General features: G+C 39.3%; 1 protein-coding gene across 1 annotated transcript; it reads left to right on the top strand.

Moving 5' to 3' along the window:
• The first annotated feature begins 12,008 nt into the window (after window positions 1-12,008).
• On the top strand, window positions 12,009-50,191 carry LRIG3 (leucine rich repeats and immunoglobulin like domains 3). Its single transcript, XM_058805325.1, has 19 exons — window positions 12,009-12,196; window positions 19,349-19,420; window positions 19,692-19,766; window positions 32,152-32,286; window positions 32,904-33,047; window positions 34,944-35,087; window positions 35,403-35,546; window positions 35,973-36,116; window positions 37,351-37,431; window positions 38,094-38,165; window positions 38,559-38,630; window positions 39,803-39,966; window positions 42,867-43,187; window positions 43,707-43,988; window positions 44,450-44,902; window positions 45,110-45,268; window positions 46,356-46,499; window positions 46,585-46,860; window positions 49,371-50,191. The coding sequence occupies exons 1-19, from the start codon at window positions 12,009-12,011 to the stop codon at window positions 49,613-49,615; spliced, it is 3,315 nt and encodes a 1,104-aa protein (XP_058661308.1). The 3' UTR covers window positions 49,616-50,191.
• The last annotated feature ends 21,898 nt before the right edge of the window (window positions 50,192-72,089 follow it).

Raw genomic sequence — 72,089 nt, forward strand, 5'->3', positions numbered from 1 at the left:
TTCTAATCCTATGATCCTACAGGACATTTTTCACCAGTGTCTCTTCAAACCCTTTGCTGGTCTTTACTGAAGTTTTCAGCTGAAAATTTGATATGCGACAGATCAGTTAGGGAAAAAAGAAAACAAACAAACCAAATCACCACATCAGATTTAATGATACAGTCTATTGACCACTCTTGCTTAATTTACCAGAATGGACCAAATCTATTTCCAAAATAAATCACTAAATCCATAGCAGCTGTAGGACTGTGCTAGGGTCACTGATAGACAATACGAGATAACACTATAAACTGTGGGACAGAACAGCATCTTTCTGATGATGAGAAATGTACAGCCTTTTCTTTCATGTGGAGAAGTATCAGCCTTTTTAAAACCATGCAATAAAACACCCATTAGCTGCAGTGTTATCCTCCTTACTTGACGGTTTGTTTGTTTTGTTGTTGTGTTGTTTTTGGGTTTTTTTTTTACCGTATGTGTGGCAATAACAATATTCCAAGTTTCGCTTCAAAGAGACTCAAAGTTGCAGTTGTGTAACAGTTTGGTGCATTTGGAAGACTGAAGCAAAGGTTTCTCATCTGGGAACTTGTAACGCCTCAGCAAGGAGGATGCTTCTATCAACACTGTAAATCACAGAAATCCGTGGGGTGCAGCAGGATTTGCAGGTTTTCCTGCCAGGCTGTTGAGCCTGAGGCTGACAGAGACAGTCTCAGTTGAAAGCTGCACTAGCTGTGCTTGGAACCTACAGTACTTGTGACAAAAACACATGCAGGACATGAAGTTAAATATCATGTGCAGAGAAGGTTAAATTACATATAAAACATAATTATGTGTATATATGAATTTAAAGGTGCAATATAAGAATGTGTCTGAGTATTCAAATCAAGAAACCAGGACAAAATTGTGCACTAAAGAACTGTAGCATGCATGCAAACTTTGTGGCTTTAGACAAACAAATCTTAGACAGCACTAGAAATGGAAGAACTTAAAGTACAAGCCCTGATGCATGCTGTCAGGTTTGTTTCCAAGTATTTTTCAAATTTTGAGCCCCTACACATTATTTACTGGCATTATGAATGCCTGCCAGGCTTATGAAAATGAGCTTGTTTTTCTTGTACTGCAGGTTCCATGATCATTTATACCACACCTGTGCATTACAGGAGTAAATGGAAATGCACATTGGAGATAGATCAGGTTTGAATGCACAACTGCATTCTGCCAAACTGGACAGTAAGATTTTTAATTCTGTCTTTAGGATCTTATACTAGCTTTTTTTGAGCTACAGATTGATACATTCTGATCTTGCATAAAGCAAAAGCAAGGGAGACAACATTTGTGACAGCAAAGCTTCAAGATCAAAGATGTCTATGAAAAAAAAACTGAATTAGTTTGAAGAGGCAGAGTGGAGTTTTTAAGTTCAAGGGACTGTTATGTTTCTAGACTCAGATTCAGTGCACAAAGACTGGATTTACCACCACAATAAATGGTACTCTTTAGGGCACAATGTATTTGACACACTCTTTTCAGAGGTAACAACCATTTAAGGTGCACCTGGGACCCCTAATGCCTTGCTACTGGTTCATATAATGACAGCCAGCATCATTTGTGGGGCCAAATGACAAACCAAACAAATGAACAGAGGCGGGTTAAAATAACTCTAACAAAAAAAAAAATCATGATCTGGCTTCATCTAAGGGACCACAAGCAGCTGTGCTCACACTGTGCAAAGGGGGGTTAGGGCAGGTCTGAGCAGGCAATGTGCTGGATGGGAAAATCTGAAGCCATGGCTGCTTGAGAAAATTGTGTGGGGAGCCATTCATAGGGATACTTACTCTGTTTGCTCTCCACTGCCTCAGCCTGTCAACCTGAAAACTTGTCTATAGGTATGGAAAGGTCCTCAGGCCACAGGCAAAAGGTTATTCAGGCACACCTGCTCTGCTGAGGGAGAAGTGCTAGAGACAGCTTAGGGAAACATGCTCCGAATGCTGGCAGCTATGATGATTTTCCCCATCGACTGTATTCAGCTTTGTTACAAGTCCAGCACTCAAGTCCAGTTCAGAAAGGGTCCTCACCATCCATCTTACTGGGCTTAGAGTTCTGAGTCCAAACCTCCTTCTTAAATACATGCTCCAGGACTCTTTGAATAAATGACATTTTTCAATAGTCCAGCTCTGGAAATCAGTGTATGCTCCTAAATAAAGACGACAACAAAGGATTGTTTGCATTTGCAAAGCAGCTTCTCTGGTAGAATTATTCATTTCTGTGAACTGCTTTTACATATTTTATAATTAATTATACACTTAATTTTATCTGTTTAAGAAAATTAGAGAATTAAGTATTTGGAAAGCAGTAGAATAAGTTCAAGAGATTTAAAATGCAAGAGACGTCAGGCAGCTATACCCAAAAATTTTAAACAAAATTCTACCCTTTTATTTTTCGCTGTTGACATTTTTTTAGACAGTCACATTTAGTTTTAACTTTTAAAGATTTCTTCTTGTTGATCTTATTTTAACATACTTTATGGTTTATTTCTTATGACATCTATTCATATATATGTGTAAAAAGAACATTTATTTATAATTGATGATATAAATTTATATACTGAAATATACACAAGGCTAAGTTTCTTCGCTAGATCTCTTTTGATCTTATTTTTAAAATAGTATTAGTTTACAAATAAGATGCTAGTCCAAGGGTTTAACATTGCCCCAGGAGAATTAGTCACTGAGGAACACATTCCTCACAGCTGCAGTGAAATATCCACCACTGAAAATTTCAGCACTTTTAATTCCATCTCAGTGACATCAGTGGGATATCTGAAATATTACTCACATGTGGTACACAGTAAGGGCATGTATGATTTTATGAAAATTCTAGAAAAGTAATTTTGTGTTTATCATTAGCAGTTTTTTCTAACAAAAAATCAGAACAAAAAAATATTACTGTTCTAACATGGTGCATTTGTGGTGGAATTTTTTTTCCATTATGATTACAGTAAGACGTAATTTTCCCAAAGTTTAAAATGATCAGCAAACCTCTTCTTGTTTACTTTAATTTATAGAAAATTATCAGCAAACCTCTTCCTGTTTAATTTATAGCTTCTTTCTTTTGATCTCCCCACAAAATTGGGAAATTCATACTGTAGCAGTAGCTTAGCCAACCTTATGGAGACTTTACTGATAATTTCCCAGAATAACTAGGTTGGAAGAGACTTTCAAGATCATTGAGTCCAACCCAGCCCTAACACCTCAAATAACCATGGCACTGAGTGCCACATCCAGTCTTTTTTTAAACACATAAGTCACTCAAAGGGTAACTCAATTATTGAGCATCTGCCACTCAGTGAAAGACAAGGTTTCTTAATCACCACTGCCAGACTTATGCCCAGCCTGACCACGCACACGTGAGACACCACTGCTTTGACACTGCACGTGTGCGCCAAGGTATGCAATATCCCACACTGTGGCACTGTGCCTTCTCATCCTCAGATCCTCATACCTCAGATGTGGTAGGATGCTGACAGTGTTGTTGATATCTTTCTAGAAGATTGTTTTTTCTAATGCTCAGGTCAGTTCTGTCCACGGAGAACCGTACACTATTTGTCTTGTGGCAATGCTAATGCATTGCACCCTTGCATCCTATTTATTTCCTCTCCACAAGCTGAACAGGAATAGAGAACACAAATGCAAGGACAGTCCCTGGATCAGAAGTTCCTTCTCTGGAGATTACAGTACAGTACCAGGAAAGTATCTGAAGACTCGACATATACAACTCTCTGCCCTCCTAAATATTTTGTTTTATAGATTGAAGAGTGTAGAGAGGTTAGTGTAGAAAGAGTGAAATTACTGAGAGGAGATTACTAGGCTTCAAACATGTGAGGGAAAACAACAAAAGAAAGACTTCACAACTGAAAACATTATGTGAAATGTATGCTGAATGTTAGCTTAGCTTACCCTAGCAAAAACCCACTTGATAAAGTTACTTAGGGTCAAAAGAAGAACCACGACCATTAGGAAACTGACAAACCTGAGTTTTCTAGTGTTCACTGGCAGGGGTATTTGAAAGTAACATTTTCATTTCAGAGACATTTCAGAGACCATGTTGCCTCAATGTCAGAGATGTTCAAGAGGCCACAGAAACGTTTGCTTGTACAAAGTTCTCCAAAAGGATTCATACCAGAATCCCTCGCAGTTTCTTCTGATTCCATATTAACAAGATCAAAGCGAAGAGTGTGCTGCAGACCATTGTTCACCCATCTGGCCAGCTGGTGCACAGGACTGGTGTTTGTTGTAACTCCTGCTGGGATGTAGCTGGCACCCAGCCCATTCAGATGTACAGGCTGTGTGCTGCTGTTGGAACCAGCCTGCTCTTTGATGCTCCAGCTCGGAAAGTCAGACATTATTGGCAAACATAGCTATTTCAAGTAACCACTTGAACAGCTGTGGTAGTGGTGCAATGTGTGTTTGGCCAACTCCTCACTGGGATAGTGCTTGCTTATTTTGTTGCATATAATCATTGGGAAAGCAAGAGGCAGTAGACAACAGAACGGGGGGACCAAGTCCAGATGACACTACAGTGCACTATGACTCACTGGTTTCCCATGATGGCAATGGGATAGCTTTGTGCAAAACATCAAGTGTTACTTGCTGTACTGCAACACTGGGTATTCATTTTGTGAGAGCTGGAAGCTCTGTCCTCCTGAACTTGCTCCCAGCTTTTAGTAGCCTACTCCATTCCTCTCCTTTAATATGTGACTTCCAAATGGGATATCGTACTTTGTCTCAGTCCTCATCAGAACACTTATTTCTTTCTTCCACATAGAAAGATCCAAGTGATATACCCCAAAAAGTTTCCTATATAGTTATTGTTGACACATACTTATTTAGTTTGTGATGCACTACTAATCTTCCATTAGTATTAGTACATGATACTTCACTTATGCATAGCACTTCCCCTTTGGTTTATTAAGTCTTGTAAGATTTAACCTGTTTAGAAATCCTTAGTAGAACTTGTTACATCAGCAGGAAACAAAGTAAACTATTACAAGGGCATAATAAAATTTAAAACTACAATTCATATTTGTGATAAATTTTGCTTACTATTGTTACAATGATATTTAAGGTACTGTCATGGGTTGATGGTGGCCAGATGCCAGGCACCCACCAAAGCCAGTCACTCACTCCCTTCTGCAGCTGAACAGAGGAGAAAAAATACTATATATGGGTTGAGATAAGGACCAGGAAAGAATCACTCATCAAATACCATCATGGGCAAAACAGACTCAACTAACAAAATCAGACAAGGATAATGCGAAGTAAAATAAACCCTAAAAAATGCCTTCCCCCCACCCCTCCCTCCTTGGAACTCTATTACCTACTCCAGTGGCTGAAGGAGGCAGGGAATGGGGTTATGGTCAGTTCACCACCTGAGGTTTCTCCTGCTGCTCAGGGAGAGGAGTTATTCTCTGGCTGCACCATGGGGTCCCTGCCATGGGAGACAGCTCTCCATGAACTCCTCCAATGTGAGTCCAACTCACGAGCAACAGCTCCCCACAAACTGAAGCAATGCTTGTCCACCGTATGGGCAATAGTCCTCCCAAAACTGCTGCAGCATGGGTCACTCTTCCATGGGGTGCAGTCCTTCAAGGACAGGCTGCTCCAGCATGGGAGCAGGCCTCTTCTCTCCATGGGGTCACAGCCTCCTCTTAAGCATCCACCTGCTCTCGTGCAGGGGTCCTCTACAGGCTGCAGTTGGATCTCTGCCTCCCCATGGACCTCCATGGGTTGTAGCAGCACAGCTGCCTCACCATGGTTATCACCAAGGCCTGCAGGAATCTCAGCTCCAGCACCTGGAGCACTCTGTCTCCTTCACTGACCTTGGTGTCTGCAGAGCTGTTCTTCTCACATATTATCACCCCGTTCTTCTCTTGCTGAAATAAAACTACGCCAATACTTTTTTAATCTTTCTTCTTAAATGTTAGCACAGAGGCATTATCAGCATTTCTGTTTAGCCCAGCCTTTGCTAGTGGCATGTCCATTTCTTGAGCCACCAGGGACTGGTTCTGCTGGACACGGAAGAAGCTTCTAGAAGCTTCTCACAGAAGCCACCCCTGTAGCTTCCCCACTACCAAAACCAAGGCATACAAAACCAATATAGGTCCCCATTATAGAAAGATATTTGAGAAATATGTTCCCATATTATTCTATTTAGCTTAATGTGTATACTTGAAGGCAGACACTGAGAATCATTTGAAAAAACAGGTCTACACTAAACTAGTCAAAAGGTTCTTTTTATACAGAAGGAGAAAATCTCCAGAGACTGATTCACTCTAAATTCCTTGATTGTCTATTTTAGAAAGGTAGTAATCACTTCCTGGATTTGTATTTTTCTACTGACTACAGAAGAAGCCAATACAAATGCTTTAGAAGAGATACCAAACTTCCAAATGGCTAAAATTACACAAGATGAGTCCCAGCTGCAGCTCGTTCTCCCCCTAGAACAGACAATCAGACATAAAGTCTTTAAAGATTTAGGGCCTAACTCCCATTGATTTCTTGCTGTGAGATTCTTTAAGCAGTTGACTTCAAGGAGAGCTACACACCCAGAGGTAGTGAATACTTAACACTGAGACTGCAAAATACTGATATAAAACTTAAAAATTGGCCTGTGACTATTTAAGCAGATAAAGCCTTCAAGCCCTTTTTCCTGGGGCAACAACTTCCATCCCCACTGCTGAAAGGAACTTATGTTTGAACATCAGGTACCATAGTAATCTCCCACGCCAGGGAAGGGCAGCAGGGAAGAGCCATAGACATCATTGACTGGAAGAGCCACTGCTAGGTTCAACAGAGCACTCTTTCAGATTCCCTTTTGGAGCACTTCTTGGCCTTTCTTACCACAAAATGTTTACTTATTTTAAAAGATTATTTAAAAACCCACAACAAACTAAAACAACAGGTAGAACAGATCTGGCAGGTGTTTTATTACAGTAGCACCATCCTGAAATTACATCTACTTATTTTCATTCAAATTGAAAACATTTCAACTTGAGTGTTCCTTAATGACATAAAACTAAGTCTTTTTTTTTTTTCTCTTTGAAGTTACATCATTGTAGCTGTTGATTGTTTAATTGTCCTTCCAATCAAGCACTTAACTTCCTACTTAGCCCCACACAGGACATGACTTGAAGACATTAACAATCGTCACTAATGCGGATTGCCTTAGGATGTTTTAAGTTTATTTGTAATGGAGGGAAACACTCACTGTTTGGATGAATTCTATAGAAGCTGAACATTTTCTGCCCTAGGCAAAATTTGCAGAAAGAGTTCATATGGTTTTTCTGGTTGTAATCAGTGCATTCAAATTATGTATAATTTGGTTTTCATGGTTTCACTGTTGGATCACATAAAGTCAATTATAATTACTACCAAAAATAAATGTCTGTATGCACCTTGGAATTTTCACTGTGGAGTTATGACACACTAGAAGGAGATTCACAATTACTAGGAAATTATTTAAGAATATTTTATTATTTTCCTCAAATGCAAATGAAATTGCGATGGTTAATCACAGGGTTTGAAACAAATGGTCATGAAGTCTTAGTGCCACTATAAACTAAAAGTAGTATCAATTGCAATACCAAATGGGCAGAAGTAAAGGAAGGCAGAAAAGCTCTTCATTTAGAGTAATTTCCATGAAAAATATTCCAAGATATTGGATGTGACACACAAGGAAGTGAAAAGGCTCTTCAGCATACAATACAGAGGTTTTGTGGGACTCGTCAGTAACTTCCAGACAGGTGCCTGAGGCAAAACGTTCTCTTGCCTATTGCAAGGTATTTCATGTAGGCAAGAAGCCTCCACAAAAAGCATGTCCTGCTCCACTTTTGTTTTGTAAGCAGGGGTCTCACTGGTTCGTCTCTCCCTCCATCTGTGGTTTTAGAAAAAAAAATTGTTAGCCTTAAGATTATTATTTTAATGGACTAAATTGGTGAATCTCCAAAAGACATAATGATCTTGAAAGCATGAACTCTTCATTTCCTTCTCTCAGATAGCCCTAAACATCTTCTTTGACAACAAATAAAACTGAACTGTGAAAGTTTAGGAATAAACAGACAGGACATTAATTCTGCCACTGCTCATACAGGGCCATTTACTGACAGGAAAGTAAATAAATGGGCCATTGCTTTCTATCTCACTCTATCAGAAGTTAGATGTGTCAGAGTGTAAGCAATGTTGTTCTGCTGCGCTTCTGCGTTTTGCTGCTGAACCCTACCCAAATCACTTCATTTACCCATGAAAATAGAAAAATCTGAAATGAATACCAGACACAGATTTGGATTACAAGGTGATCCAGGAGTACATGGGGAGACTTTTAATTCCTGAGGTGGCCTTAGTGGACAAAATCATTTAAAATTTAGTAGATTTAACTGTTCAGTCTTTTTGACCTTCTGATATTAATCCTGCAAATCTAACTACACATAACTACATACAACTATATGTAATTGTCTGATGTAATGACTTGAGATTCCTTTGCAAAATGCATAAAAAACCTGTAATTAGATTAACTGAACTCTTACTAATGTTATGAAAGATGTTCTAATTTGAATTCAGAACAGAAAATGTATAGTACCTTGTTTAGTTTTGCTGAATTTAGCAATAGGTAAATTATTTTTAATAATCTGCTAAACCCAGTCAGATTTAGGGTTGACTTTTTCTGGAAGTAGATTATTTGAAAGCAGTGCCTGATGTCAGGGCATAAATGATATGCAAAAAAATCATCATACTTACACAGCTTCTGGGTGTGTCTTTTGCCTGAAGTGAATACATATTTTAAACAACATATGTTTGAACTTGACTCTGACTTATAATCAAAGACTGAAAATGATACCATTAGAATCAAGCCATAACATCCAAAACAGCGGGTTGTATCTCACTACACAATCCCCTGTCCTCCACTACCAACTCATCCACAGGACTATGCTTGGTAGTGTTGTGGAGGAAACTAATCTCGTTTGCCAAAGAGAGAGCTTGAGAGTCTAGTTTTACAAGAATTCTTCTCTCCAGCCATGCTCCCCTCTCCTCAACATCATTGCCCCAGGTGACCTGTATTCAGGCTGTCATGGAAAGGAACTGTCTTTGCATAACCACAAGGAAAGTCTCTTCCTTGTGCAGCTACATGGAAAACTGGATAAGGAAATTATTCCAACTCAGAATTAAAGAAAGTGTGTTTGTGTGTGTGTGTGGGTGGGGGGATATATGACTATTTTTAAGGGGTTTCAGACATATCAGTCCCCTAATCCTGGTGAATTATGTTAATGCCAATGCCAAAGAATGGTCACCAGAAGTTCCTTGCTACATGTAGATATAACAGGGTAGATGAATGGGAGACCTCTTATTTTGATATAAGCTTACTTTTAAGCTTGTAAGATATAGTCCAGCCAAACTTGTGAAGGAGTGACGTGTATTCGCTCATGCACAGTCACAGTGCACATTCAACCTAAAACCAGTGATGAAGACACTCCTGGAACTGAGGGTCACAAGAGCTTGCAGTGCTCAAAGGAGGTGCAAAACCAGCCCCTGAAACTTCTGAAGAGAGCAAATCTCCCTGTGGGAAGAAAGACTTTCTGTCACGGACTCTGAAGTACACATACATATAAGCATATATAAGCATTGTAGGATTCATAATATTGATTATTTTGAGAAAAGAAGCTGCAAAGACAAATGAACTAATTTTCTGGATTGATTTACCTTGCTTAACTTAAACCAGCTTCATATATTACTAGCCCTAAATATGCATTAGGTTTTTCTAAGGACACAGTATTCCCTGATTGCATGAGTGGTTTTCAAAACTACAAAACCAGAAGTTCCTGCCCTTTTCATCTCTTTTTTCCCCTGCTTTTGTTTCTCAGATTCTGTCTTGCTCCACCATTCACATAAGCACCATATATATTATTGACTGCTATGACAAATTAAGTTCATAATGCTTTGTTTCTAACTTTTCTTTTCCTTGGATGTTAAAACTGATAGCTTAATGATTCTCTTGCCACCTACTAGCGAATCACCACCCTTACCAACACTCAAGATGAGAGAAGCTCACTTTTCCCGGAGAAGCGAGGCCCTTCACTGTGCACTCTGGGAACTATAATACAAAGCTTAGTTACTTTAAATCTATTTTAATTTTTTTAGATCCTTCAATAATTACCTGGAGCAACATAAAGATCCTTCCCTTGAATTTTTGATTACTTTGCAAAATTAGCAAGTATAGCATATATTACCTATATGTAAATACAACATGTTCACTTTATCTTGGTGTTACAGTGTGAAACAATTGGACAGCTAGAACAAATGTCTGAACTTGAGAAAAGAAGCTTTCCCACTGACTTCCATGGAAACAGGTACAGACTAATCATGGATAGCTTCAAAAATCCAAACTGGGCACTGTCCTGCCGTCTGTTTAGAACAGCCTAGTGATTCACAGGCTTTGTTGATCTGAAGTCACCCTAATGTTTTCCAAAGGAAGACTGGAAAAGAAACTGTAATACTGACATGCCAACGGTACCAGGTCAGTTTTCATATACTTTAAATAAAAAACAACTTGTAAAGACATACAAAGCAATTTCTATCCTATATTTTGTTCTTTTGCTGGTTTGCTTGCTTTTATATGCAGAAAAAAGTGTGTTCCTGCAGCATTTGTTTCTTTTCCCATGGTAATTTCTTTAAGGAACACCAATGGTCAATGGAGCACAAGCTGACAAACATTGCAGAGCTCTGCACACTCTATGCATCTGAAACAGTCATGCTGACAGTGGCACATGAATGTTTATAGTTACTTAGGACTTGTCAGTCTTACAAACTCATGACTCCTGGCTAAAATGTAGTTTTGTTCCTTTAACAAAAATCCCTGTATCATGAGATATATATGGAAACAATAAAAACCGGGACAAAGCTTCAGCCTTACAAACCTTGATACTGGAGCTGTCAAACTTCTTGAGGCTCCAAGTTCACAGATGTCTACCATCTTTCAGGTGCACCTATGAAGGTGGGAAGGAAAGCAGTGTTCCTGAGTAATTTGATGGCAGCTGCTCCTGCAGAGTAGGAGGGCGTGAAACCTTCAGTAATTGAATCCTTTGCAGGGTCCGCGCTTACATATGGAACTTGAACAATAGGTATTTACTTAAATTACATCGATTACCTCAGACATGTGGAATCTGTACGTCCTGCCCACTTCCCTGAACCTTTGGAGCCGGGATCCTGTGGGGAACATAATGGGCTTAATTACGGTGTCTGGACTAGCCATGTAGGACCCGGAAGGCAGGAGTTAACCTCACCTCACCTTTTACATGCCAGTGACCCCAGGCTTGGCTGGGAAGCCTGGGGCCTCTAGAGCAGCTTCTGGATTACCACGACATACACTACCTGGTGTGATGGCAAAGGGAAACCCCATGCGAGCGCGGCCATGGTGCCCGTGCCTCGGCCCGGGCGTGGTGGGTGACGCTCGGGGCACACAGGGCCCGCTCCCCGCTCCCGCCCGCCCATGGAGAGGCCGAGGACGGCAGCAAAATCCCACAGCAGCGCCCGCCGTGCTGCGGCGCGGGGGCCCGGGGCTGCCACCGCCAAGGCCGGGCAGCAGAGGGGCACGATGCCGGCCCATCCTGACTCGCCATCCCACACGGCAGCCCCGCGGGGCCCGGCCGCGGCTGTCACATGGCACGGGGAGGGGGCTGCGGCGGGGCGGGCCGTGCTCGGGGCTCCCCCGGCCGCGCGGAGGCGGGCTGAGGTGGCGGAAAGTTTGCGGAGTGGCTGGCGGCGGTGGCGGCGCTGCGGTCCCCTGCTGCTTTCTTTACTTTTTTTACACACCCGTCTCCCACCGCCTTCCCCCGTCAGCGGTCGCTCCGGGGTATGAGCGGCAGCCGCCACCCGCGCTGAGAAGCAGGAGGTCGTGCCGCGCTCGGCTCTGTCAGTGGGGCGAACGCCAGGGACGGGAGCGCGGGCAGCGGCTCCGAGCCCGCCATGCTCCGCCGGCCCCGCTCGGCGCTCGCCGTCCTCCCGGTGCTGCTCCTGCTGCCGCTGCTGCTGGACGGCCGCCCCGCCGCCGCCCGCTGCCCCGCGCCTTGCCGCTGCGCTGGGCACCTCGTCGCCTGCAGCCGCCTGGAGTCGAGCCGGCTGCCCGAGCGGCTGCCGCATGGGGCGGTGCAGCTGTGAGTATCGGGGCGGCGGGCTCCGCGGCGGGCTGGGGGCACCGGTTTGCGTCCGCCCGCCATCTTCTGCCCCTGGGGCTGCGGACGGGCGGGCTTTGAGGGGAGGGCGGGTGTGGTGGCGGCAGTGAGGTGCGGGAGCGGGCAGCACTGGGGCTGCGGCCGAGCTGTCAGCGGGACAGCGTCCCTTGGGGCGGGCTGCGGCCCCGGACGGTAGCGGCGATAAGCGCCCGGCTGAAATGGGCCCGGGAGCGCTGCTCAGTGTCGGAGAGGGCGAGGAAAAAGTTCTGTTGACTTTCTTAGACAACGTGCAGTAATCATCACGTTAACGCTGATCGGTGTTGTTGGGAAAGCTCCTATCGGTTTTCTTCGTGCAGCTCTTCATTCCTGGGGAGTTTTGGCGCTGGCGATGGTGCGGGCCCGCCTGGGCCGGTGCCGCGCAGTGGCCGAACCCAGGGCAGCGCGAACTCAAGTGCCAGCTGAGGAAAAGTTACTTTCAGTAACAAACTTCTATAGAAAAAGCATAAATTAGGTCAGCTGTCTAAAAGTTTGAAAATGGCCGAGGTACTTCTCACATTTGTTTTTAATAGCTTGTCACTGAAAGATCATCTGTATTAGTCGTATTAATTTTCTATTACATTTTCAAAGCAGATCGAGATAAGGGCTTTAAAGTAAACAGGAAGACTTTCAATTAGTTGTGGCTAATTCTGTTCAATTGCCTCGTCTGGAGGTCATGCTGCTTTACTCATGAAATGTGGATGGCTGTATTGACACCATATGGAACTGAACACAGGCATGGCTCTGGGAGTTGAATATTTCCAGGACTGGCATACGAAAGTGTGAGGGGAAAGAAACTTTTTTTTTTTCTTTCTTATGTGATTGAAACATAGAGACCTACTACTGCATCTGCTTTACATTCAACAACTGGTTTTGTTTTCTATTATATTTCATTCCTCTGAATTTTTTGAAGTGTTTCAGTACGCCCCCTTAAGTTTTCTGAAAAAACCTAAAGATTTTGTTTTGATATAAAGTAAGCTTTATAGTTTAATTTCTTAGTTTAGCATACGTCAGTGCTGTTGAAATTCAGATGAGGTAAATAAAAAGGGGAAAATCACAGAACTTTTCATTTTTTTAGAGTTGCCTTAAAATGCCTTAAAAAGCATTTTTCATTAGCGGTAATCCAAATTTGTTTTTTTCACTTATGTTCCCGAGAGACAATAAAACACATTGCAGGGCTTTCTTTGTTAGCAGGAGGGACATTTTTCTAATTAGAATTCCCTTGGTAGTGTAAATTGCCCTTATGTAAGTTCACATTCCTTTAAAAGTGTGAGAAAATAAGTTCCGCTTGTATAAATAAGCTTTGGTCTGTTGTAAGGAACCCTGCTGTGATTACTCATTGGACAGCTGTGTCACTTGCTTTTAAACTCACAGAGGTACATCATTGTAGGTGTCACCAAACCATGTGGTCTGGCCGCTTTTGTGTAAATATTTCTTTTGTTTGTGACAAATGCCTTAGCAGTACCCAGCTCTTTCTTCCTTCCCCTCTTAATAAGAACAAGGAAGAGTGTGGCATTGTCTGTTACCTCCAGCTACCCCAGTACTTGGACCTGGGATTGTGCAATTTGGTAATTAATGAGTTCAGCTTTACATACGCAAAAAAAAAAGGTTTGACTAGTTTGGATTATTGTTGCAACAAACTGCGCATTACAAATTGTAAAAGACTGTTTATGAATTTTATTGCTATATGTCTGCCGTGTTTTCCATGAAACTCTATAGTGGGTATAGCCAAAGGCTAGTAGTTAATTGCAGGCTTTCCAGTCCTCTTGAGAAAACAGCAGCTTTTCTTACCACCTTCTTAACATACACAGGCGAGACCCCCAAGCAGGGGAATGGGAGCTCTTCTGCCTGAGAAGGTCTAGGCCCATGTCAGGCTTTACACCTTCCTTTGCCCATCTGTGCTCACCCATATGGAGAGCAGGTTTTTGAAACTCCTGCTGCATACTTTCATGCCTTTTTTTTGTTCACTCTCCCTGCTGAAATAAGAGTGACCTCAGAAGGGACAAAGAGAGGGGAAAAAATGAACCTGACTTATGTCCCCTTCTTCTTGGTGGCAGGTGTGAGTCTACTGTGTTGTATGGAAGTGTCTTCCAAAGTGGAGTGTAAATGGGCTATAATTGCCAGCTTCACTGTGACTTTAGCTAAAAATGCCTTCTTCCATTACCTTGTCTTCTTGAGAGGTAACAGTCTGCTGAAAACTGTTAAACGTTTTTAATGCCTTTGTGTACAGATAGTTTTGAAGTTGGATTACCGTTTAATTCCAGGATGTGTATCCTGATATTGCAAGAACGTGGGGTTGTTAGAGCTGGTGGAGGAGGAAGAGTGTTGGGCATTGGCCAGAGTCCTCCATGTGTGCAAACTCCCACTGGCGCTGCAGAACCCTTTGCCAGGTTCACTCAGGAATGCTAGAACTGTCGGTGGGGCAGGAGGGAAAGTCTGAAAAATGGTTTTCACTTGTGTTTGTATTACATCTTTAGTGTTTACATTTTATAAATCCTCTAGTTCTCTACCAGAATTGCCAGAAAAAAGCTGTATGGTTTTCACAGCTGTTTTTCAATATTTGCCAGACTGAAGCTTGAGCATAGCAAGCTGATTTATGAGTCACTTTGGATCAGTGTCTTAAAACAGCTACAGCCTGGCTTTTTGTTTTTCAGCTCTGCTGATTTCTGCTGAATTAGCAGCTCTATAGGCCCCAGTGGGACTGATTAAGGAACTGTTGCTGGATTTGCATTTTAAAATTTGACTTGGGGCTCAGGTTTCTGAGTTCTCTAAGAAAGAGGATGATAATTGTGACTAAGTGTTGTAAATTAAGTTAGAGTCTAAAAGTTATATCTATAAAATGTGTGAAGAAGCACTTACCTTCTCCCTCTATGCATTAGGCTTCCTTTCACTTTTTAATCACACAAACATTGATGTTCAGAGTTCTTTCAGCTAATGTTGGGACTTGTGAGTTAGTTACAAAAGATGTCACACAAACATAATGGAACAAAGAAAATAGTTTTTTTCATAGAACAGGTTCTTTGAGGGTAAAAACTGTGGCATGCTTTTTCAAGTAGAGACAATTCTACTTAAATGTCCAATCACTTCTATTAGAAATGTGAGCTGAAGAACAGGTATATATGCTTACTATTGCTATAAAGACTTTCTTAATATGTATCTGATTTCTGACTTTTCAGAGTATGTTCTATCTTCTATGACTTTTGAGCTTCTAGTAGCAAAAGTAACCACAGAGGGAAGTTTCTCCCCTCTTGTAATTTGGTTTTAACATACAAGGAAAATTCAGAAATGGAAAACACATAGTACTAATGTTTGAACAATGTCAGTTCTATTTCTGTGAAGGAAAAATAGAATTTAATCTTCCAACTTATTCTTCATACATGTTTTAAGGTATGTTGAGAAATGCATTGGACTGAAATAAACTTGTAGTTTTTCAACTGGGATGATAGATTTTTATATTTTAAAAAATTGTGCCAATCCAATGCTTGTAAGTTTGAAGAACTTCTACAGGCTTAAGCTTCATTTAGATTATTAGTAAAAGGCAAATATTTTAACTCTTGGTTTCACTTCCAACCACTCTGATTGAACTTGAAATGTAACTTGCAAGGCTTTTTTTACTGAATGTTCATGAAGTTTCCTATGCCAGTGGTACTGAAGTAATGTTTAATAAAAATTTACAATATGTGTTTTGTGCAACTATTGGTAGACAAGCATATATACTGTATGAAATAGGTAATTCAGTATTTTCTGGAGGGTTGGGCATTTTTTGTTGGTTTTTTGCTTTGGGATTTTTTTTTTTCATCTTGTGTTGGACAACCTGTAAGTAAACCAGGCATAAGAAATTTCTGTGTATGTATTTTTTAAAGTAGGTGCTACTTGGAAAATGTGAATGTATCTTTAGTGTTAAAAAACAAACACCAAAAAAAGTAGTTTGAGACCTAGTGTTAGTTACGCTCACGGTTGCCTTGATAGACTCCAGATGGATGTGAGCTTAAGCTATGAGTGAAAGTGTCTGGCTCCAGTGTGGTGATCATGCACAGCAGTGGTTGTAATTGCAGGATTTTTATAGTTTAAGGACTCTGCCAGATTTTTTTTTTTTTTTTAACATGTTTTAACTCCAGCAGAACAAATCTACTCACGTCTGTGACTGTCTGGTGGGTCCTTTAGGCAAACTTGCCTTAAATAAACCTTTTGCAGAGTTTTTAGGTGAAATGAAGAAATGCAGGTTTTTAACACTAATGTTGAAAGCTCTTTGTTGAAATAATTACTGATTCCTAAGTCTTGTCTGAAGCGTGAACAACAGTAACATGTTAGGCACTAGCAGCCATAACTGAACTGAATTTTGGCTGTTTATTTGCATAGTTCTTATAATCCCTACAGACTAAAGCCAAATATTGAATTAAGTTTAAGGGCAAAAGCTGTCTCTACTCTGTCTTTAAGGACCAAGTTAGATTGCTGTCTAGATTTTTGTAGCAGCATACTTTTTCAGTATTTACACTTAAGAATGCAGTGGGATAATTTCAAACCTGTGCAGCTAATGCCTTCACATCTTAAACAAAGGGATTTTTCTCCAGTGCATGGTCTGGGGATTGTTTGCACTAGATTTTTAAGTAGTGAAAGATGCACTCCTCTAACTTTAGTGTGGTTCACCTAATATACGGGAGAACTCAGAATCATAACGGTGGAACTAAAATTAGTGGGCTTTGGAAAACATTGACACTGTATTGGTTTTCCATTGTTAAGAGGAAAGTCTCTGGGGTTTAGACACCTGGAAGTCAAGGCACAGATATATGTTAGGTTCTAGAGTCCAGAGCTGAGTCTCTGAAAACATCCCTTTTGTGGCCACCTGGAGGTGGTGGAATGTGTTCTCCTCTGTAGGTGGCTCTCCCCCAGCCCTCGGCCCCTTCTTTTGTTCTGGAAAATGCCATTCACACCTGCAGCTCTGCCCTGTGCAGTCCTGGCTTGGGAAACCCAGCCCATCTCTTTTCCCTGCCTGTGGCCCTGAACCAGGCTCTCATGCCGCAGCTCAGCAACTCGCTGGGCCTGGTCCAGTTGGCTGGCTCAGAGCACACCTTACAGCTGAGTACTGGTGATACCCCTCATAATACCCATGTGTGCCTGGGATTATTTTTTATACTTAATTCTTATTATTACTCGGGGATTTTTTAATTGCCAACTGTAGAAGAGGAGCAAAAGTGATGATGAAACTGTCCCGGCAACATTGAACGAGTCAGTTGGGAGAATCTAAAACAGAGTTTTACTATCCACATGTTCTGCTAAGGAAACCTAGCCTAGGTTCCTGGCTGGGTTGCAGAATTACACCTGTGTCTGAGGATGTGGAGTCGTGGATGCAGGGAAACTGAATTTCTCTGGATCTGTGGGTTTTCAGGGCTTAGTCACAGAGCAGAATGCCTAGCACAGACCCTGAACTTGGCTTTGTTTAAGCCAGCTCTGGTCTGTGTGCAGCAGGGATATGCTGTTCATCAGCTTTCTTCACTTCTGGAACTGTGGATGGAGAGCAGACATGTCCATGGCAGTCAGAGCTGTGTTTGGCGTGCTCAGCACAGTTGACTCTACTGAGTCATCTCACCCAGAAGTGAGGAATAATGTAGTTTCTACATAGATTCAACTTGAAATGACACTTCATGCTTGTGTGGCTTGATGAGGACCCTGGGTATGGTGGATGACTCTTAAGTGCTTAATTAGCATGGGGAATAGTATCATGGAGTGTGAGCAATTTAAAAAAAAAAATTGAAAAACACCCTTTACCTGTTACTGTAGCTGCTCACTGCTGAGGTGCACTGATTCATTGCTTTATGTGTCTGCATTACAAACACTCATGAGTGAATTAAGGAACTTACTAAAATAATGTCATTTTTGTTAGCTGGCTTGGATAAATGCAGTGTTTTAACTTGGGACAAATGCTTGCAGATGTCTGGATTGATGCTGGTGAGATAGTGATAATCTGTAGTAGGGGAACAGAAAAGTGCACGTTTTGGTGGATGAGTGACTGAGAAGGGGGAGGCCTTCCACAGAGCTAGTCATGGTCACAAGATGAGTTGTGGGTCTGTACTACTTGTGCAGAGGTTAGAGAAGTGCAGGTTTGAGTTCCTGCAGTTAGCTTTTCCGTCTTTCACTTTACAGTCACTCTTATTTCTGTTATATTTCCAAAACAGAAACATAAGGCTGAGGCTACAGCAAAAATTTCTTAGGCCTCTTGTATGATGTCAGGTGTTTGAGAGGGTAAAGATGCATGGCACTGTAAGGAAAAGTATTTCTTGTGGTCAAGAAGTGTTATATTTTTAGTACCTGGCTTGTTTTGTAGCTAATGCTGCACAGATGTTAACAATTGTTTATAAGCTGCATCAATATATACTGGGATCTTCAACATGGCACAAGCTAAGGGTTCAAGCTGCTTCTACAAGGGTCATTAAGTATTAAGTGGTATTAATATCAACAGTATACAAACATATTAAAACTCAGAATTAGCCCTTGCTATGTCCTTTTTCTTCTGCTATTTTTTAAGATCTCTATTGAATTTAGTTATGTGGGAATGGTGTCTGGAATTTTGTGGAAGCATGAAAATACAGTTGTGATTTATGGGTGGTCCTCATTGTGTATTTGTGAGCTATACATTGCTTTTGAGATGCATGTGAAAAGAGTGAAGTATTATGATTAACCCAAGGAATGAGACTGCAATGACTATGGTTTTTGAATTTTCCTTGTTGAAGGAACCAAGAGGTTGTTATAGCCATATGTTTTGTTGTGAGAGTATGTGGGAAAGCAGTTGTTGGTTTATCTGAGTCAGAATCTTAAGATGTTTTCCATGGGTCCTATGTACATTCCAATGAACAGTTCTATATTGTTCAGAGATACTAGGAATTCCTTTGACACAGCTAGCAGTGATCAAGGTATTTGCATTTGTATTTGTATATTTACACCTTGTGTAAGCAAATGAGTTTCTATTCTAATTTTGCTAATAAAAAAAATCCTTTTATGTACTTGGAGACAAGTGAGAACATAATTTGGATTGAAATTGCACTGCTTTACCTGATATCGTGTGGCAAAACTGACAGGGTGTTTATTTTTGTAACCTCATAGGGACTTAAGTCACAACAAATTATCTTCAATCAAGACCAGTATCTTGGATCACCTTCATAGTCTTCAGGAAGTGTAAGTTAATTTGTCTTAATTAAAAACCATACCAAAACATAAACCCCAACCAAAAATACCCAACCTGTGTTTGTGTATGCTAATTGTATAGTTGTTTCTCTAGGGATGATTGCTTGAACAACAAAGATTCTTGCTGTTCTGATATTTTACATTAAGTGAAACTGAAATTATTTTTTAATTTTGAGGTGACAGAGTTCAGCAGTTTAGCAAGTCCGATGTACATAGTTCTGATTAAAATTAAAGCTAACTCTCCCTTTTGTAATATTAATAGGAATTTGAACAACAATGAACTGGAGATCATTCCAGATCTGGGACCAGTCTCAGCAAATATAACTCTTCTGTCTTTGTAAGTAAATCTTACTTTTGTCCCTGTTTAGTGGAACTAACTCTGCAGGGTTCATGGAAATATGTGTATTACAGAGATTAAAGTAAAATAATTGGAAATAGAGCAGCTTGTGGTTAGGAAGTCGATTATGTCATATTATTTAGTCGTTCTTTAAAATGTGTATAATTGAGCTTAATCCTTGTAGTTTTTGTGCTTCCCAAATACAAAGACTGCATTAGAATTAATTTATGTTGTGGTAGTACCCAGAAGCCTCAGTCCTGTTGTGCTAGGCTCTGTATGAGCATCTGTAAATGTTACACAAACTTGTACAGTGCTGTCTTTAAAACAAGACTTATACTCCATCGTTATGCATCTTGGCTGAGATCCTGATGTGTTAAATCATGGCTGAATTCCATTAATTTCACTGGACAATACAGGGAAATCCTCTTGAGATGCAGCTTCAGCACAAGTATCTAGGTCAGAAGATGTTTTGCCAGCATTGTGAATTTTTTTTTTTGAGCCCATTTTAATGTGTGGCACTTTTTTTTTTACTGCAGTTAATACATAAAGTTATGACACATGATGGTGTCCATGTTCATTGCATTTCATGAAAGAAATGAGTAGGTTACTTGGTGTTCATGTGTAATACGAGTATAATGTAAAAGGCATACAGAATCCATAACAAAAAAAAGCTGATTTTAAAGGAAATGTTATTCCTGATGTTTTAATGATAAATTAGTTGGATTTCTTTTCTGTGATTTAGTTTCAATAAACTGTTGAAGGAAGATGTAGAAAAGTAGCTACTATCATACTGTTAGTTTAAAAAAAAGACCTGATTTTCATGTGTGGGATTTGTGTTTTATCAGTGGGAATCTAAAGTGTCTGAAGCTAATAATTTGTAGCCCTCTGGTCAAATCCTGTCCTTGAATACAAATTGCAAGTTACCTTTCTTGAAGAATCCTGAAGGGTTAAAACAGTACAATAAACTTTGGAAAGCTGTTCAGTTAATTAAATTGATCACTATTCAATTGCTTACATCTGGTGATTTATAGGGGTTTGTTTTTACTCTAGGCCTAGGTCAGCCAAGTCAGCTGGTGCAGCCGCTGTGTCTGGGCTGCTCTGTTTGAATAAGAACTAAGTGACATTTGATACTGATGTGGTTTCTTACAGATCAGAATCAGAAAAGAATGAAAGAAAAAGCAGATGGTGTCTGACAAATAACTGTTGAATTTAAGTACTTATTTTATTTTGTAGTAGCTTTGGCATTACTTTTACACTGGCGTAGCATTCTGTAGTTCAAGCATCTAATTGATCTAAAATTTTATTTCTTATAAATATATATATATATATATATGTATGTATGTATATATATATATATTTACCACCTTGCTAAAGTCCTTTTTACCACAAGGCTAGAAATATTAGCATAATAAAGTGATTTATATAGTCTTGCTTTTTTTTCTGAATTCTCAGCATTTCTCCTTTTCATGGAAACTCAACAATTGTTGTTTAGAGGAAGCCAAAATCATTCTTTTGCAGCTGTGCAAAAATTTTGGTTTTCCTTTGAGAGAATAAATAATTTTCAGTCACTGTTGAATTGTTTGTTCTATGTCCTTATGTCCTTATGTCCCTGACTTGGGCCATTTACTCAGGCAGTCAAACATGGAAAAATCTTTGCTATGCACTGTATATGCTAACACTTGAAAGAAAAATAAGTATTTTCTAAAAGCTTTTATCACGCTACTAATGCAGTTAAAGTTGCTCTTGTTGGGTGTTAGCTGGTTTTCATTCTAATTCTGTGTGCGGATAAGGAGATTACTGAATGGAATTGTGCTACACTTAAGATTTAGTACATATTCTACAACTATAGCAGAGATTCCTGGAGTTTAGTATGGCAGAAATAATTACTTTAATGTTTTGTGTTAACTTACAAATTCCAATCTACAGTAGTTGAGATAATTGATTGTTCTATATCAAAACAGATGAACATAGAACATAAAAATAAATTGTGTTGTATTGTATTGTCCAAAAATAATTCATCTTGTCTCTTTTACATGGCTTTTCTTTAAAACTTGGCATAGAATCATAGAATCGTTTTAAGTTGAAAAAGACCTTTAGGATCAAGTCCAACCATTAACTCAGCCCTGTCAAGGCCACCACTAAACCATGTCTGTAAAAGCCACATATGCACATCTTGTAAATACTTCCAGAGATGGTGGCTTAATCCCTTTCCAGCCTGTTCCAATGCCTCACACCCTTTACCATGATGAAATTTTAGAGAGCAATAAGGTCTCTCCTGAGCCTCCTGTTCTTACTGGTTGGATATTATTTATGTAAAGATACTAAATTTAATTTCATAGAAAATAGTATAAATAAAGAGAAATAAGCATATAACTGTTTGGCATAAAAAATATATAAGGTATTGTGATAGCATAAATGGACAAATAATCTAATGATACTTGGTTTTTTTAGATGTGAAAAAATATGTGCATTTGGTTTTTCTGTGGTGGATGTTTTTTGAAGGGAACTGATTTAATGTATCTTAAGTCATGTGAAGAGAACACATATAGAACAATTAGAATACAAGTTTTAGAATCACTCTTTAGAGAAACATCTGATGACCTTCTCCAGGATTTTAAACTTTTAAAAGAAAGGAGGTTGTGAAGCCTTTCCAAAGCAAACCCCTGTTTCCATGTTGAGTCTTTGTTCTGGCTTTCAAATGATAGCAGAAAAGAGAGTGATAGTCTTCTAGCTTTGATTCCACTTCTTATGAGATGCATATGGTTGGTTCATTACTATCAGTTGAAAACCCAGCTGGTTTTTTTCCAAGGAATGCTGTAGAAGCGATACCCTCTTTTCTTGCCAATATCTGCATTGTTGAAGGAACTCTATTACAATATTTTTTTCTTGTGAAGAATTCTCACTGAACTGGGGAGCCTTAGTCTCTTACCTGTTCTGAAAGAATTTTCTTGCCCTGCAGAGGAAATTATACTGCTGCTATGTCTCCACAATAGTGCAGGTATCCCCACACAGCCATGTATGTCTGAATACTTTGAAGGATATAAACAAGCATGGGTGGATTATCATGTTAGTCCACTTTCCATTTCTGGATCTTCCTCATTTCTAGCTATCTAGTTGATATTTTATCTAAATGAGATATTTACGTACTAATGAATTATTCAGGATAAACATACCCAGAGCAGGAAATGATCCCAGTCTGTCTGTAACATGAAACGGGAGTGTTAACATTTTGTTTTTACCAATGCCAGGTGAGGGTTGAGCATCTTGGGAATTCAGTATCAGGCAGGCACGCCCCCTCACCACCACCCTGGGAGATGTGTCAGTGTGAAGGAGTGAGTATACAAGGATATTCAGGCACATTCTCTTTACATGGCTGGAGATGTATCTATGATTTTATTCGTGTGATGATTCTATTCTTGTGAGAGCTTGTGAGCCTCCTGGCAGTCTGGATACAACTGTGAACCTATGTGGGTGGTAGTTTGGGATATATCTGGTCAGGGGGCCTAGGTCAGGTCTCTGAAAATTAAATTGCAGAGTGTTCTTTTTGCACAGCCACCAAGCCCTTTTATATACCTTCTATAAGAGAAGGCATGAAGAGAGCAGTATATGGAGGCAGGGAATTTCGGGTATTTGCCAGAGATTGTCAGCACAATAGCTCTAGCCAGGAGCTCAGGTCCCACACGTGCTGGCAACTCTTTGAGGAGAGTATTGGATTTAACAGCTGCTTAAAACAGGTATATAATGTGCAGGCAGTACACCTGGTAGTGTATTTATCTAACCCTCAAAGTAAAATATGTTAGATGTATTCTAAATGGAGAATTGCTTCAAATTTTTGTAGTAGAGAATTATTCATTTCTTGGAGAAAAAACAGTTTACTTTTTACTGTTCCAAGATAGGTAGATTGCTTTTGTATCAGGTACAAAATTGGGCACTAAAGCCCTCATTCCAGGAGAGAAAGCGAAAGTTTTGAGTATTGTTTCCATTCCCATGACATTGCTTGTCCAAGATGTACCAGTTCTGTCCTTTTTATCCTAAAAGTCTGCCTGAACCAGTGGTCTTGACACATGAGAAGAAAACTAAATACTGCCTTTCAGGTCTATTGCAGTTGTAGTTTTGGACCTAGGGGAAAAATCCAGAAACAGATTTAAACCAAATGGTGTAAGTACAGTAGCCTTGTCTAGAAGTCCTGTTTGGTGTTTTACTTACCAGCTACTATTTGCATAGGGGTTTTACTTAAAAATTCTTCTGAAAATGTTAACTTCTTCTGATGTTACTAGTACTTTGTAAGAAAGAGACTGATTTGCAAATTCAGCAATGTTAGGTAAGATTTTGTTTAAGGATACACAGTTTAAATAAGAAACCCATGCTACTTTTACTTGCAGAATTTTTAAAAAATACCTAGTTGTATACACTGTCAAACATCATCAGTACACTATCCTTCAGTACTGTGAACTATGGAAGGTAGCAGTGACTGTGAAGAGACAGAAAAGCTTGGAGTATTGAAGTATCCTGTCTCTCCAACTAGAATTTATTGTTCTTATCAAAACATGTGTGTAGAACTGGTATTAAAGCCCCCATGTTTCTTATTACCCACATCCAGGATATGTTCCATAGTAATGCACTTGTAGTCAGTAGGAACTAGAAGAGCTGTACGTGCCCAAGTCTTTCATGCATATAGTGAAATTCTAACATTAGACTAGTTTTCCAGAATGGAGTGTTTTAAATAGCCGTGTAATTTTACATTTTATTGAATAGGAGATAGTTTATTTAAAGGCACTAGAGCATATGGTGTAGGTGATTCAAGTTGTTAGATTGTAAGGACTGATTATGTTAGTCTAGAACACAAACAAATACTTGGTTGTAGTACAGTCAGAGAGGAACATGTGGAAGTTAAAGGGTGCATGAATGATTCACAGTTCAGGAATGTTTTTCAAGTCTTACAGTAATGTGTGTTTAAGAGTGCTTCACTACTCTTTTAGAATGTGAAATCTTCTGTTTATGAGAGACATAACAAAAATGTGACATGGTAGACATTTTTCTATGCTCTGTTGGGGGAATCCTCCAACTCTATCTGTAGAGGAAGCCTTTAAGGCAGGGACTGTTGGACTGTTCACTTTTGAGTTCTGAGATACTTAAAAGTGCTGCCAAAACTGAGGCAGTTTTTTGGAAATGTGGCCATGTGTTTGTTAGACGATGGACAGAATCCACAAGCCACTTCTCTGAAGGTTTTGTACAGCCTTTAGTTTGTAAATGTCTTTATGTCAATATGTGATGAATTTAAATTTACTGGCTTTGAAGATGTGTCTTGTCCTGGATGCTTAAAATGGTAAATGAACAAAAAGTACTAACAGGAAAGGTCAGGAGGTAAAACAGGACAAAAAAACTGTAAGGTAGCCAGTCCTAGGTGACTGCACAGGTCACAGGTTTTCATAGTAAGAAAAGCTATTGCAGCTTTAAATTTAGCTTTCTAGTCAGCCACTACAAAATTAGCCTGATGACTTATCTTACTTTATGCACAAACATAGTTACTGAAGAAAAGTGGCAGTTAATTCCTTCTACTATTGTGAAGGGATTTTTTTTAAAAATTTTTTAAATTTTTTTTTTTAGTATTGTGTGTTTCTTTCTGTTTAAAATGTGGAAAAGTGCATTTATGTGTGTGATTTGATAATGGGCATCCCAGATCAGGCTTCAGATAGTCATATTAAGAAATAAAATTCAGCTAATTGAAGCAAGCACTCAAAGTAAATAATGCATTTTTCCCATTTGACAGTTTAGAAATAAGAGTGATAGTTTGCACTTTGTGGCAGTAACTTAAACCCTTGTGAATGTCCTTCAGTAAAGACAGAAGGATAGGTGTGAGAAGTTTGCCTCTGTGTCATTTTACAGTGGTCTGGGAGTAAAAGCTGTGTGTAATATCCTGGAGAACACTGTCTCAGGAGGCAGTTAGAAAGCTGCAGTCACAAGAAAGATGTTTAGATGAAACTCCTGAAAATGAAAGCTTACATTCACTAGGAGCCTTTCCCCTCTACGCTTGCCAGAGAAAGTGGTATTGTTTGTTTATAAAGCTAGCAAACTAAACTGGAGTCTGGATCCCAGTATGAAGAAAACATTGGTCAAATATTTTACATCCTTGTCATCTCTTCAGCTACCACTTTATTATGGGAAGGATTAAGATTTGGGTGCTGCCTGGAAGAGTTTGTTTTGAAGAAGGATTGAAAGAAGGGATAGAGGAATGCCATACTGGCCTTCAGCCATAAGGCTACTTGGAGAATGTCCCAAAACTGAGAGGGGTGGTAAACCATGTGTGACTTGGTCTGAAGTTGTGAACAAAAAGCTAGAGCGAGGAACTTACTGGAATTAGTTCTTGCAGTCTTTAACATTTGGTGTGGAGACTTAAGAGGAAGTAAATGAAAGAATTTGAAAAGAAACCTGCCTTACTCAGGTTTACAGACATGGAAACTCAATTTTTATGACTGCAATTTAGGCTGAATGATGGGAAAGAGAAGTACATAGAAACCCATAGTTTGTTGTAGCAAAAATTGTATGAGTGAGAACCTAGATTAATGCGTTTGCAATGAGAATGGAAAAGAATGCAGATTTTATGAGCTATTTGCAGTGGATAAATCTGTCATGATTTTCTGATCAGAGTGGTAAAGGAAAAGATAAATTAAAAAGAATCGTAATGGACTACAAAAATAGAGAACACTGCTCTGATATGACAGAATGGAAGAGTGGCAGGAATTTTACAGAGGAATGGGGCATATGGAAAATGGAAGAAGTGAGAATGAAATTGAGAGGTCAGGCATAAGTTTGGATTTTATTTTAGAGAATTGGTGGTGGTGATTGCAGTAGAGCAGTGAAATCACTTGTGCCTTGAGTGAAAGAAAAGTGGATGGGATAACATTGCTCACCTTGGATGATTCAAGTTAGGGGTACATCTAGAGGGGTGTGCAGTCTAATCTGCCTAGACTTTGGTCTGCACCCTCTAAAAGGGAGGATTGCTCTGTAATGATAAAAAATAGGTGTTTTTACTTAGGAGCTCTGTACATTAGATTAGAAAGATGATGTATAATACTCTAGGGAACTATACTGATTTTATCTAGATCATATTTAAAGTTTTCCAAGATTTTAGCTTTAACGAACTGTCACACAGCTCACCAAGTCTGCAGTGGGCTATTCCTGTTGTCAGCTTTTGCCAAAGTAGCTATGCTTGAATTGCTTTTGTTTCAGTTGTTAAAATAAAGGGATGAACTTACACATTCACTTGCCTATCACATGCTAGGTAACTTGTGATTATTTTGGAAAAGCCAGAAAACTAAATTGGAAACAGACATCAGGGTATTAAGAAGAGAGTTTGGAAGAAAAACTTAATTAGTTGCATATTGGTACTATGACTGGAATCAGAAGAGAATTGTTATGGAAGTATCATGTGTTTGAAAGTTTGGATTTGTCTCTTCTTTTTGATGAGGAAAACGTATCTGATCACTGTTTCAGTCTGCATCTTTTCCCCTTTCCCAGTTTATGTTTGATTTGGGAACCAATAAACCTTTGGTTTCAAGTTTTGGACAGGGTATCGGTATCCTACAGAGTTCTGAGTTTTCATTTTCTGTTATGCCTGTGTAATATAAAAACACGAAATAGAAAAACAGAGTCTTTCTGACATCTGGCTTGAAAGAGGAATGAGAGGCATGGATAATGAAATGGAGACCTTCAAAAGAAGGAACAACTGCTTGCCACAAGGAAGGCAAGAAGCTCATGTGTGAGAGAGGTATCAGACTTGTAAACCTACCAGTGGAACTGGAAGTGAGCCAGAATCTAGGCTCTATTTCTGCTGATTTTGCCTTGGAGAAAAACAGTTTCACTTGCAATACTTCTGTGACTAACACTTACAAATATTAAAAAAAAAAAAAATAACAACCCAGACGTTTTTAATTCAGTCCAGTTGGGTGTCTTAATTGTGAGAAGAGCATGTAGTCCCATTCATATCAGAGGCTGCTTTTTTGGTAAGGGTAGTGTTCAGCTTAAAAATTCACTATTTTAATAATGTAATTGTTCATTACAGTGTTGCCCAGTATTCAGATGAGTAGAAATTAAAGAAAAAAGAACATTTTTGCTCTTCCTGAAGTAGTAGTTACTGAGGCTCTTCTAATAAGAGTTTCTTAAAGTTGTCCAGTCTTATCCTAAAAGCCACAAAGTATGTGTCTTCCAGCTCTTCCAATTACAGTCTTGATTCTTTGTATTAAATATAATTTGTTTTTTCCCTTTTGCTTCAGTTTTCTTCCACACAGTGTGTTTACATCCTTGCTCCCAAAGGAATTTGTGTGGGGAGGAGGGGGACTGCAAGAAACAATATGCCAGCTATATGAATATGATGTCAGCTAGTGAATGAAGGGAAGAGCAGGTAAAAAACGCAGAAAAATTTAAAAGGAGGCTGTGAGTTGTAGTAGCATGCAGTGGAGACCGCTCAGGACATGCTCAGATGTGGACAGTCGTGTTGGTTTTGCACGACTCTGACATGGCTGCCTCCAAAAGCTCTAACCTAGTCAGACCATGCATCTATGAAATGTCGTGTCTTGGCCTCAGCACTGGTCAGAAAGATGCATCCAGTCCTAGCAGAAGACTTTTTTTCCCTCTTTACTCTTGTTTTCCAATAGGAGATTCCACAATGGTTTAATTTGTCTTTTTGTAATTCAGATTATTCTGCTTCTCAAGGTTTAGTTGAAGGACAGAAGGTACTGTCTTAGTCCAGTTATACACGTATGTTAAGACAGTTACTTTGCATCTAACAATTATGCAGAACAGGTTGCATGGACTCTTCTCCAAAATTGTTGTTGTTGTTCTTGTTCTTTACTAGCTTGCTTCACCTCCAGGCTCCTACACATACTCTTTGCCAGTATAGTAGGGTGAGATCCAACAAAGAAGTTTTCAAAATACTGCAGATCAGGATACAGCAGGAAGAAAATTTATACTGGAAGTGCAGGAGTGGTTTTTTGTGCTGAGATTTCGAATAGAAACAAAAGACAAGACTTCAGGTCCTAATCTGTTCCTGCCTTGGATTTTCCATGTTACAGTGTGCACGATGAGTTACATCTCATCAGGACCATGAAGCTTAGGTGGATATTTTTCTTAGGTAGAAAACATTTCCTACTGACAATCTTAATCAAGAGACAGTATGACTGTCTCATATCTTTAAAAACTGGGGGGTGGAGGGGAGGGGGGGTAGATGTTGCAGCATTTAAGAGCTTTTATATCTGAAAGGCATTAACTGGATGCTCAACAAAATGAATACAGAAGTTTGTGACCTGCTTTGTATTTCCCCAGAATAAGGAAAGTAAAAGTCATTATGTCATATACATGGCAGCTGGTTATGTAGAATGAATCTTGAGATCAGGATTAAGAGGGCTGTTACAGGATTTCTGATCTATTGGTACATTTAAAGTCATGAATGTTGAGGAGGAGAGCTAAGATTTCTCATACCCATAATGAAAAACTGGTATTCTTCTTAAGCTGGTACTCACACTTTTACTTATGTAAAAGTAATTAAATCAGGCTGTATGCACTCCTGGTCAATGGTTTGTGGGGTTTTTTGCTGCAAGTCAGGATATAAGCACTCAAATTGCAAAAGGCACGTTCAAATCCAAGTAGATATTTTTGGTGGGTTTATCTGCATTCCTTGGTGCTCCTGCTGCTTTAGCTGTAACAGGAGAAATTGTAAGGAAGCTACAGCATGTTGCTGGTCCTTCCACATGAAGAAATTGATATCATTGCTGCAGGTTTGTTTCTGGCTGAGCTTGATGTGCTGGTTTTCTTGTTGCAGGGAATCTCTTTCTCTCATCGTGCCTTGAGGGTCTGTGAAATTAAACCAATGGAGTGTATGCAGCTGCTTTTATCTGAGCACAACAATAGTACCGTTCACAGGAAAGATTTTCTTTTGGCATTTTTTACCCTCACCCTCCTCTCAGTGGAAAAACTTTTATGTCATTGTGTCCACATTTGTGCTCTTTGATTCTGTCTTGACAGTTAGATAGGCTTGTGTTTTCAAACATGTCCTTCTTGACTAATTTTGATGATGGTTTGGCAGTTACGAGGAGGGTGATACACTGTTCTTTTCAATCTGCTTAAGTGATGATTATGAAGAAAAATCAAATTAGAGTTAAACTGTCTCCTGTTAAATAAAGTTGGGTCCTAAAGTAGAACTATTTGGATATCTTCAGTGCTGAGTAATCTTCCAGGTGTAAATTATTATATTTACATTCTTTTGAAGAGAAACTGGACTAGGAGCAATAGGGAGTGAACTGTTCAGCTATTTTGCAACTGAGTAACTTCTACAAATATGATTAAGCAGGAGGGTGCATTGAGGGCTGGTTTGATTTTGACTGTGTGGTGGACTAGGACTACGATGTATAGTGCAGTTTCAGTGAGCAGAAGTAGTTGCTTGTCACTCCTCAATATGGCCTTACCATCTCAAAAAAAGAAAAATGTTCCTGAAGCAAACAAGCTGAAGGTTTTTTGTTTGGTTTTGTTGTAACTTGGTCTGTGTCAGGTAATTTGCCAGTTGGTTTAAGTGCTACTCTGAAGATGGTGTAAGAGTTTTATTTGGTTCCATTAGGTCCAACTAAAGTTTGTAATACAGGGGCTATTATCCTGCCAGTTGTGAGGAATTTATGTTTTATGGAGCAATGCTGACACAAAGACAGTACTGTGCAAGCCGTCTTATAACTGAACACTTTCACACTGCAATTTAGGAGGCGGGCAGTTCAGGAAATTGCAGGCTTCTGCTGGAGCACACTTTTACTGCAAGGAAAATTTTATTCGTCACTCAAGTAATTGGCAGTTTTAATACCTTGTTAGGAATTACCTTGTAAACAAACTAATGCATAAAGGCAAGGCTCTATGACCTGTTATGTTATCTAACTCACATTCTTATTTGGCCAGTGGAACTGACAGAGGGTGGTGGTGTTTGTTGTTTTTTATTAAAGTAATTTGTTTCCATTTATTATAAATACTTTCAGCTAAGAGTTAAAAAATGCAGTGTACCTATACCAGACAGCCTAAGGAATTGAAACATGATACAAGCTCAGCATTGGAGGGGCTGCAGGATCACTTACCCATTCCCATATGTGGTCAGAAGGCCCATTAATCTCACTTCTGGTTCATTTGTGAGTTAGGACTTTTTTGTCTTGAGCAGTAGTTCCCCCACACCCCTTGAATACATGAGAGTTGTCCATGTTGTCCTAATGTGTGGCTTACTATTTGATCCAGAGCAAGTATTTCCATTAAAGGTAAACACTTTGCAGAATTAATATTCTTGTTGATAGTTTTCCTAAAATTGCTTTTGCCTGCAATCTCTAGGATCTGGGAAAAGCTCCTAAATCTTGGTAATTATTGAGCAAGATTTAGAGTGTACCACAGCTAGAATGACTTGAACTCAACAAGGTAACAAGAATTATTTCAGGTTACATTTGTTTAATTGGTTGGGATCTGCTTTCACCTATGTAGTGGTAGCCCTGAACAATAATGCTGCTGATGTGTGGTGTATGATTCTGTACATCATGCAGCTGAGGTGGAAAAACTGGTAGGTTGCTGGGTATGAGCATGAAATAGGGTCACTGGAAAAAGTTCATGTGTGAAAGAGGGGTGTTCCTCAGAACAGACTACATTACCCACATCTTCAGATTGTTGCATACTTTTTGTTGTGGAATTGGGTGTGATGCTGAGCTGAAGTTTGACCAGACATGAAGCCCAAAACTCCTGTAATGACCTCTAATATGCAGAATTTTTGTTCTTTGCTAACTCATTAGAAAAATCTGTAGATTGGAATACTAGGTCTAATTCCATAATTACAGAATGTTTTTCAGGGGGCTGTGTTGTCATCCATCCTTTATAATCTAGCTCTGTGGTTTCTTCTGGAAATTCAGATGGACTTCTGTGCCAAGGAAGTTTTCAAAAAAACCCAAGCACTGTGTTTTGCTACTATGATATTAATTTGCTTAAAACAGAAAACAGCTCTAACTTTATTTAATTAAATTGCTGTGGCATAAAGTTTCATGCAAGTGCCAGATATTTCTACTGTTCAGAAATAGGTGATTGTAGTGTTTTGCATCTCTTTTTAAAAGCCATGAATTGCAGTAATTGGATTATATTGCATTTTTTTTTCATTGTTTCCTGGAATTATATTTTATGAAATATTAATGAAAATTTATTTAGGCTATTTCAATTTGTGATTTTGGATTAATATTATGCATAGAGAACATACCTTATTGCTTTTCTGTAATTCAAAATTATTTTCAAGTAGAGGAATTATGAACTAATATTTGCCAGGGTTGTGTAGTTAAGATGTGTTTACTCTGGAAATGACATTTTGACTACTGCCCTTAAATTTCAGGACCAGTAACAAGATTGCCAACATTTTGTCTGAACATCTGAAGCCATTTCAGAGTCTAGAAACTTTGGACTTGAGCAACAACAATATATCAGAGCTAAAAATTTCATCATTTCCATTGTTACAACTCAAGTATCTGTAAGTAGATTTTTTTTTCTTTTAGGTTACTTTCAAATATCTTGTTGGATAATTTAGATTGGCAGCTGTTTATTAAGTATTAAATCTTCTTTTAATTAGAATGACATTAATATTCCTACCTGTCTAGTTTAACATAAGCTACTAACTTGAATATATGAGTTACAATGAGATGTTTTAATTCATTAAAAAAAGCTAAGGCCATTATCTTGAGATGAAACAAATAGATGTGTCTCTTGAGAGAAATAATTATGTGATAAAATTAATTTAAGTTCCCCATGGATAGTCTAGTTTGTTTTTATATGGAGCTGGATAGACTTCTTGTGAATACACTTCAATTCTTATTCAGGAATATTGGAATGCAAGATATACTGACTGATAAAAAAGTAACAGGATTGCCACATATTATCTTCTTCCATTATCACACTCTGGCAGAGTAGAGTAAAATGATGGTGGTGAAATACTATTTGACTAATGAAAAAGCTGTCAAGAGCTCTAATTAATATGAAAAAATCCATTTATAAATGAGTAAGACCCACAAGAGCTTTGTGTTTCACTATTTGGTGTTAAGAATTTATTAAATAACTGTAAATTTAACCTTCTGGATGTTGTTTCAACAGGTATATTAACAGTAACCGAATAACCTCTATGGAGCCTGGTACCTTTGACAATTTGTCTACCACACTTCAAGTATTGAAACTGAACAGGAACAAAATTTCAGCAATTCCTCAAAAGATGTTTAAACTGTCCCATCTGCAGCACCTGTAAGTGTAACCTACAATTGACTAATTGTTTTCAGGTTTTCCAAAGCACTGGCAGTGCTGGAACTTTAGCCTTTAATTTAACCAGAGGCAGAGTGAGACAGACAGAGAAAACATACTACTGCAACCCTTACTAACTGCAGCATTGTACTGAACAAAACTAGTCTTATATGTTGGTGAGATGTGAACAGTCTTTGTGTTTAAAATTGTGTTTGCCTATTAAAAGTAAAAAAAAAAAAAAAAAAGACTGGAAAAGGGGTAGGAGCAATATTTCTGTAATAAAGCATCAGGAAAATAGTAAGTAAAGTAAACTTATATAGTTCACTGCAGCAGTCATTTACTTTGTGCTTTCACACAGTGGAATGAAGGAAATTAACAATAAGCAATATGCTTGAATAAATAGACCTTCAGCTTTACTGACACAGTGCTGTCCATAAATATTCTACCAAATAAATAATAAAGTTATATGAAAGAGACTGTGGGGCTTGTTTTAATTGGAAAACTTAGAAAGTGCAGAAAATGGACAAAAGAATGGGTTGCACTTTGTCAAATCCTGGATAATTACTTTCCATATTAGATAGTTAGGAGTTAAAAATTACAATTACAAAGTCTCTAAGGTTAGCCTTGAAAGTGATAGCTGATAAGAACACCGAAATATTAGGGTGCTTGACACTTCTGGAAAGAGTGACTGTGTTTCTTCTGGATATGAGCGTTGGAGCAGTTTTAGTCAGGCCTCAATAGAAGTCCTGCAAAGCTCAGGATTTGTTAATGATTTTGGTAGACTTTCTGATCTTCAGATTCACCTGAACTTTTGGATGTTGCTTATATCCTTGCCTAAAAATGTTCCCTTTGTTCATAGTTGTTATGCTGACTGAGTTATGCTAGGTAGTTTATCTGCAAGGAAGCCCAAAAATTTGCGTTATCACCTGAAAGTATTCAAAGAAGAATGAGGAAGAACTAAAGCCTGTTCTTACTGAATGTTCTTCACTTTTTATTCATATTTAAACATAGGATAAGAAGTAGGGCTCTCCCTCAGGTCTGTTATGAAGTAGATTTTTGTGTCAGACTGCTGTAGAGACAAGCTGAATTCTTACAGGGTTGTGACTCTGAAAAATAATGATGGTAGTAATGTGGGGAGAGGATTATTTAGACCTTTACTTTGCATGGTGAAATGAGTTTTGAAAGGAGAGATTCTTCCTAGTTTGATAGACCTAAGACTTCCTTGAAGGGACAGATGATCACTCCTTTTATTACCTTTTGGTAGTATTGTCTAATCCTGTCACTGCATCTTGCCCTCCTGCTAGTTACACCCTCCATCTCCCTCAGAGGATACACATTGCTCCCAGTTTCTGACCTGCACAGGGTCAGTGTAGTGGCAGAAGAGTGAGTGCCAAGACCACTTGAGAAAGAGGGAGGGCACTATGTGTAACTGGTTTTGAAGAAGGGAGGGATGTAATGAGTGCTTGACTACGGATACAGAAATAGATCACCCAGGATGTTCAATTTTGTCTCGTTATCACAACTAAAATTTAACTTTTTTTTTACTGTTTATTGACTGCAATTACAAACCAGCCTTAACATCTCTACTTCTGGATAAACACTGCTCTCAATTTTGAATTTAAGAACAGGATTAACCATGACATTCTAGGTCTACAGGGATTCTTTAAGTCTGAAAATCAGGGAACTACCAAGTACTCGTTCTCAGTATCAGAAAGGCAGAACAGTATTAACATGGTTAAATATAATGGGTTACAATAAAATATTTTATTTTTATTACTTCTTGTCTTTGTTTCATGTGCAAGAGAAATGTTTAAATAAAGTTGGTTCCAGAGAGGGAAGAAAGGTTGTTGGCATGTAGGTAAAATTACTGTGCTGTAACTGTAAATTCTATTGATGCAGGGAGCTGAATCGCAACAAAATCAAAAAAATAGATGGGCTCACTTTCCAAGGACTTCCTGCTTTGAAATCATTAAAACTGCAGAGAAATGGGGTTACAAGGCTTATGGATGGTGCTTTCTGGGGTTTGACCAACATGGAAGTCTTGTAAGTATCAAAATTTTGCTGATAAGTTCTACTGATAACATATTAAGTAGATTTCCACAAAATTAATAGAATTGTGTGATAAAATTTAAAGATGTTTATGAATTGAATTGTTTTGTTGTGGTCTGAAAAGGAGCAGTCAGTCAGTAGTGAGTGTGTAGAGCAGCACATTTTAAATGCATGGATACAACTCAAGATTTATGTAGAGGCCCCAGCTCTCTAGCCAGTGTTGTGAGGTCAGAGGTGGACCTGTGGCATAGCATGCATGCTGCTGTGTTTCTATATCTTATGTCTTTTTCTGTTTGTGGGTGTTTGTAGGCAGCTGGACCATAACAACTTAACAGAGGTAACCAAGGGCTGGCTTTATGGCTTACTGATGCTGCAACAACTCCATCTCAGCCAAAATGCCATCAGCAGGATCAGTCCTGATGCCTGGGAATTTTGCCAAAAACTCAGTGAACTGTGAGTATCTTTATTCTCTTCCAGTTTCAAAAGCCAGGTAGATGGCAAAACATGAGCTTCTTAGCACTGATCTGTGAATTTTTCATAGCAAAGTTTCCAAGATGACTACAACTTTGCTGTATAAGACAGTTATATCTTGTTGAAAGAATTTGGAAGTTAAATGAGATTGCTCCATTTCACTATAGCAGTTGTACTGAAGCCATAACACAGTAATTTTCAAATGAGAGAAATTAATTCTGCAGTAATTTGTGAATTGTTCAAAACAATGCAAAATGCTTTGTGGTCAGAAGTGGTGTAGTGGATTCTGTGATAATCATCAGGGGAAAACTGGTGCTTCCCCCCTGAAAATCCATGTGGGTTGAACTAAGTTAAATAAGCACTGCAGCATGAACATTAAAATGCTTTCTTTCCCCCTTAAATTTGCAGAGATTTGACATTCAATCAATTAGCAAGGTTAGATGATTCAAGCTTCATTGGTTTAAGCGTGCTGGTTGGACTGTACATTGGAAACAACAAAGTAAACTACATTGCTGATTGTGCCTTCAAGGGACTTTCCAGTCTACAGATTTTGTAAGTTGACAAACTCAATTTGTAAGGTTAAAACTTTGGGAAAAATCCTGTGTTTATGGGTTATTTCTTTCCTTTATGAAAGAGACAAGAACATTTTGTTAACTTCCCCTGATCAGTGTATGATTTTCTTAGAGTAAGATTTCTTTCCAGAATAGTTGAGAAAGGGAAGAGTTCCTCTTTTGTTAAGGCTGTGCACAATGGATGGTGGTAACAGTGATGCAGACTTCCAGTAGCATTGCTGTGGGAGAGGCATATCTCTTGAAGGCAGCAAGGAGAGCGCTGCTACCCAGTTTTAGGGATCTGGATCATAGTTGTGTCTTAACTGAATCATTTTCTCTCACAGCAGAAATAAGAATACAAAAATCATTGTCATGACTGGACAATTGCTTTAAGTATCGGTTTGTGTTTTTGAAATAGCATTTCTTAAAGGAAGGGAAAGAACTAATCTAAATACATTCCTCTTCATTAAAACCTTGCCATTGCGTACCACTGACCCATCTGTCAGCCAGATGAGCAAAACGATTGCCTTTGCCTCTAGGCTTTATTTTCAGGGGTTTGCTCACATACACTTAGGGCATCTAGGAAAAATGCAAATTAGAGGAGTGTACACCATGTTTTTTAACAATATAGAGAGTTGGAAATCATAAAGAAAGGAACTTAGAGAATTGTGAGCTGTTTAGGTATTAAGTATTAGGCAATTTTTCCTAGATTTTTCTTTCTCCTTCTGCTCAACCCTGTAGATTGTTTGCAGACACACTATTCTGTACACAAATCTGTAAGCTCTTTATGCTTCATAGATAATTAAGTAAGTGTTTTGGGATGTTAAAATGACTCTCTGGGTGTTAAGGACTTAAAACAACATGGGGGGGTTCCATTTCAAACGGACAACAGTTGGTCCTTTCCCTTCCTTCAGTGCATGTTTTTCTAAATAGTCCTGTATCTGAATACCTTTTCAGGGATATGTCGTTTGGTTTGCTCACAGTTCTAAAAATTGTTGAGTTAGTGATCTTTTCAATTATCAGTGGGAAAAATACTAACAGTCGTCCAAGTCTCTCAGTAAAAATTGAAGTGATAAAGTTAATCAGGAAAAGCTTCTCTTAACCCACCAAAACCAACTGAACAAAAATCCAACCAATCCAACAGAAAGCTATTTTAGATTTTTTTTTAAGTAATACATGCTGTTGAAGAGCTATGTGCCTTTTTGTGATTTGATTTCCCCTCCCCTCTTAAACAGGGATCTGAAAAACAATGAAATATCATGGACTATTGAAGATATGAATGGTGCTTTCTCTGGCCTAGATAAACTTAAGAAGCTGTGAGTATTGCTACAGCATTTGTATCTCATCATGCCTTAAAAAAAAGACCTTATTATGTGTCTTTCAAAGGACAAGCCCAACACTTAAGGATATTAAATTTTCCATAGCAGAGCTGATTTTTTTCTCTCTTAACGCTTTGTTCTCTATAACATCTTCCGTGACAATAAAAGAAAATCAAGATTCTCCAAGTCAAACTAATCTGAAATACTTCAAGTATTGATAATATTTATGGACATATTTATCAAAGAATGAGGTTTTTCCATACTTAAAAATAATAAGTATATCATATGATAAAAGCATAGTGGCAGGCTTAGTCTTCAGTAAGGTAAAGCAGCATCCAGTGGAAGTGGCTCCATTGCATTGAAATTTTCAAATGCATATTTATGAAATTAAAAAGTGATTACAGTTTTACATTTAGAATAATCCATATCACTTAACTGCATACCTTAAATGTCTTCTAAAATCATTGTAAAATCTAGTTCTTTATTCAAGGGGAATAAATTAGTATCTTTTAGATGTGATGCAGATTGTTGCATTGGAAATGGGTGAGTGGTGAATACTAGTCACAGTCGAAAAATAAATGCCAAAAATGAAATTATTCAGCTCAAAAATACTCCCATTTAATTTCATTTCTTTTGCATCATGTGCTTAAATTTTTTAGGATACTCCAAGGAAACAAGATTAGATCCATTACAAAGAAAGCATTTTCTGGTTTGGATGCACTTGAACACTTGTAAGTAGTAGACATTCACATTTAACCCAAAATGGGAAAAAAATGAATTTTGATACTAACTGAATTTGAAGGAGAAGTAACAAGCTTTATTTATGACTTGGGATGAAAGTCATAAATATTTGATTATTTGATTAACCTTACCATGGTTGCTACTGTGATCTTCAGAAGATTTTTCAGTTTTGAAGTTACACTGAGTGTGAATTTTGGAATTAATGCAGAAATTCTTACATATGAAACACACTGTGAAACTCCTCATTTGCATCTCCTTTTATTTTGAGCTTAAACACCCTTTGTATATCACTAAAATAGCAAATTATTGCTTGAGTCTTAAATCCATTCAGTTTAATAAATCTATTATTTTCTTCTAATCCTGTTTTTCTTTTTTCTTCCTAGAGATCTAAGTAACAATGCAATTATGTCAGTTCAAGGAAATGCATTTTCACAAATGAAGAAACTCAAAGAACTGTAAGTTTCTATCAAAAGACATAATCTCTATTAAGTATATAGATATTATCTATACATATAAAGGTATAAATAAAAGCCTTGTAAGACATCACCTGGTGCAGTGATAAACCCCTGCTGTAATCTCTCTGAAATAACATTAAAAGTTTATGCCAGTGTTTTGGGGTTTTTTTTCTATTTTTATATGATGGGTGTATTTAAGTGAGAGAGTGTAGGATAGGTGGCTGCATTCAATTTCTGCTACATTTGTTGTCTCTAAAATCCTTATTTTAAATTAGGTGATCTCTAACAGGTTTTAGATAAGGGAGACTTTAATGTAACGTGCTCTTAAGAACAGCGGTGCTGGACCAGTGAAATGCAGTGCTGTAATTCTTCTGTAAAGACCTGGTTGTCACTGCTTGTAATTGGCTCCTTCTCTCCTGTAGTAGCAGAGACAGATCTTCAGAGAAGTCGTGAAGTGGTCACTGCAAAAAATGTATTTTAGTGAGGATGAGTTTTTGTCCTCTCATCCTTTTTTTCTATTGATCAATGCAGAGCAGCACTGGCTCACGGGTTGGGTGCAGAGGGTTATACTGAAAGGGGTGACATCAAATTGGCAACCTGCCACTGGTGGGGTTCAGCCGGGCTCCATCATCAGCCCTGTGCTCTTCATCAGTGACTTGGATTTGGGACTCAAAGGAGATACTGAGCAAGTTCACAGGTGATGCAAAGCTGGGAGGAGCTGTTAACTCCCTGGAAGGCAGGGAGGCCCTGCAGAGTGACCTCAACAAATGAGAGGGCTGGGCAATCAGCAGCTGTATGATGTCCAACAAGACAAAGGGCTGGATTCTGCGCCTGGGGTAGGGCAGCCCTGGGTGTGTGGACAGACCTGGGAATGAGAGACTGGAAAGCAGAGCTGTGGAACCTGGTGCCCTGGTCAGTGGCAAGTTGGATATAACTCACCAGTGCCCTGGCAGCCAGGAGGGCCCACCCATGTCCTCAGGGGGCATCAGGCACAGCATCACCAGCTGGGCAAGGGAGGAGATTTCAGCTGAGCAATATTGCCATCTTTCTCTTGCAATATGTGTGTTTAACCTAGAGCCTTAGTTTTGTTATGAAAGTGTGCTCACACAGATCTGTATTACAAACAGAATAGAACAAACAAACAGGCTTTGATTTTAATTGCTTTTTCTTAGGCACTTCAATACATCAAGTCTCTTGTGTGACTGCCAGTTGAAATGGCTACCACAGTGGATGTCAGAGAACAACTTCCAGAGCTTTGTAAATGCCAGTTGTGCTCATCCTCAGCTGCTAAAAGGGAGAAGTATTTTTGCTGTCAGCCTGGATGGGTTTGTCTGTGGTGAGTGTAGCCTCTATTTCTCATCCCATAAAACAAATATTGCTGTGTGCTTGGATTTTTTTTTTTTTTGTGGTTCCTCCGTATGTTGTGATTTCTATAAAAAAATTGAAAGGATGTGATACTTAGTAACATTTTCTCCTGTTCCCAAACTGTGTTGTAGATGCTTAAAGCTTGAGGCTTTGTACAAGACAGGGAGTCTTTGACTTTTATACCAAGTACAGCTTGCTTACATAGAACATACCATGTTCTATGCGTGCAAGTGAAAGCTCAGTACGTTGTGAGGGTAAATGTATGTGCCTCTAGATTTAAAAGATACTGTTTTGATCACTATTGTTTTTAAGTGAGACATACTTTGGGAAATTAAGATGTAGTTTTTGGGTTTGGTTATTTGTAAATTTTTTTCATTTTCCATTATTCTTGAGGTTATTCCAGGGCTGATAAAATTTCAAGGTAAAAAAGCTATATTGGCCTCACCTCTGATGCTTTTATGTGTGCTTGTGGTGTACTTTAAAAATTATTTGGAGTATTTAAATTACTGCCTTTTAAACTGTGTTTAAAAAATATGATTACCACAGTTACGATACTGGTGTTTTTTTATTTCAGTTTGCCAGAGAGTAAATGCTAGCAAAATATTTTTACTTTAGGACCTGAGAATTTGAGGTGATAGCATCTGCTTTAAAAATGAAATTTTGCTATGTGTGTTTAGTAGCATAATGAACATCCGTGTTATGTTCTCTAAAGCAAAGTGAAGCTAAGCATTCAGGGTAAGGGCATTTTTGATTACTCTGATATATAAAGTAGAAACTTTGAAAATACCAGGAAATTTAAAAGCCAACTAACTGCATTTCGTGTATTTTTGTTGAATAAGTTTTATTTTTCTTACTAAAGAAAATTCAAACATTGTATTCTTTGGAGACAAAAAGATAAGTGTTTTCTCAATAATTTTGTCTCATAGCAAATATAACTGGTTAATTTTTACTGTTGCTACCCTTTTTCAGTGGGAAAGCAAGTCCAGAATATAAAATAGTGTACCAAAATGTTGGTTTTTCCTTTCCTGTTAGCAGACAGATATTTAATAAATAATCAGCAGATTGTAGCTACTGCCGAGAAGCAGAGGTTGATATAATGCAGGGAATTAGAGCTTATTCACTGGCTAGAGGAATATATATGAGGTAGGCATCCTAATTTATGCGAAACACATTCTGTCAAAAAATTAACCTGGAGATTTAAATGTATGTCTTCCATTTGTTAAATTTGGAGGAATTGTGCTCTTTCTTTGGGCTAATGAATGCTATTTTTAAGTATTTAGTTTTAAACCATTTAAGATGTGTTAGCAAAAAGAAATGTACTGAATCAGTTTTTGCATGTGATACTTAACATAGTTGCCATGCAGAAATAACTAAAATCTCCAAATAAAATCGTTGAGTGTTTCAGTTATATCTGTAAAGTCTGTTATCACTAGACGTTCTGGTATACCCACCTTGCTTACAAGTTTACAAGGGCTGCTTTTGCTTTTATAGAATTTTTAAATGGAGTGTGTTGACTCCTGTCTGAAATTAAAAGGTGTGTATAAATGTGGATGTCTTTGTAATACATTCCTTCAAATATGCTCTTGGATTATTCTGTTCTGACAAAACATAATGCTAGTCTTATCCTAGTGTGTTCTGTATTCTGTACTGTATGCTTATTTGAGTGACCTTTGTGTCACCCCTTCCTGTCAGGTAATTAAGATTGAAGTATGTTCTGCTGTCCTTTCACAAGGCTAATTTAAGTACTTAGAGTGTTTTACTTAGTTCTTGCCATGCAAAGTCGGTGAATGCATTAACTCAGTTTGCAAATGGTAAGGCATGGGTATGAAGCATGAAAAGCAAATAGCCTGGGATGGTCTTAAAATCCATGCTTAGTGTCCCAGATCCATGTTGGCCTGTCACTGGAGCACAGCATCATACCTGCAGGAGTTTTGCAGATGGATCAAGGTTAGGCTATCTGCACATCTCATTTTCATTTGTAACAGAGTAGAGGTTCTTCAAGGAAGTAGCACCTTGACCCCATAGTTCTTCCCAGTCATTTGAGATGTAATAAGACAAACGTGCTGGGAGACAGCAGGATCTGCAGGGAGGAATTTTTGGGGCACAGGACTTTTCCTGCAGTTCCTTTTTCCAGAGATTGGATACATCTTGAAAGTTGGGAATATACTAATGCTTTTGGTTTTGGGAGACCAGGCATTTACTTGTCCACTCCTTTTGCACATGCTGTGTACACACAGTCCAATTAATAATTCAGAAGGCAGCTAATTCTGTAAACTCATAACATGGCACTTCGAAGGTAACATTCCTATAGTAAAGGGACCTCCAGGAATTCTTGAAATTCTTGTGTTCTGCACTGCTTAAGTGACCTTCCATCCCCTTTAGCCCAAACAGACGCACATCACTGGAACACTGACTTTTGTACATGATTTTTTTTGTGGGTGTGGGTGAAATGCTCCACTGTAAGTTGCAGTTTCTGATAGCAGATGAACTATGCATTCAATAAAGAAAAACTCCCAGCACCTGAGGTGTTGTAAAGATGAGAGGTAGGCTTCATGATTGATGTACAGAGTAGTTCTTATGGATGTCAGGGAGTAGTTTTTCTATCTTTAGTGCTGTTATTGAAGAAGCTATGCACACAGTCTGCTTTTAAATGTGCTTTCTTTTTAATAAGAGATGGCTTTGCACAATAAACTCATAAATACGGCATCTTTAAATGCCCTAAGGCTAACAAAATTTAAAACAAAAGCATTGTGGATCCATTTAATAAATACTTATCTGACTCTTCTCTCAAACCTATAAAACAAGGCTTACTAACTCTCTGGAAAGAGTCCTCAGGCATCACATGTATTTTTTTTCTTTTCCTCTGTGCAGATGATTTTCCTAAACCACAGATCACTGTCCAGCCAGAAACCCAGTCAGCAATTAAAGGCTCCAATTTGAGTTTTGTGTGTTCAGCAGCCAGCAGCAGTGATTCCCCAATGACTTTTGCATGGAAGAAAGACAACGAATTACTGCAAGACGCTGAAATGGAGAATTATGCACACCTCCGGGCCCAGGGCGGAGAAGTGATGGAGTACACCACCATCCTTCGACTGCGCAATGTGGAATTCAGTAATGAGGGGAAATACCAGTGTGTTATTTCAAATCATTTCGGTTCATCCTACTCTGTCAAAGCCAAACTTACAGTAAATAGTAAGTACGTTTTGTTTTGCTTTTGGACTTCGAATGATTTTAATCAAGATAAGGATTCATAGATTTTTCATTCTTGTCATCTGCATCTTTTAGAAGATCCATAATACAAGATAATTTCATAAAATGTATCCATTTCCAAGGTCACTATTCAATTTTACCTCTCATCCCAGTGTACTGAAGCATAGTATAGGAAAAAACAACATACCTAATTCATAGTCAATCTGGCAAAATCAATGTTACAAGATGGAAAAATGTTAACTTTTTCTCACAGGAGTTAAGTGTGTGCTCTGTTTCAAGATGCTATGGAAAGGTCACATAGGAGGCTGTTAGCAAAAATGAGATTTTGATCTAGGTGGTCTCACATACTTCACAGTCCCCTCCCTTTCTGCTGGCTACTGATCAATTTAGACTGTGTGTTTCTCTAGTGTTTTTAGGCCCATGAGGGGTGTTCAAGGAAAGGCTGTACAAAAGAGAAGTATGTTTCATGTACTGATTTGGGTATCACCAACTTTTCTTTAGTGCTACCTTCATTTACAAAAATCCCCATGGACCTGACCATTCGAGCTGGGGCAATGGCACGTTTGGAATGTGCTGCAGTTGGGCATCCTGTCCCACAGATTGCTTGGCAGAAAGATGGTGGAACAGATTTTCCTGCAGCACGCAAGAGGCGCATGCATGTCATGCCTGAAGATGATGTATTCTTTATTGTTGATGTAAAGATCGAGGACACAGGTGTTTACAGCTGTACAGCTCAAAACACTGCTGGAAGCATTTCAGCTAATGCAACATTAACAGTACTAGGTAAGATATTGGCAAACTTTAACAGCACAATCAATATTATTACTCAAAATAATAAAAGTTGGTTAATGTTTCTCAGTGTATACACATCTGGTACACATGGGATGGAGGGAAGAAGGAGCTTCTGTTTTCATGTAGAGACTGTAGATTTGTTTAACTTTTGATTTCTTGAAATTTTGGTAATTGTTTTTATTGTAGTTCTCTGCATCTTAAGCGTGTATGATGTAGCATTTTTACCCTGTAAAGTAATCAAGCATGTAAATTGGACCAGTTGACAAGTAAATTGTAGGCTTTAAGTACAAATTCTTGAGTTTCTTCTTAGAATGAGAGTTAGCTTTATTAGGCCTTACTGATGCATTTAATTCAGCTTTTCCTCTTGAGCTGTGAAGGAAAGGGACACTTCTTATTCTTGCGAGGTCATTAGGAAAAAAACATAGAATATGAGGCTTGTGCTTTCTTTTCAGAAACACCATCATTTTTGCGGCCTTTGCTGGATCGAACTGTAACAAAAGGTGAAACTGCCGTCTTGCAGTGCATTGCTGGTGGTAGCCCTCCACCCCGACTGAACTGGACTAAAGATGACAGCCCTCTCATGGTAACAGAAAGACACTTCTTTGCTGCAGGCAATCAGTTACTAATTATTGTGGATACAGATGTAGAAGATGCCGGGAAATACACTTGTGAAATGTCTAATACACTTGGAACGGAACGAGGCAACATCCGACTTAATGTAATTCCTACTCCCACCTGTGACTCTCCTCAAAACGTTGCCCCATCACTTGATGATGATGGATGGGCCACAGTTGGCATTGTGATCATAGCTGTGGTTTGCTGTGTGGTGGGCACTTCCTTGGTGTGGGTGGTCATCATCTACCACACCAGACGGAGAAATGAAGATTGCAGCATTACAAATACAGGTGCGTAAACTGAAGGTTTACCTTGGAAAGGAAAACAAATGTTTGTGATTGCCTTGCAGTGGCTTTATTGTCGGAGCGTTTGTGTGCTTTGACTCAGGCAGAAAGGTGAATTATTTGTTGCTTTCAGTGCTTTGCTGCCAAGTTTAAAAATGTTTCTACAAACTGAAGTGTGTTGATGACTTTTGTATGTGTTTTGCTCCCCCACAGATGAAACAAATTTGCCTGCTGACATTCCAAGTTACCTGTCATCCCAGGGGACACTGGCTGAAAGGCAGGATGGATATGGCTCATCTGAAAATGGCAGTCACCATCAGTTCCTCTCATCTTCTGCAGGAGGGTATTTCCTGCAGCAGAGGGACAGTAATGGTAGGTAGAAAATGCTAAACAGATTTTTCATGTGACTTGAGGAGCTGCAGTTTGGCTATTGTCTTTGTAACTGATAAAAAGAACACTAAAGAAGCGTCTTTACACAGTTTAATAGAGGACATGAAAATTATTGCTTGGGATTTTTCAACACGATAATAACTTGGTTCTGTTCATCCAGATGATGTTATGGTGTTCATTTAAATCAGGAAGTTTTTCTCTAGTCTCAAGGGTAAATTTAAACTGATGAGGACATGTTCAAAACAAGAGCATCAAAAAGAAATTACCATGGCATGTCTTTTCTCTTACAGCTTGAAAAGGGTGCTTTTAGAGGAGTGTAAAGCATGTGTAGTAATACCAGTGGAACTTTAGTATAACTCTTTAAACTTGCTGGTTAAAAAAAAATCATTACAGTCAGAGTCAATAAAGAATTTAAGTTAAAGTTAAAAGCTGCAGTACTTGACATTTCTACCTGTGGCCCCAAAGAATCCCGTATATACTTGCACTAGGGAGGAAAAGGCACCTTTCTGGGAAAGGGCTTGGGGTTGAGACACTCGGGAGCTGGGACATGTGGGAATGGAGTGATGGTGAGATAATTTTGCAGTTGTGGGGTAGTGAGAGGAGCAGCCTCTTTGTGGATCAAGAACCGGAGAATGTGTCCAGAGCTTTGAGGAGCCATTGAACTAAAAATCTTTATAGCTGTTTAGGCAGCCAGTGATTCCCTCAGATTCTTTCAACCAGGACTTTGACATTGACATTCTGCTTTTGAAAGAGGCTGTGAGACAGATAATTAATTTGTCTAGTGTGCTTTGGAAGAAGGAAGTCCCCGGTTCTGATCCCTGTAATTGGTTTGGTTTTGTTTTGTTATTCAGGGATTGTACAGTGAAGTGACACATTCTCTGTCAAGCTAATTAATCGAACGGTTGCTGGAGTTAGGATTGTCATCCAAAAGTTAGGTTAAACCTAGGCAAACTCTAAACTACACTATGAAATTTTGTTGAACACGTGGGGTTCTTAAAAGTTACTCAAGAAACTCTAAGCTGGAGATTCAAAAAAGACTGTGTGCTGACACATCAATTTTATTTTTAAGGCATTTGCCATCTAGATAACAGCAGTGAGACAGACTTGGAGGGTGTTGCAGATCCATTCCTTTGCCACTATCTGGGGACTTCGGGGACTTTGTATTTAAAAGGCAGCGCTTACAGTTCTGATGCATTTGAAGCATATGGTACAAGTAAGTTCATTGGGGAGAGGTTTTAGTCCTAAGTCAGTCTTTGTTAAGATGAATCTATATAAAATGAATTTTTCATTTCCTTTAGGTTGCAGCCCTGACCAGAGAACAGCAGGCTTGGGCCTTTACGAGTCTGGATATTTAAAGAAAAAGGAATGCTGTCAATACTCACCTCCACAGGAAGATCCCTTTGACCAGTGTGTTGGCATTATTGGAACACAGGCTACAAGTAGCAGATTGATGAACTCTATTTATACTCAAAATGAAGGAACGGGACTGAAAAGCAGAAGTCTCAATTCAGACACATTTGATTTAAACAGAAGTTTGGAACCCTCATCTATTATGAGTAAAAGCACTTTCATGGGTATGTTCTAGCTATTGCTTTTTATTTAAGCTGCCATTGTCTTTGCTGTCTTGTTTCCTGCCTACAACACCAAGCAAAACTGATTTCTCACCTTTTTCTTTCCCAAATGTTTGATGCTGAGGAACAGAAAAGTGACTATAGTAAAACTGTGTAATGAGGATATTTAGATTACCAGATCTTCATAGCTCACACTTATGTAAAAATCTCATCAATGATATGATTCTTATCTTCTGTCTTAATATAGCTGGCAAATTTCTGTAAACATTAGCATAGATAGCTTAAATACACCCTAAGAAACTTCAGGCATACCAGAAGTTTTGCCTGACAGGCAAAAGGTGTGTAAGGAGGGCTCAGTGCAGGTGGGGAGAATTGAACTTGTGTGCATATATATTGTATAATACTGTCAGCCAGAACTATTTACCTTTCAAAATAAGGCAGTATGTAAAAATGCCCTCCTTTATCCCTCCTTTGTCATTTTCTCATGATGTGCATGATAAAAGAATTCCCAAAGTTTAGTTTAGGGTTTACAATTTTAATCCAGATTACAGGGAGAGGTGGGGGAAGGAGAAAAGCATTGCTTTATCCTTGAAGCTCATTAAATTTTGGATGTTGGTTTGGTTGCTTGGTGTAAAATGCATACAAAACCACATATTGCTTTCATATTTGTGATATCTTGGTGCCAAAACCAACCCTGGTACCATGGATTGTCTCCCGGCTGGTGTGTCAGCACTGGCTGATCAAGATCTGGGTCTGCAGGCTCTGAAGGGGACCTGGGGGAATGTGCATCACTGGGCTCTTTGTTCTCAGGGGGTGGGGAGGGAGGCACAAGCTCTGAAGTTTTCCCCCTTCAAAAGCCAGATGTTTGAACTGTAAAATGTTGCAGATGCCAGGACATCTGGCAGAGACCCTGGGACTGCACACGGCCGGCCTCCTGGCTGCCTGCCACTATTGCTGTGGTGGGACCATGCAGATAGGGCTTTAGTATGTCTCCTGCAGAAAGCAGTCCAACTGTATGTTCGTATATCCAGCAGTTAATGTCACCCCAAGGGTGCATAGGCCTCAGTCTGCCCTAAAAATCTCTGAAGAGTTACTTCTTTGATCAGTTCTCTGAGCGTACTACCCCACTTATATTGCATTGTCGTTGCCTTGGATGCTTCATAATCATTAGCACTCTTCCTTCAAAGAGCCTATGGCTAGATCTTGGATATGGTAGCTGTAGAACAAGTTGTGATTGATTTCTTTAGTTGTGAATTTGCTTCTTCAACATGGTCATGAAATTCAAGCCCCATTTTGCCTGTGCAATCATAGTGAAGTCGGCAGCTGGCGTTAGCATCACAGTTGACACACAAGCCAGAAAGTTCGTAGCTTGTATTTTTGTTTTTAAGACAGTTCATTTGTATCTTTGGTGCGGTGAGGAATATCCTTTCATACTGCATTAGGTCTAAACTGCTCTACAAATAATTGATGGAAGTAGGGGTTTTGTCCAATTCCTTTTTTAGTAACTTCTGAGTTCAGAGTTTTACTTGAAACCTTTAGTTCTAATAAAAGCAGAAGTGTTGCATTTTGGGTTCAAAATTTATTTTGAAATGTAGTGTTCAATTGTTAACAAAAACTTGAGTTCTTCAAAGTCAGCCTGTGATACATTGTCCTCTGAAAATAAGTCCTTACAGACACTTTGACTTAGGATGGGTATGTCTTTACTCACTGGAAAAAGGAGGCCCTTCTTGTAGAGGTGTTGATGCTAACAGCTTCCCAGTGATAGAGAATGACACACACTGATTGTTTACTGGCTAGTAAATACAGATAGTTGTTAATTATAGTTGAACTGAAACGTGTAATTCTCTTTGGGTTGCCACTGTTCTCTTTGCCCACAACTGACTGGATGGTCAGTGGTGAACGCAGCATGTGGCTATCTGCATCTTTATCATTAATGGGAGATGCTATCCAGAAGAAGATTCTGTTAGCATTCAGATTGCACCGTGGGACAATATTGTATAACCTGATAGGGGTTGTGGGGTTACATTTTTTTTTAAATTCCTAGTTTATTTTTTCTGAGCTGCATGGCAGATTGCATGTGCTATTCATTTTCTGAAGAACAAAACAGGGAGTGACTTTTGCATTAGAAAGTGTCTTATGATGTGTTTGCAGGTTGATCCCTGTTCCTAACTCCCCCCTCACCAGCCTCCCCAAAGAAAAATGGGTAAGGAAGTAGTCATGAAAACAAAAGAAATGAAGTTGTAGGTGGCTATGCAACTACTTGGAAATGTTTTTAATGTCTCTTGTGGCAGAATCTTGCTTTATGCTTGTTATCACATGGATGTTTCTTTAAAATGGTGGAACAGCATTTAAATAAAATCTCACTTTGGTGAATTTCCTGTCAACCTTGCATTTCATGTCACTTATGTTAATTTCTGTCAGTCTTGCATCTCAATGTCACTTATGTACACTAGGGTGAGACACAAATCTTTTTGCATCAATATTTCTGTGCTCACTCTTTTACTGTCTTTCAGGAACATTTGGAAAGCCTTTATGGAGGCCTCAGCTGGACTCTCTTTCAAGCTGTAGACAGCCTGCAAATTGCCAACCAAAAACCTCCCATAATAATCATCATGTCTCACTGGACTTCGATGCAGAGGCAGATGAAGAGGGAAAAGAAAGGACAGTTTCTAGAGGAGAAAATAGCTTTTATACATGCAAACAGTCCTTTGAAAACTTTAGGACTTCTACTTTCCAATCCTCTGATTCGGATACGTAGCTCCTTTTGGAATTAATGATTTGTGGAACCAAAGAAATAAATTTGCATACTACTACCTCAGTATGGAACTTTATTTAAAAAGGGAATAAGGAGAAGAAGGGAAGAAAGAAACCCCATGATGCTCTGAAATCAGAAGGAAAAATTTTTTTTTTTTCCAATAAAGCATAATTTCCAAGATGCTCTACATTGGTTATACAGGGACAAAAACCTATATTTGTAATTATTTTATAGCCTTTTTTTAATGCAAATAATATGTTTTGTAAATTAATGGTGTAAATAATACAATGTATGTATTTCTATGTCAGACTTCATTTTCTTGAAATGAGTAGTAAGCATTCTAATTTTGTACTGTTACTTGTACCTTTTTACAAATGGAAACTACATGCTGTTTGCATGTACCATGCATCTTATTTGCACATTACTTTAATAAAATATGCTGCCGTGTGGTCTCTGACCCACATTAGAGTATGAAGAATAAAAAGTGTGAATTATGTTTGTAGACAGTGTTGCAAATGTAGGTGCTTTCTGATACGTGTTTGCACCTTCATTTGACTTACACTTTTACCTTTAGATTTACTGTGTAAAATATGTTCATCTTCAGAGAGTGGGTGTGGTCCTGCCACAGCTAGTGGTAAGGTGGGTTGCAGCTATATGAACAAAGCAATGCTGTAAATCCTCCAGTTTGTGAATTCGCCCTGTCAGATGTGCACACACATGCTCTCAGTTTCCATGCCTGTGAGGCTGTAGTACCAGCAGTTTCCCTGTGCCTGCCTCTGGTGTAGGGATATACACAGTAGATGCACAAATTCATATCGAGCTGTTTAGCAAAAGAAAAAAAAAGGCACTGGATGTCTGCCTGGTAACCTAGGTTTTCTCTGAGTGGCTTAGTGTCAAGTGTTTGCCAAATACTCAGTGCATGCCTGAGTCCTTGCTTTCCCATACCCTTTCTCCCTCTTTTTTCCTTCTGCAGCCACTCCCTGCTTAACATGAGGAGGTAATCCAAGAACACAATAATGGGGTTTTTTTGTTTAATTCATGCTTCTGTTCCTTACTTGGCTGCCCTTCTCTGGTTACAGATGAGATCTGTGCTTTATTTAATTGCTCAGTCAAGTTGAGAAATTGTAGACTCTTGCTGGATTACATTTGTAGTAATGAACCCAGTATCTTTACCTATCCAAGACGGAGAGGATTGCAGATTGCTTACTATAAAACAGTAGTTAAACCTGAGTGAAAACAGTCTTTATTTTGTGTTTCCATGTACAGATGCCTATTGTTTAAAAAAGCTGTGAATTGTGTTGTCATCACTGCACTAAAACAGCAAGACTTCAAAATGGTTAATTCTGCAGGACATTGGCTTTTTAAATGTGCCTGCTTTGAAGGTGCAAACTTACATGGTTGCCAAATAGCTTCTTTTAAACTAAATTAAAAGCAGCTGTTAGAGTAGGCCATCACAGACATCAGGGCTAAAGTGGGAGCAAAGATTTTGTTGCCTGGTGTAGCTAAACTAAGGGCTTGTAGTTGTCTGCAGCCAGAAACCTGGTACCCAGATTGCAATACAATTTCCCTTTAATTTAGGCACCAGTATTAGAGACAGGAAGTTAATCCATCCTTAGTCACTGGTGGTCTAAGCGTACAGAATGGATTTTGCGTGCTTTAGTTGATCATATTGCCAGATTTTTTGACTTATTGTTAATTTGTCTTCATTGCTGCCAGATGTGCTGATGTGGTGAAAGACATTGGTATGGGTATTTGATTATAATTAAGTGCATTTGAAAGAGATTAATTTTTCCTCAGTTAAGCACAAACCTGTAGGTCAATAGGGCAAGAATCTGACATTTGATTCACTCAATATCTCTTCTTTTTCTCTCCCAAACCCCACTCCCCAGTGGTCCTGTTTTTAGGGAGAGGAGAGCTGGGGCCTGTGATAGCTCCTTTATAACCAGACATTGCTTTCTGACATACTAAAAAATACCCAAGTTAAAAACAGTAACTCCAGATTTAGTGTTTATCCTTAAGAACTCCATGTTAAAGGTCCATCATGAAAAACAAGCTTTAAATTCTGTAGTGGGTGAAGGTTGAGAACATGGCAATGTCATTCCTTTTTCATCTCCTTTGCAAAGATACTAATCTTCCAAAGGCTTGGATATCTGTGCCTAAATAAATGTTCAGGGTCAATGGCTGAATTTTAAGTGTTTTTTATCAAGTTGCATTTAGCAATCTAGACATAGGAATTACTTAAAATTTTATTTGATGCTTTAAATGCCCAGATATGGAAATGAAAGCTCCCAAGTCTTTTCTGCGAGCTTGAGTTTTTATGTTTTATACGTGGATTGTGCTTAAATATACAGTGGGTATCTGTAAAGTGCAAGATATACTGTAAAGTTTCAATATCTTAGTAGTTCTTTTCAAACCAATGATGTTACCAGACACCTATTTTAAAGGCTTGGAAGTTTGCTTATTTGGGGCTTTTTTTTTTTTTTCCTCCCCTCTAAGATGCAGATGTTAGTGAGCTGGTAGTTGGGTATTTACTCAGCTGAAAACTAAATCAGGGGAAATAAATTGCAGCCAACCCTGAGTAAAGCTTACACTGCATCTCAAGAGTTACAATGAGAAACAAGTGTTGTGTTGCTGAATGACAAAACAGACATTTTTCGGTTTTATGACCAGGAGCAGCTGGAATCTTTCTGTTGGCTCATTTAAGACGTGTAGAATGTTCTTTAAGGGCAATAGCCACTTAATGCTTTACACAACAAAATGTTTTGCCTGTTGAATTCACACAAGCAGTTGCTGGGGTATAGTTTCTGCAAGCCTTAAATAGTTTAGATAAATAGAGTTAATCATTTACCACAGTTTCTCTGGCACAAGCATTTCCTAAATGAGTTACCTAAATGGTGTCTGAGATGACACTAGGGATACTTGCATACTGAAGGGTGTTACAACACAACCTTATGGAGTACAGCTGTAATTCAGCAGCAAATGCATTAATTTAGAATTCATAACTTAAGAGGATCTTGAAAAATGGCAAAGAGTTAGATGCAAAGCTTTCTCCAACTGAGGGCTCATTAGTGTCACCAAACATTTCTTATTTCAGTCTCGGGGAGCTCTTGAACACTTAAGCCTTATTCCTTGAGCTGCTTCAAGGAAGCTTGAAACTAAGACTTAGCTTTGCACTGCAAACATTTCTGTTCTGCCAGCCTTACAAATTAGGACTATAATTGGCCATTGTGTTTCTTCTTGAATATAAACATAAGGAGAAATTCTATTAGCTCCCTGCAAGATTTCTTCTTGGGGATATGACACATCTCAGAGAACTATACTTTCTCAGTGAAGTCTTGTTTTTTGCTCACTTTGTGTATTGCTTTGTCTTAGAGAATGTGTCTTGACTAGTTGGATTTTAGTTTAGAAGTCTTGTGAAATTATTTCATTAAAAGAACAGAGAGGGCAATCTCAGCCTGTTTAGTGAAGGGAAAAAACAAACATGTAGAACAAGATGTAGTTTGTGTACATACCATTTTACTTTGATTAAGAACTTTCCAGATGCCTTCTGTTTTTATATTTCAGGGAACTGTTACAGGAAGGAATAAAATCTGCAATGTCTTGACTCACTGATGTGTGGCAAACAATGCTTTTTCTGTTTGTTGTGCTTAATTATTAAGGGGTCAGTTATTCCCCTGAAATAAATATATGCACACCTGATTTCTTACCAAAAGGCACAGGTGGCCTCTCCTGTTTCCCATGCTGCTCTTTTTCTCATAGCTCAATACTGCTCCCATGTCCTCAGGGGGACCCTCTTTGCTAACCTGTGCTCCTCAGTTCCCAGTTTCTCTGTTTGCCCTGGCACTGTGGTGAGAGGCTGGGACAAATGGACTCAGTTTAGAGAGCACAGTGCAATTGCAGGCAGTAAGCAGCACTTGTGTGCTGGAAGAGAGGAGGGGGAAGTGTTGGAGAGAGACAGGCTAGCCACAGCTTTAGGAAGAACTTGGTGTGAGTGCACAGAAAATGCATAATTCAGGAGACGGGGATTAAATATTTATAGGACAATGTTATAAGCATAATAAAGAGCATTTTTGTACTTTACAAGATTTACAATGCTTTTTGTATATTTAATTCCACTCACCCTCTATGCTTTCAAGTGCCAAAAGCAGCAGTGCACGAAAGAGCACATCATCTGGAGATTTACCTCTTACTGCATGTAAAATCTCCTTTTCTAGTAGACAAGAAACAAGATCCATTTGTTTTTCTGTGTTGAGGTTCAAGACTGAATATTGCTGGTGCAGTGCATAGTTTCCCAGAGTCATGTGGTCTGTGGGGTCCACTGTGTCTGACTCAAGAATGCCATGGGACAGCAGGACCTGAGGGTGAAGTTGGTAGCAGTTCTAAATTCACTGCTGGTAAAACAAATTTAGGCCTTTTTTACTTCAGAAAATTTTTTTCCCACACAGCAGAGAGCAGAACCATAAATTACTCTAGATTAGACTACTGAATAGCAGTTCTGCATGATCTCTGGACCTCAGCCATCAGCAAGGGCACTGCTGTTACTGCTGTTCAGTTTGGCTCTTGACCGTGGGCTGTTGACCAGCAATTTCTGTGCAGGAGTTTGCAGTCTGAGTACCTCCATGTACTCTTTTCTGAAACTAATGGTGGCCAGTTTCAGGTGGCCATTTCAAATATGGCATTGGAAATTAAGATCTAACTTAGCTTACAGAGGTAGTAAGATCCTATGGATATAAAACAGGTTTTGGGATTTTGTAGGCCTGTACTTTGGAAGGCTGGTATGCAACATTGTCCAAAGAAACACTCATTTGCCATAGCAATATGGGATGTACTTACTTTCAGCACTTCCTTTGTAGGTGTGCATGGACAAGCCATGACTTATGATTTGGGTCTGCTGCTGGATTATCAAAATTCAAGTATTGATTATAGAGACATATGAAATAACATCTTTTTGGACAGTGAAGCTTCAGATTCTTTTATCAAAATCATGCAAAACCACATCAGTTCCTATCCAGTTAAAGAAGCGACCTTAGGTAGTATTCCTGGTGTTCAGCTTACTTATTTTATGAATCACTGAACAAATACTGTCATGGAGGAATAGACATTGATGTCCTTTGGTTGCTTGCAAAATGTTTGCAAAATGCTTGCATTTTGTTTTGCTGTGACATGGAGAATTCGGGGCTCCATTCAGCCTCTGTTCATCAACAAATGGTGGACTGCTTTCATCCTGATTTTCATAGATGTGCCAGCACAGACATACCTAGTTCTGTGTTGGGCTGGCATGCTACATGTTAGGAGATTAGTCAGAGCTACTGTAAGGCAGAGCTGCAGAGATACCATAAAGGGAATTCAGGAGAGGAGGGCAATAGTTCCCCTCTATGGAGGGGTTTTGAATAGTTCGCTTGTTCCAAGGAAGTAACTTGTGCAGGTTTTAACATTTACTCCTCATAATTCTATAAGCTTATCAAGGAGTTAAATCTGCCACTTTATTAGCCCTTGAATGGGAAAGGTGTGCATTTTCTGCACGTACAATGGAGTTTTTGGAACTGCTTTTCAATTTCTTTGTGATTCTAGACCCTTAGAAGTAAGCAGAAGGACTTAGTCCTTCCTTTGGCATGAGGGGATCCCTCATGATGTGCCTTACTACATGCAGAAGAATTTTGCAGTCTGTTGAATAACCAGAGGGCTCACACAAAAAATATTTGATTCACTGGTACCACATAATAATTTTTAACACATCTCCAAGTGAGTCTTTTGTTCTATATTTTTTAATCACTGTGGCTGACTGACACAGCAATGAAGAAGCTGCTGTTTGAGTAAGCATATATAATTAAGCTAACTCATACCTGAAACTAGCCACTCTCCTGGCTTAAAATAAACTGTATTTGTACTGCTACCTGCTGTGGATCTGCACCACCAGCAGCATCAAGAAAGCATCAGTGCTACAGCAGCCAGCTGCCCATAGCCTGGCCTCTGCCACAGAGTGGTTGGATTCTTTATTAGTGTAAAGTTCTTTCTCTATTAACCTTCCCTCAGGAAAGGGGAAACATGGCCTCCATTGTAATTAGCTTACACAGCCTTCCATGTAAGCTGAAGAATGGAAAGTGTCAGGGGTGCTTGCAGCAGCCTCGTGGGTATTTGCTGTTAGCAGGGAAAAGTTAATCTGCTCTCAGATTTTGGCAAGGGCACAAAAACCCACGTGTAAAAATGTTCTTAGAATGAATTAAATTTCACATAAATGTGACCACACAGTAGGTAAAGTAGTAAAATGGTGCTGGTGATGGAAAATATGACTAATCAGAAAGCTGCATTAACTTAATGAATAAAATTATCCTTTAACATAAACTGAGGTACTTAAGTGCCTTATTTTAAAAATGTGGTTGTTTATTGTTCTGTAGCTTATAACAACTGTGTTATTTCAACTAGCAGCACACTTTAGCAGTTTGGTCTGAAAGAGCATTTATATTCAGAGTATGGGGGTTGTCTTGAAAAGAAAAAACGATAGCTCAAAAAGCAACTCTATGACACTGAGTCACTGAACGTGTTTTACTAAGTGGTTTAAATCGGAACATGAAAAAAGTGTGAAATATATAAATGTTTCTGATTTTTCACTTTGAAATTACTTGTCTCAAAATTATTTTCCTTTTTGTTTTTGAATTCTCCCTTTGCTATTTGGAACTGGAATATAAAGTGCAGACCTCCTTGGGTTATCAGGGCAGCACAGACCAGGCACACAGACAGAGACACCAGGCACAGGAGTGTGCAGATCTGTTGCTTTTTCTTTCCCTGCTGCACATCCCTCTTCCCAAATCCATTTGCTATGAGTTTGGCAGGTCCTTGTGGATTGATTCTCCTTCCTACCAGAGCATGTTTCTCTCCTTGATTTTTTTCTTGAAAGTACTGACTCAACACGTTTCTACAATCATAAAAGAGTCAGGCTTGATATTTTTCTGTGATTAGAAATGTTCTGCTCCCTGTGCGCTTTGAGAGCTGTAGCAGGCTGGTCCCAAGGTGGATTCTGAGCAAGCCCCAATGGCCTCTCAGCGTGGCTGTGTGTGCTGCTGTCAGGGAAGCCACAGTGGCAGCCTTGCTCTCCACTGCTCCTACCCTGGGGATGCCCTGATCCAGAGATCTCAAACAGCACCTCGGATTCAGGAGCTGTGCAAGCACTGCCCAAATCATCTCTTCCGTTAAACTGAAGTGCAAATAAAAGGCTCCATCAGATAGTTATCTCTCAGACGGGGCAGCTGAGGGAGCATCCTGGAGTCTGTAATGTCTGCGCACTGTTCAGGTGCAGAGGGTGAGGAGAGGGGTCTAGGAAAGGCATTCCTACCTCTTTCCTCCACCCAAAGCTTCCCAGCTGTTCAGTAGTGTTGGGCCTCTTTTCTCCTCACAACACATCCTTAAATGAAAAAGTAGGTATTTGCTCTTGTTTGCTCTTATAGTTCACAGCAATTACAAAGTAACTATTTTATAAGTTTGGTGGGATTTTTTCTTTTTTCTTTTTTTTTTTTCTTAATGAGGTCTTTCACAAAGGAGTTTTAAGCTTATGCAGGCTTCCTGCTCAAGCTTCATGTATTTGTCAGGAAAGGAAAAAAAGGGTCTGCTTTTTTGAGGGCCAGGTGTTTTATATGGCTAACTTAAGACGTGCCTAAAAAGGCTGTGGTTATTTTCCTGTCTGAAAAGTTCTGCATTTATTTGGGTTTTTTTCCTTCCTTTTTGTATCATTGAGTACATAGTCATTCAAACGTGCTGTTTATTTCTGTGTTTTCTGTTTGTGAATCCCCTATGACCATTAATTTCTTTGGAATGCTGGAATTGAAAGTGGACATTAGTTTCCTTTTCTCCTCAAATATTCTTACAGATGTTGCTGTAAATCAATTGCAGGGCTGACATAGCATTTGGCTGCCTGACAAATGTGCCATAATAACGCAGCTCAGTAAAATGTGGAATTTCTGAGGTAGTTCTTGAAACTTTTTCGAAGCAGTTGTAAATTTTCATCCATGTCAGCACAGGTGGAAAGACAGTCACAAATAATATGTGCACGTGTGTGCATAGAGGGTGGGATGTATAGGTTACCTGTACTTATTCTTTCTTGAGTTCTCTAGGTGGTTCACCACTTCCATTATTTAATTCAGCTACTTGAAGCAAATTAGAGAAAGAAATACTCTCATAAAACGCGAAAAGATCTTGCTAGCAAAGTTTTGGAGAGAGTATGGGTGCCTGAAAATTGAAACAAGGGGTCTGTGGCAACTGAAGGTTGGAGCTGGGCCTGATAAACCATGACAAACTTCACAGCAGCCCCTCAGGTAATGATAAAAGGGACATTTCAGGTACCCACCATGAGGTTTTGCTTCTGGGAGATCTGAGCCAAGCTGTTCTTGGTCTTCAAGAGCTGGTAGTTCACAGCTCTGGGCAGGGAAGGGAATGTGTTGTCACAAGACCTTTTGCTTTCCTGTTTCCTTGTCTGATCAGTTCCAAGAGGTGAGATGTCTGGATGTTGTTATTTTTTCACAGCTAATCCTACTGGATGGTCCATGTAGACAAGGCAGCCCCCATTCAGCCTTCCTGAATTCTGCCTCCCTGGTGAGAACTTGCTTTTCCTCTGAACACGTGCTGAGCCTGGCCATCCTTTCCCCAAAAATGAGAATTTTCTGTTTCCTTTGAGTAAGACTACTCAGGAATTATTGCACAATAGCTGATGAAAAACATTTGGAAGAATCTTAGAATTTGATGAGCTGCTTCTGTTGAACTACTTGTGAGGAAGCTAGGCAGAAATTCTGGGAACACTGATTTTAGAAATATTGCCTCTTCTTACAATGAATGATAAGAAGTATATTTGCTTAAAAGCTAAATAATAATCTCACCTTAGAAACTTGTTTCTTAGCTATTATTTCAGTCATCACTACAGAAACATGATTTAGAACAGAGTTCCAGCTTACACTACATAATAATATTTGTAGAGCATGGAAACGGTGACGAACATCAAGCTGCACACAAAACTAGTGTTAAAAGAATATTTATTCTCATATCTAGAGACTTTAAAATCATGTGGTTTTAAAGGTAAAACTGAGTATTTGGCCTTGTCAAAGTCTTCATGAACTGTCTGTCTTTAGCTGCTTGGAAGCAAACAATTTTCTAAATCCAGTAAGGTAGTAGGTATAAGGTGTTCTCACTTCTTATATTTTAAATATAGTCCACCACTAAATGCAACACAATTTTCAACAGAAAAGGAGTATTAGAATTCAAATTTGTGAAATAAATCAGATAGCATACTTGGAAGACTAACCAGTAAGTATTCTATTTTTTTTCTGGTTTATGATTATTAGTGTTTATACCAGCATTTCCCAAAAAAGAGCATGTTTAAACCTAGGTGCTCTCATTCATCAAAGTATTTGATTTTATGGAAAATTTATAATTCTATTCTCAACAGACTTCAAAATCAGCCTACTTTTAAAAATTATTTTTACCCTGCATGTTGCAAATTAGGATACTTCTAGATCCCATATAATTTACAACCAGTTGATCTGAAAGGTGACCCAAAATAATATAATTTCCCTAAGTGATAAAGTGGTGGTTCCTTGTTACTGCTTCCTGATCCTTTTTTTGTGTCAAAAGCCACAAAGGACACATCTTGTGATGAAAAGCCACGCAAGACTGGCTTCCACTTGTTAACACTCCTGCCTTGGACCTCAAGCTTTCACAGAGAAGGCAAGGGCTAAAATAAGGATGTGGTGTTGTGAGGTAGCTTGTATGGTTTTATCCACAGCTTAAGGAGGAAAGATGCAATAGATGTGGAGGGAAGGAAATGCAGGAAAAGAGAGAGAGAGGAACTATGGTGTGGAGGGATATAAGGAGTAGAGAGATATGCATGGACTGGGAGGAATAGGGATGATCAAGTACCTAAAAACTCTGAGGAAGTCCAAACAAACCAGCAGAAATGGTCTGACTGGCTCATCCCTGCAGCCGTGTCTGTAGGCTGGTGGTTGGGTTGGGAGGAAGGAGAAGATAAAATTGAAGTTACCACAAAGAGGAGCTGCTCTTCACAGTATGAGATATTCTGAACAAATTTAAATGTCTGTCCTGTCACAGATCGTTACAAAAATACTTCCACTGCCTTGTATTAGCACCACTCAAGCCACACACCTCAAAGATAATTCTCATCTTCAGGTGCACCATGAAAAGCCCTTTCTGTACAGTCTTCAAAGGAAGTTTTTTCTCACACAAGCAGATACAGGTGGTAGTTAGGGCTTGGGTTCCTCCTGATTCCTTTTAGCTGATGGAAGGCTGGGCCTGTAGCCTATGGCAGCTGTCTTTGCTTCCTCAGGACTTAGGGGATATATGATAAGCATCTCAGGAGACACTTCTCCCCATGTCTTGGAAACCCATCTGAGAAGGAGCTGCACTGTTGTTCAAGGCTGCCCACAATGCTGCAGACAACCTCAGAAAACAGATCTAATTAAAAGCTTAACTTCTGGTCAGATAGGGATAGGTCAGTAAATCTTGTGCTATGACAATCGTTGTTACTCACTAGAAATGAGAAAAAAGAGTACAGTTCAGCTGACTTCAGAAAGCCCCAAACGACTTTATAGAAGCTGCAAACAAAAAAACCCCAGATATTTAATTGTAATTTGTTGCATCTGATGATGAAGCTGAGCTCATTATCACAATACCCTTTTCTGATGATTTCAAATGCTTATAATAGGAATGGAGTTGGGTCTATTTTGACAATACTATGACAAGCAAATTATTGCAGAAAGTTTTCCTTTGTAAAAGCCATCTGTGTTTCCTCCTTCAATCCACTTAGAAAGGTGCGCTAAAATTGACTTTCTCACAAATGTAGGAGCCTCCTTCTGATTTTCAGCCCAAATTTATCCAGGACAGATATTTGCTCCTTAGAATAACAGCTTTCTGTTCCTGAAAGTGGATGGAACAGTATCCAATATGTAGATTACAATGTTTTCATAAAGACAAAACATATTCCTTCTCTGCCTTCCTGGTCTAGAGAAGCCACATTTCTATACTTTCCTTTGAATATCTTGTGTCTTTTCCTTAACATTTTGGGCATCTCTTTCCTCTAAATTTATAAATCAAATAAAGAATCACTGTAAATCAACAATGGCAATCATCTGAAAAATTAGTTTTACTCAAAACTTTGAGTTAAATGCTGACTAATGTAGCTCCAGGAAGGAAGAAATCAATTTCTGTTGAGCAGAATCACAAAAAGGTTCTGACTTCTTCTAAAATGGGATGAATTACACGGAGTGTAAGTTGGCCTTCTTTGATGGCAATGGTAATATCCTTATTTAAATTAGGATTTTATTAGTGTTCTAGCAGTTAAGAATAGGATGACTGAAGGGGCTGGTTACAGTGATAGGGAACACTGGGTTTGGATCTTTCTATTAAAATTATCTAATCTCTCAATAATGCAGGAAGCAATTAATTGGCATTTGCAACTATTGGAAATAAAACAATTTGGTCAAAATTCAAAATGTCCTACTTCTCAAAAACATGAATTTTAATGAAAAGCAAGAACATATTCTGACACTTTAGCTTGTCTGATCTCCATTCTAATCGCACTGAAGGTTAGTTATTTAAAGCACTTGAATAATTTTAACTACACTGTACCAATTTATCATTCTAGGTTTAAACTTGAAATTAAATATACAGAAGACAGTGAAAGTAAAAAAGCAAAGTCTCAGCTTTCCTGAGCAAGTAACTAACTAAGCAAATGAAGTCACATTCAGACTGCTCACATGTTCAACATTATTGCAGCTCCCTTCAAAACTTTGTGGTTTTGGTTTTTTTGCTTATCTCTGTTTTGCTTTCAGCTGAGATGCACCATGAAAGAAATATGGCCTTTTCTCTGAGTTTATAATTGCCTGAATTATAAGCTTCCTGTGGGAATGGCTACCATGCTGCTATGCTTAGGCATTTATGAAATGTCTCTGTTTCTGTCTGTGTCCTGACATGGGGCAAAGGCCAAGAAGGAAAAGCAGGTTATTCTTTAAAAGGGTCATTCCTTTTGGAAGCAGAGGGACCCTTACAGCTGCCTGCAGAGCATTCCCAGTTCCAACTCATTTCACCCCTCAAGACCAGCTTTGGGCACCAAATGCTTCTTTTTTTTTGTGATTCTTCACACACCTCATGATTTCACAAATCAGGCAGCTGACTTTGTTCTGCAGCTGCAGGATGAATCTGTGTTAGCTCAAAATGTGCTTACTTCTAACTTTGGCTTTGGTTTGACTTGTGTGTATTTGCTAAAGGCTTTAGGTGTACCATATTCACCCGTGCCTGGCAGAGACAGGCTGAGCCCATGGCCTGGACAGCCCTTGGGAAGTGCCTGTGTTTCTCTAATGACAGGAAAATGTACTTGTGGCAGAGGCCTTGGGAAACTTCTTGGTTAGCAAGAACCACTCCTGAGCTTTTGCTTTGTGTTGCTCTTCTCACGCATGAGCGAGACAGTACTTCATCACTAACACCCATTCAGAAGTGCATTTGTGTATGAGGTTCTCACAGCTAGGATTTCAGTATTAAGCTGGGCGGAACTGTAAAGTCTTTGTTTAAGTACACAAATGTGAAAACAGGCACAATTTTTGTCACACATTCCCCAAAGACCTAATATATTCAGTCTTATTCTGAATCCTGAGAGGTGAGGCTGTAGAACATGAGGCAGTATTGTATTTAATTTACTGTTTTAGTATGAAATGATCCACCAGGTAGATATTTTGTAAGTTTGAATGGGAGAATTATATTTTGGTGCTGTAAAACTCTTATAACTTTATACTACCAGCAAGATAAATAAATAAAAGATATTATGTTTCTTAAGATACAGAATACAAAAAGAGATTAACAAATTTTTTCCAACAAAAATATGGTTCCATATCGATGCAATCCTGAAAAAAATGTTGACCTTGTGAAATAGCTGTAGACTGAAACAAAGTAATTTTATTTTATATTTTCCAAGTTTGAATCTTTCAATTTTAGTTTCCTATAGAGAAATTTCAAAGGAGTTCCGAAGCAGTATCCTCAAGTTTTCAGAAATGTCCAAATGTCTTTACCAGTTTGCGTGATGAACCAGAAATATCTGATATTATGACACATCAAAAGCCTGTCTTTCTTATATCAGAAATATTCACTCTGTATCCATAAACGTGCACAGCAAAATGAGATTTCCCAATTGGGGCCAGGCAGAAAGATGAGAATATCCTTATTGTCTTAACATCTCTGTTTCCCTGTTCAGGCCTTATCTTTTTTTTTTTTTTTTGAGTGAATCAGCCAGATCCTTCTGTAATTAAATTAATATGTGCTTCTGGGGACAACTGCATTTGAGTCTGTTCCCAGTGGTCAGCGGGGGAAGGAGGAGCAGTGGTGCCCCTGCAGAGCCTACTCACATGCCTTCAAATCAGGGATTCCAAAACATTTTATATGCTGTAGCACAGTCCTTACAACATTGCAGGGATTGTATGTTGAAAAAAAAGGGGGAAAGGAAGGAAGGAAGTGGTGGAAGGAAGGAAGTGGCGGAAGGAAGTGGCGGAAGGAAGTGGCGGAAGGAAGTGGCGGAAGGAAGTGGCGGAAGGAAGGAAGGAAGGAAGGAAGGAAGGAAGGAAGGAAGGAAGGAAGGAAGGAAGGAAGGAAGGAAGGAAGGAAGGAAGTGGCGGAAGGAAGGAAGGAAGGAAGGAAGTGTCGGAAGGAAGGAAGGAAGGAAGTGTCGGAAGGAAGGAAGTGGCGGAAGTGTCGGAAGTGTCGGAAGTGTCGGAAGTGTCGGAAGGAAGGAAGGAAGGAAGGAAGGAAGGAAGGAAGGAAGGAAGTGTCGGAAGGAAGTGTCGGAAGGAAGTGTCGGAAGGAAGTGTCGGAAGGAAGTGTCGGAAGGAAGGAAGGAAGGAAGGAAGGAAGGAAGGAAGGAAGTGACGGAAGGAAGTGTCGGAAGGAAGTGGCGGAAGGAAGGAAGGAAGGAAGGAAGTGGCGGAAGTGGCGGAAGGAAGTGAAGGAAGTGGCGGAAGGAAGTGGCGGAAGGAAGTGGCGGAAGGAAGGAAGTGGCGGAAGGAAGCGGCGGAAGGAAGGAAGGAAGGAAGGAAGGAAGGAAGGAAGGAAGGAAGGAAGGAAGGAAGGAAGGAAGGAAGGAAGTGGCGGAAGGAAGGAAGTGTTGGAAGGAAGGAAGTGGCGGAAGGAAGTGTCGGAAGGAAGTGTCGGAAGGAAGGAAGGAAGGAAGGAAGGAAGGAAGGAAGGAAGGAAGGAAGGAAGGAAGGAAGGAAGGAAGGAAGGAAGGAAGGAAGGAAGGAAGTGGTGGAAGGAAGGAAGGAAGGAAGGAAGGAAGGAAGGAAGGAAGGAAGGAAGGAAGGAAGGAAGGAAGGAAGGAAGGAAGGAAGGAAGTGGCGGAAGGAAGTGGCGGAAGGAAGTGGCGGAAGGAAGGAAGGAAGGAAGGAAGGAAGGAAGGAAGGAAGGAAGGAAGGAAGGAAGGAAGGAAGGAAGTGTCGGAAGGAAGTGTCGGAAGGAAGTGTCGGAAGGAAGTGTCGGAAGGAAGTGTCGGAAGGAAGGAAGGAAGGAAGGAAGGAAGGAAGGAAGGAAGGAAGGAAGGAAGGAAGGAAGGAAGGAAGTGTCGGAAGGAAGGAAGGAAGGAAGGAAGGAAGGAAGGAAGGAAGTGTCGGAAGGAAGGAAGTGTCGGAAGGAAGTGTCGGAAGGAAGGAAGGAAGGAAGGAAGTGTCGGAAGGAAGGAAGGAAGGAAGGAAGTGGCGGAAGGAAGGAAGGAAGGAAGGAAGGAAGGAAGGAAGGAAGGAAGGAAGGAAGGAAGTGTCGGAAGGAAGGAAGTGTCGGAAGGAAGGAAGGAAGTGTCGGAAGGAAGGAAGGAAGGAAGGAAGGAAGGAAGGAAGGAAGGAAGGAAGGAAGGAAGGAAGGAAGGAAGTGGCGGAAGGAAGTGGCGGAAGGAAGTGTCGGAAGGAAGGAAGGAAGTGTCGGAAGGAAGGAAGTGGCGGAAGGAAGTGGCGGAAGGAAGTGGCAGAAGGAAGGAAGGAAGGAAGGAAGGAAGGAAGGAAGGAAGGAAGGAAGGAAGGAAGGAAGGAAGGAAGGAAGGAAGGAAGGAAGGAAGGAAGGAAGGAAGGAAGTGGCGGAAGGAAGGAAGGAAATGGCGGAAGGAAGTGGCGGAAGGAAGTGGCGGAAGGAAGTGGCGGAAGTGGCGGAAGTGGCGGAAGGAAGTGGCGGAAGGAAGTGGCGGAAGGAAGTGGCGGAAGGAAGTGGCGGAAGGAAGGAAGTGGCGGAAGGAAGGAAGTGGCGGAAGGAAGGAAGGAAGGAAGGAAGGAAGGAAGGAAGGAAGGAAGGAAGGAAGGAAGGAAGGAAGGAAGTGTCGGAAGGAAGTGTCGGAAGGAAGTGTCGGAAGGAAGGAAGGAAGGAAGGAAGGAAGGAAGGAAGGAAGGAAGGAAGGAAGGAAGTGTCGGAAGGAAGGAAGTGTCGGAAGGAAGGAAGGAATTGTCGGAAGGAAGGAAGGAAGGAAGGAAGGAAGGAAGGAAGGAAGGAAGGAAGGAAGGAAGGAAGGAAGGAAGGAAGGAAGGAAGGAAGGAAGGAAGTGTCGGAAGGAAGGAAGTGTCGGAAGGAAGGAAGGAAGGAAGTGTCGGAAGGAAGTGTCGGAAGGAAGTGTCGGAAGGAAGGAAGGAAGGAAGGAAGGAAGGAAGGAAGGAAGGAAGTGTCGGAAGGAAGGAAGGAAGGAAGGAAGGAAGGAAGGAAGGAAGGAAGGAAGGAAGGAAGGAAGGAAGTGTCGGAAGGAAGGAAGGAAGGAAGGAAGGAAGGAAGGAAGGAAGGAAGTGTCGGAAGGAAGGAAGGAAGGAAGTGTCGGAAGGAAGTGTCGGAAGGAAGTGTCGGAAGGAAGTGTCGGAAGGAAGTGTCGGAAGGAAGGAAGTGTCGGAAGGAAGGAAGTGTCGGAAGGAAGGAAGGAAGGAAGGAAGTGGCGGAAGGAAGGAAGGAAGGAAGTGGCGGAAGGAAGTGGCGGAAGGAAGTGTCGGAAGGAAGGAAGGAAGTGTCGGAAGGAAGGAAGTGGCGGAAGGAAGTGGCGGAAGGAAGTGGCGGAAGGAAGTGGCGGAAGGAAGTGGCGGAAGGAAGTGGCGGAAGGAAGTGGCAGAAGGAAGGAAGGAAGGAAGGAAGGAAGGAAGGAAGGAAGGAAGGAAGGAAGGAAGGAAGGAAGGAAGGAAGGAAGGAAGGAAGGAAGGAAGGAAGGAAGGAAGGAAGGAAGGAAGGAAGGAAGTGGCGGAAGGAAGGAAGGAAGGAAGTGGCGGAAGGAAGTGGCGGAAGGAAGTGGCGGAAGGAAGTGGCGGAAGTGGCGGAAGTGGCGGAAGGAAGTGGCGGAAGGAAGTGGCGGAAGGAAGTGGCGGAAGGAAGGAAGTGGCGGAAGGAAGGAAGTGGCGGAAGGAAGGAAGGAAGGAAGGAAGGAAGGAAGGAAGGAAGGAAGGAAGGAAGTGTCGGAAGGAAGTGTCGGAAGGAAGTGTCGGAAGGAAGGAAGGAAGGAAGGAAGGAAGTGTCGGAAGGAAGGAAGGAAGGAAGGAAGGAAGGAAGGAAGGAAGGAAGGAAGTGTCGGAAGGAAGGAAGGAAGTGTCGGAAGGAAGGAAGGAAGGAAGGAAGGAAGGAAGGAAGGAAGGAAGGAAGGAAGTGTCGGAAGGAAGGAAGTGGCGGAAGGAAGGAAGTGTCGGAAGGAAGGAAGGAAGGAAGGAAGGAAGGAAGGAAGTGTCGGAAGGAAGGAAGGAAGGAAGTGTCGGAAGGAAGGAAGGAAGGAAGGAAGGAAGGAAGGAAGGAAGGAAGGAAGGAAGTGTCGGAAGGAAGGAAGGAAGTGTCGGAAGGAAGTGTCGGAAGGAAGTGTCGGAAGGAAGGAAGTGTCGGAAGGAAGGAAGTGTCGGAAGGAAGGAAGGAAGGAAGGAAGGAAGGAAGGAAGGAAGGAAGATTCTCAAGAAATAATGACTTTGCAGAGGTGCCAAATGGAGCCTGGAGGTGACCCAGGCATTTTGGAAGAGTCCAGGGCTTTGTAGCAGAATTTGTCCTAAGCAGTGTGCACACAAGCCACACCGTGTCATTTGATCTAGAGCCAGGTATTGGTCCCTTGAGGGGATGGCTCTGATGTCTCTGTGATGCAAAACAAGTACTGGCATCTTGAAAGTGCATTTTAGGTCTTTGACTGTATGAATTCCCAACCTGATCCCCTTTAGGAGCTACAACATCATCAGGCTCTATGTGCAGGCAAGGAAGAAAGAGTACCTTTAGGAATACCTATCAGTTTGGGTTTATTTGGGGTGTTTGTGTGTGTTTCCACTTATTCAAGGGGCCTCTGAAGAAAGTATATGATTATACGCTATTTTTAATAAAGCTGTGGTTATGAACTTTGTTTCCATAGTGATGGCATGTGAAATGAGAAAAGGGAAGGAGAGAGCTGTGAAAGATCTTTAGGGGAAAAAAAGGGAGGCTGTCCCAGCCTTGGCTCATCCCAATGCCTTGTGGACCCCAAGCACTGATGCAGAAAAGGTCAAGATGATGTGAAAGGACTGCTCAGCAATAGATAAATCATTGATGTGTTACTGACATTGTTCCAGTCACAAATCCAAAACATATTGGTCGATTCAAACTATTGTGTCCCAGTGAAAACCAGTACAGGAGGAAGAGGCACAGATTATAATTGGGGAATATTTTTAATATTTACCTGATAGCATTCTTTTTTGCTTATTTTTAAATGCCTTTTCTGTTTTATCCCATTACATTTTTAGTTACTTTCAAGACATGCAATATGGCTTCTTGTCCTTGCTAAAATAAACTAGCATTAGACAGGTCAGCATTTCACCTAGGAACTTCTAAGGAAAAAAATACTTGTATTAAAGTATAAAAAATATTTTGCAGGTAAACCCTATTTGGTGAATTTCCATAACCAATAGAATATGAATTGGGAAAGCAAGCTCTTTTAAAAATTAATAAGAACTCTTCAGAAAAAAAAATTTGCAGAAAAGGTCATAGTTTCAAAATTTGGAAAACAGCCATAAAGTCATCTAATCAGCATTCCTTGGGGAACACTTATTCAGGGCAAAATAAATCAGATTAACTGAAATAATTGCCTTCCAGAAATAATTTGATCAGTTCTCCATTTAACTTGACATTAATTTGACCAAAAAGAGGAAAACAAAGTAATGTCTGGGCTGGAATCTTCTGTTTATTGTTCCTTCCTTGTTAAAAAGCTCACAGATAATTTTTATTGGTAGCAATTTGGTGTTAGTAGATAACCAACAATTTATTACTAGACTCATGCCATATTGCTTCTTCAACTTGCAAAAACCCATTTCTTTCATCGATAAAACACTTTTTAATTTATCACCTCTTGAGAGCACTTAAGCAACTGTGATTCAATTAAACCAGTGTTCAATGTCTGTGCCTGTGTTCCACACTTGGCTGATAAAAGAAAAAGATGGAGCCCATTATACCTATTGATGGACTAAATATTATTTATGGTTTTAACCTATAAGTCTTTAACAGTCACATGAATTTTGCATGTGTGTATGTGGAGAGTGCTGAGCTGATAAACGAAATCTACAAGTGCAACCTACACAGATGAAGGAGAAACATGTTTTAATGGTTTATCTGTTTATAAACTGAATCTATAGCTTTTGGTTTTGTCTGTTCCAGAGGGAAATGTTTCCTCCTTACAAGCACAACAGGGACACCACAAGCAGTGCAACGTGTCCTAAACTGGAAGAGCTACCAATGCTATCTTAAGGGATTTTCACAAGGATTCAGTCTCTCATCCATTCTGTTTGCTTCCTAAACTCCTGTAATAGGCTTTCTGGCAATGATGTAATTTCAGCTTGTAATGTTCATGCATCAGAGAAAGGAAAATAGTCTTTAAAAAATATGTGGGTGAGGAAACTGAATCAGACAACTGTAAACTGGTTTGTCCAAGGTCATGAAGAAAAAGCCAACAAATCTATTTTATATATAAATATACACACACATATATATAGAGAAAGATATAGATAGAGATAGATAGATAGATAGATAGATAGATAGATAGATAGATAGATAGATAGACAGACAAATAGATAGATAGATAGATAGATAGATAGATAGATAGATAGATAGATAGATAGATAGACAGATAGATAGATAAAAGTCCAAGCCCAGTTTGAATCCAGAGGAGTGCACAAAACTTCACAGGCATCTAAGCTAAGGGAATGAAGAACACAAAAATGGATAAACTCCAATCTTTTAAAATGTAAAAGGAAGAAAAAAATAACATGATTGTACTGTTTTCAGTCTCTATTTAATCTGCCATATTTCTCTCACAGGGAAGCTTTGAAACAGAGAGAATCTCAGAACACAAATGGAAGGATAGATAGTGAAAGGTTGTTGAAACTCTTGCCCTGATGTCTATTCCACAGGCTCACCTAAGTAATGCCTTTTGAAGCTGTTAAATTGCAGGGGTTCAGAAGAACAAGGCAAAATCTTGTTTGTGTTTTTATTAATTCGCTTGTGCAAAATGCAGCTTTCAGGGACATTGTCTCACAGGTACAGCTGCCAAGATATTGCCTCGGAATCGAAACACAAAATCTTACTGACATGAAATTTGCATGAGGCTCCTTACTTAATAAAAGCTTTACAGGCCACGGAAAAGGCTGGCTGAATTTGAACTGCAAAAAATATTCTTGTAAAGAGAGGTTTAAATGAGCATGAAAACAGTAAGTTGGAACTGGTGGAATATTTTTGTTTGAAATTTTCTTTGGCATACAAAATCTTTTAACAAACTTTAATTATTTCTTTCAGGAGCTCTGAGGTTTTCTATTTTTTCCTCTTTTATAAATGCCTTTTCTGTAAACATAGAAAGGCATTCATATCAGGTTTGTTGTTAAGGAAGAAATTTCCTTTTTCCCAACAATTTCATTGTGTCCAGCAGGTAGTGATGATGATGATGATGACAACACAGCAAGGATGGCTGAGCTGTCAAGTGAAAGTGGGAACCAGCAGATCCCCAGGGAAGGTGCAGTATTCCCCCAGAGATTTCTGATAGGAGTTTTTAATGAAAGAGATGTGAGAATTAAAGATTATTAACAATTTAATTTTTGGTTTTTTATGATTTTCTCAAACTTTTCATCACTGAAAAAGTATAGGTGAGGGCTTTCTTTATTTTGTTTTGTTATTTGTTTGTTGGGTCTGGGTTTTTCCTGTCCTGACTCAAATGCTCTTCTCTGTTGTTGCTGCTCTGGTGTTGTTACCAGTTTATTTAATCCAGCTGTTTGGGTAGGCATTCTGTTTTAGTTTGTGTTGAGCTGCTGATTTCTGACCATGGCTTTTACCTCTAATTTTGTACACAATGAACAAAATAGAAGAAAAACAAACAATAGCAAAATATGTCATGATCCTTTTCATATTTTCCATGGTTTTTGTTGATCATATGCACATCATTTGTCATGCTGCCAAGAGCATCTGAGCTTCAGTCAACTACCTTTGGGACTGTAATTCCTTTATGATCTATTCTTCTATTTATTTTGTTCTGAATGGTTTAGCAGTACAACTTGGAAAAGATACAGGCAAAGGCCTTTGGACTAAATTTCTGTTGAATTAACATACCATTGGCTACGAGCATAATGCATTTTGGGCTGGAAATTGCCCTTGAGAATACAAATCAAATGAATTTATTTTCTTTTTCAACTCCTATCTACTTGGAGCAGCAGACAATTCTTATCACAAGTTAATGCTATACTAGCAACATATTACAACTGGAGAAGGGTAATGGATACAAGAAGTTAATTCATCTGTTTATCTTGATATTTATCCTACATATGTTAATAGAATGTCTGCTACACAGAATTCATTGTATTTGGTTTCTTCTGCTTAGTTCTGGCATACAGAAATATAACTGCATTTTTTCAATTTTTTTCTTTTTCTTTTATTATCTTTTTTTTTTTTTTTTAATGAATTGAGGGAAGAGGAAAATTATTTGCATTATTCATAGAGAAAAAATATGGCCAAGTGGTAGTTTGGGCAAATTGAAGTAAATCATAGGGTAAATAGATTATTAAACCTAACTATCTAATGTACATAAGTGCCCTGTAAAGCTCTCTCTGGCTTATGTTTCAGAAGGTGCCTTTGCAGTCAGACAACAGTGGTAGTTTTCAAAATGTCTCTAGTGTAGGTATCTGTGTTGAAGAAATCTATATCTAATGGTATTTCAGTCTCCTTTTTCAGACTGCTATGAGAAACAGCTATTCCTAGGAAACCTCATCTCACCCTGATTAAGAGACTTAAAATATAATAATAAATGTAAGATTTTGTATTGCCATTTGCTCTCCAATAAAAATAATCTGGCTGAGTAACCCAGATGGACCTGCCTTCTGCATCAGTCTGTTGAGATGAATGCCATTTACAATTTTTATAGAATTTGAAATCTTGCACTGTTTTTTGCTATTAGGATAATGTTATGTTCCGAAGCATGGCATGCTTTATGATAGTAGATAGCATCCTTTAATTATGAAAATGGTATATATTGTGTATTCAGGATCCTTAATAATTCTGCAGTGAATTAGAATCAAATATTGATCAGTATGTTTCAATACAGAGATGAGATTTAATCATATGCTTGAGTACGATCATCAAATATTTATGCATGTGGATCAATAAAGATTAAGAATAAAGTTAGCATGCTACATACAATTACTTAAAAGAAAAAATACAATTTTCTTATGAAGTAAAAATTAATAGTTAATGTAGCTATGTACCCTTGTGGATATATCTTAGACAGAGACTTGCATTTGTGACCCAGCAAGTGGTGAAAACATTGCAACTGCTCAAAAATATCAAGGATTTGGCTATGTTGCTCCTGACCAAGTCAGCAGCTGAATTAAAATCCACTTACTTTAAGAAATGATATGAAAAATCTTGAACTGAAAATCCCTGTGTCCATCCAGCTGCAGAATCCTAGTTAAAGGAGCAGTTGAGGTAGAGAAATCATAAAACTGTACAGTATGAACCCATCAATGCTGGGGAGTGAGATTAGAGCAGAGTCAGCACAGCCAGTCTCTGCCATCTGCTCTGCAGTTTCTTGACCAGGTTGCAGGGCAGGCAGTATTGTCCTTTTTGTGCTATTAAAAGTGCCATGTGCTGTCTTCTGCATCAAGGTGTTTGATGCAGTCCAAACTTCACACATTCTGAATGGAAATTCATCAGAGCAGACTTAGACTGAGCCATAGGACTTTATCCTACACGAGTTGTCCATTGAAGCAATAAGCTCACTAAATGTAAAGAGTAGGCAGTAACTAAGCTATAAGAACCAGTCCTAAAAGAGCTAAAATGTGTACTGGAAGACAGGAATGAGTGGTTTTCCTCATAGTGTTGGATCCCACTAAAGAAACTCTTCTGAACCAAGTCTCTAGGTTAGCTCATTTAAAGTTAACATGGATATTTCTGCAAGGCTTTGCCCTCCTCATTCATAGCCACACCTTCAGCAAGCTTGTCCAAACTACAGCAGAGG

The sequence above is a fragment of the Ammospiza caudacuta genome, chromosome 5, assembly GCF_027887145.1.
Source record: "Ammospiza caudacuta isolate bAmmCau1 chromosome 5, bAmmCau1.pri, whole genome shotgun sequence".
Lineage (NCBI taxonomy): Eukaryota > Metazoa > Chordata > Aves > Passeriformes > Passerellidae > Ammospiza > Ammospiza caudacuta.

What these genes read in the sequence shown, in the direction of transcription:
- LRIG3 (XM_058805325.1), top strand. Translation starts at nt 12,009, where the DNA reads ATGCTCCGCCGGCCCCGCTCGGCGCTCGCCGTCCTCCCGGTGCTGCTC. An exon ending in CTTCATAGTCTTCAGGAAGT is followed by an intron (nt 19,421 to 19,691) that starts GTAAGTTAATTT and finishes TAATATTAATAG; the next exon opens with GAATTTGAACAACAATGAAC. An exon ending in CTAGATAAACTTAAGAAGCT is followed by an intron (nt 37,432 to 38,093) that starts GTGAGTATTGCT and finishes TAAATTTTTTAG; the next exon opens with GATACTCCAAGGAAACAAGA.